At 38.4% G+C, this 72,089-nt stretch overlaps 1 protein-coding gene across 1 annotated transcript; it reads left to right on the forward strand.

The window, feature by feature from the left end:
• The first annotated feature begins 11,965 nt into the window (after window positions 1-11,965).
• On the forward strand, window positions 11,966-41,348 carry LOC129900001 (flowering time control protein FPA-like). The gene is made up of 3 exons (XM_055974989.1): window positions 11,966-12,208; window positions 39,788-40,281; window positions 40,619-41,348. The coding sequence occupies exons 1-3, from the start codon at window positions 11,966-11,968 to the stop codon at window positions 41,136-41,138; spliced, it is 1,257 nt and encodes a 418-aa protein (XP_055830964.1). The 3' UTR covers window positions 41,139-41,348.
• The last annotated feature ends 30,741 nt before the right edge of the window (window positions 41,349-72,089 follow it).

Here is a 72,089-nt window from a genome sequence, read left to right on the forward strand (position 1 = left end):
CAGTCACACTATCATTCATTCACATTCACTCAGAGGAAGACTCAATCATAGACATACTATTCATAATATTAGGGGCCGAGGTCTAATCACCATCAACTCATCAAAACAAATATAATAAGACTTCTTAAAAATAGTAGTCCAACCTTCACATACTCTAGTCTATGAAGCCTCTATCAAAGTCTAGGAGGTACCAATGACAAGCCCATGGCTACCAACAATCAAAATAAGGAGAGCAAACAACGGTGAAGAAAGTCTGGCATTCTCCAGAAACTAGGAGGACTCACCAAGTAGCTGGATGTGTATAGATCTTCAATGGTGCACCAGTTGATGATCTCTGGTACCTGTCTCTGCATCATAAAATGATGCAGGCCAAATGGCATTAGTATGTGGAATGTACGAGTATGTAAAATGGCCGAATAAAACAATCATCAGCAAGGATCAACCAACTCGCAAATCTCAAATCATAAATAAGTAACAACTCACTCAAGGGTCCTAAGTCTAACAAGAAGTGGTTTAGACCGGACCAAATCACATGCCACTCAACTCAACTGACTCGAAGCACTATCAAGACCTAAATAGGAGTTTCTCTTATCCAACAACCATCACTTATGAGCCAGTGATAGTACACCTATTAGATATTTTTGCCACGTCCATCCATACCTTGCCAGGGCATGAATGCCTTTCTAATTATGGATTTCATCGATTAGTCAAGTCCTATTATTCCAGGACAATAAAATGGGAAACATCTGACTTTAAAGGTTCGATGCCACGGGAAGCATCCGACTTTAACAGTTCCATCCCTACCTACATTGGCGACGTAGTTTCTGGGGTTCAAGTATGGACTATACTCTCACCCGCTTCAGTGCTCGATACTCCTCCCATGAATCTATGCTTATAAAAATCCATCCAATCATCTCAAACAAGCCCTCACGGCTAGTTTCATTTAGGACCTTGCCAACTCGTCAACTCTATCCTCAATTTAACTCATTCAAGTAACAATAGCAAGTCTCGTTTAGGACCTTTCCAACTCATCAACTCTATCATCAAATCAGTTCATTCAAGTCTAAATTAGATATACATTTATAACATCTCACAAATATAACAAACCAATCCTCTCCTCATTTATCACCTCCTTAGGACTCATCACAACTCTAAGAATTTTAAACCAACAATTCAAGAGGAATAACACATTTAAGGGAATTGACACATTCAACATAATCACATGGTTAAGGAAATCAACCAAGCATATTAACAAACCATCTTAATCAACTCATGCTAAAATAAAGGTTTTAGAAAATATTAGCTCAACAACTTCAACACAATAGGAATCAAATTAATAGGAGACAAGACTCATTCAAACATAAACCATATCAAGAAACTCCATTCTCATGGACATCTAACCTCAAGGAAGAGTAGGGCACATGGGTGGACTCAACCCAAGCTTTGAGTAGCCTCACATACCTTAGAATAGATTCTTGAAGAAACTTTGTTGTTGGTTCTTTAATGGAAACTTAGAGTCTGAAGCTCTTGGAATAATTCCTTGTTGGAAGTGGAGAAGAAGAAGAAGAAGAGAGAGAGAGGGATTTTCTAGGGCTTTTTAGATAGAGCGTGAGGGATTGAAAATGGTCCCAAAATGTGCTAAGGCTGATACATATATAATTTGGGATAATTCCCAAATTGCCCTTTCTCCAAAATTCTGAAAAATAGGCTGAAAATGCTCCTGGCACGATAGTGGCATGTCGCGCCATTGCAGCGTCAGGTCGATTAGGCCTAAAACCTGCACACCCGTTAGTGGCACGGCGCATAAGGACCAATCTACTAAGGCATATTCTTGGCGCGATAGTGGCGCATCGCTTACTTACAACGCCAAGGCCATATTTTCAGAGTTCTGGAAAATAGGCTTAAAAACCCTGCACACCTCATTGTGGCGCACTGCGCCACGGGACAAACTACTGAGGCATGTTCTTGGCGTGATAGTGGTGCATCGCACCCTTGCAGCGCCTAGGACATATTCCCAGTAGTTGCAACCCAGGCCTAAAATTCCGTTCAAGCTAGTTCGTCTTAGGATCGTCATATCTTTTGACTCCGAACTCCAAAAGTTACATTCTTGGTGGCGTTGGAAAGAAGACTCGACGAACTTTAATTTAATAGGTTGTGGGCTACCTATATTGTCGTCTTTCAAAATATAGGGTCGTTAGAATTCGACCTTTCATACGAACTCCTTCGACAACTTTCCCAAGACAAACCCTTTTGGACTTAGCTTGGTCCTAGGGCTCCTTTGTGAACCCACATCACCTCTAACACTTTTAAATCCTCGGGTACTCATATTAACTCATGCATATACCCCACAATACTTGAGTTCGACCCTACCCAATATAAGAAAAGTCTGAATCTTAGGGAATTTTTTTTAAGGGGTGTTACAGTTAGAATCTCAAAATCAAAGACTCTGCCATTCAACACCTTTTGAGTTTTCAGAATATTGACTCTCTCATCCCATATCAACTCTTTTTTAACCTTCATCTTTTTAGTCTTTAAACCTGTTCCCTTCCATGACTCGGGCTCAGATGCTGCAAAATATTCATCACTGTCAGGTGACATTTCTCTCTTCTTCTTGGAAGTTTCCTTTTCCTGTTGCTTTTCCAGATCTTGCTTTCCTTTCCCTTTTGTACCAGTTTCCTCCCGAGTTGAAGCTTTTCTTTGTTTAGGTTTTTCCTCTGCTCTACAGCACACAAAATATCTTCTCATTCTATCTCACTATCACTCTTTCCTTTTGATACTTCTATGACATTTTCCTCTGGGATATGGTCCTCTTCTACCTTGTTCTCATCCTTTTTCTACTTACTATTGTTTGAACTTTATTTTCCTTCATTGCATCACTCATGAGTTTCTTGGTAGAACCCCTAGGAGAATAAGGTTTTGACTTAATAGCCTTTTCTTCAAAACCTTTCTCCTTTCCTTTAGTTAAATGGGTACCATTCTCCATTTAACACCCTAGGATAAATGACGATTGTCCTCATCATCTTCATCATCAACAATAGAAGGGGTTGGAAAAATACCTAGGGTTTTGTCAAACTTAGGAGACAATTCCTCAGAAATGAGTTTCAGAGTGCCTATTTCTTCTTCTAAGAATATTGGTCCTATGCTATCCTTTATCGCTGTAAGAATGCTATTTATACTACCAACTCTTCACATACAACCAAGATGTTAGATTTTGTGCCTTTACCATCAGAAAGGTCCCTTTCAAAGAGTAGATACGTTGGATGAAGTGAGAGGAGGTTCATGCTCAACAGGAATTTTAGATTGAACCGACCCATTGGGGGAGGAGTTTTATGGGTCATTCAGATTTACAGTATGAGAGCATATTTCAGCGATGGAATTTTCTGTTACTTCAACTGAGAGAATTATTGAGATGGGGGTTGAAGAAAGTGGGTTACCAGGAAAAAAAGATAAAGTGGATGGATGCAGTTCGTTCAGCAATTCTAGCATTTCTTTTGTGGGAGAGTTTGGTTGAGCATTTTCCTTAGAATAGAGAGAAGTTTTGTGAGAAAGTGTTAGAAAGAGAATGAACTTTTCTAAAAGAGATTAGTTTTAAATTTTGTGGGAAGAATGGAAGGAAAAGAGTATATAAAGAAATATAGAAGTATGTCAGGTCCCTTGAAAAAATCATGAAGTTTGGTTTTTGAATAATGGGACAACGGTCAGACAGTAGATGACTGAAGTGTGACAGTCACAACGGTTCTCATAGGCGGTTTAAATGTAGTGTTAAGAATACTAACCTTTGAGATATGATCAGGTCCCTATCTTCAAATTGAAATTGATTGCCCTACTCCTCCTGTCCTTCCTCTACTCTAGCTTGTTCCTTATGTGTGTATACCTGCAAAGATATGAAACTGACTTTACCAAAAATGCATTACAAAGAATAGAGATACCTGGATCTTAATCATAGTCAATGAAGGTTGAATTCTACAGATGAAATCAACTTAGCCGAGTTTCAACATCCACAACTTTAATCCATTCTTCTCAAATTGATCCCTATTTAAAGCCTTGGTAAAATTGTTAGCAATTTGATCTTCTGTTTTGCAAAATTGCATGCAAATGTTTCCCCTTTCAATATTGCCTCTCAAAAAGTTATTCCTAACATCAATGTGTTTGGTCCTTTTGGGTTGTACTGATTTTTGGCCATATTCAGTACACTAGTGTTATCACACAGAAGAGGGTTGGTGAGAGTAACTAATCCAAAATCTTCAAGTTGCTGTTTAATCCACAAAAATTGTGCACAATAGGATGTTGCTGCTACATATTCTGCCTTAGTTGTTGAAAGAGAAATTGAATTTTGCTTTTTAGTACCCCAAGAGATGAGTGAGTTATCTAGAAAATGAGCGACTCCAAAAGTGCTCTTCCTATTAACCTAATACCCTACATAATTTGCATCAGCATATCCCACCAAGTCAAAATAATCCCCCCTTGGATAGAATATGACCAGGTCCCTTATTTTCTTCAAATATCTTAGGATTCTCTAAGTAGCTTTCAAATGTGATTCTTTAGGACAAGCATGAAATCTAGCACACATAACAACACTCAACACAATGTCAGGTCTACTGGAAGTTAAGTATAGCAATGAACCTATGATGCCTCTATACATAGTTTCATTCACTGTAGGATCATGTCCATCTGCATCCAACTTTGAATTTGTGCCCATGAGAGTATCAATAGGATTTGCATCCATCATATGGAACTTTTTCAGCAACTCCTTAATGTACTTTTCTTGACAAATAGAAGTACCTCTTAGAGTCTGCTTGATTTGTAATCCCAAGAAGAAATTCAATTCTTCCATCATACTCATCTCAAATTCACTTTCCATTAGTGCAACAAATTCCTCATACAAGGCTTCAGAAGTTGCTCCAAAAATAATATCATCAACATAAACTTGAATAATGAATAGTTCTTTGCCTCGTGATTTTAAGAAAAGAGTGTTGTAAATTTTTCCTCTTTTGTACCCATTCTCCAGAAGAAATTTAGTCAACCTTTCATACTAAGCTCTAGGAGCCTATTTCAGTCCATAGAGGAATTTGTCTAATTTAAGCACTTGATTTGGATAATCGACATCTTCAAAATCAGGAGGTTGCTTTACATAGACTTCTTATTTCAGAAATCCATTTAATAATGTCTTTACGTCCATTTGAAATAATCTGAACTCCATGAAATCTGTAAAAGAAATGAGAATTCTGATAGCTTTCATCCTTGCCACAGGAGCAAATGTCTTATCAAAGTCAATACCTTCTTCTTGATTATACCTTTTCACCACCAACCTTTATTTATTTCTTGTAATAATACCATGTTCATCCAGCTTGTTCCTGAAGACCCACCTAGTCTCTATTATAGTTCTGTTAGGGGGCTTAGGGACCAGGTGCCATACTTTACTTCGTTCAAATTCGTGCAGTTCTACTTGCATGGAATTCACCCAACCAGCATCTTTCAAGGCTTTCTTGATATGTTTTGGCTAAATATTCGATATGAGTGCTGAGAATGCAACTAGATTTCTAGTTTTGGACCAACTATGCGGTAACACCCCCCAAAATTTTTCACTAAGATTCGGACCCTTCTTCATATATGTATAGGATCAAACCTGACTATTGTGAAGTGTGTGCATGAGTTAGGGTGATTTCCCAAGTAATTGAAGAGTGTTAGAGGTGATGTGGGATCACAAAGGGTCCCTAAGACCAAACTAAGTCCAAAGAATTCGTCTTGGCTAAGTTTTAGAATGAGTCCGTATAAGGGGTCGACTTCTAACGACTATATCAAAGGTCTTCGAGTCTTCTTTCCAACGCCGCTAAGATTGTAATTTTTGGAGTTTGGAGTCAAAAGTTGTAACTCTCCTAAGACGGACTAGTACTGCAGAAATTTCAGGCCTGGTTGGTAACTGCTGGAAACCTGGGATTGGCGCCGCAGTGGCGCGATGCGCCACTATTGCACCAGGAACAAGCCTCAGTAGTTTGGTCCCTAGTGCGGCACGCAACTACGAGATATGCAGGGTTTTCAAGCCTATTTTCCAGAACCCAAAAAATATAGGCTTGGCGCTGTAAGGGCGCGACGCGCCACTATAGCGCCACAAAACAACCTCAGTAGTTTGGTCCCTGGAGCGACGGGCCACTATTAGATGTGCAGGCTTTAAGCTTAAATTCGACTTGGCATCGCAATGGCGCGATGCGCCACTATCGTACCAAGAGTGTTTTAGCCATTTTTCCAGATTTTCGAAGAAAGGGCATTTGGGTATTTCCCAAATTATATATACACAAGCCTTGAACATTTTTGGATCATTATTTTCAGTCCCTCTCTCTCTCTAAAAGCCCTAGAAATTTCCCTCTCTTCCTCTTCTTCTCCATTTCCAACAAGGATTGCTTCAAGAACTTCAAAGATTCATGCTTCCCATCGAAGACCCAACATCAAGGTTTTCTTCAAAGTCTTCACTAAGGTATGTAAGGCTACTCAAAGCATGGGTTGATTCCACCCATGTGCCCTACATTTTCTTTGAGATTTATTGTTTATGATAATGAAGTTTATTAGTAAAGTTAGGTCCAAATAGGTCTTTTTTATCTATTACCCTAATTTTTATTATGTGGATGTTGTGGAGTCGAGAAAGTGATGTGCTTCATGTTTTTATGAGTTGATCGAGATGAGAGGTCGAACTTAAATCGTTAATTTAATAACTATGTTGATTATGATAAAGAATGTTAATTTTCTTGAATATGTTGCTTATCTTGAATTGTTGATTTAAAAACTTGGAGTTGTGATGAGTCCTAAAAGATTTGTTAAATGAATAGAGGAATGATTGGATAGGTTTGTATATTGTTATATATGCATATTTAATCTACTCTTGAAAGATATGATTGGGATTGATCGGATAGTATGATTGGGAGAGGTTTGATTGTGATAGAATTGATGAGTTGACAAGGTTGTAAATGAGACCTGTCGATATGATTTGTTTGAGTTGATTTGATGGAGTTTTATGAGCATTGAGTCTTGGGAGGAGTATCGAGCACTGAATTGGGTAATAGTAAGTAATAACTCGAATCCAATAACTACGTCGCCAAACGTAGGAGGGGATTGAACCGTTAAAGTTGGATGCTTCCCCAAAATTATTGTCCTGACATTATAGGACTTGGTTGGATTGGATCCATGATTGGTTGATTCGTTCATACCTTGGCAAAGTATGAATGGATGCAGCAACAACGTCGAGTTGTTATACTATCACTGCCTCATAAGTGATGGTTGTCGGATAAGAGAAACTCCCATATAGGTCATTGATAGTACTCTGAGTCGGATTGAGTTAAATGGTATGTGATTGGTCCCATCTAAACCATATTCTTGTTTAGACTTAGGACACTTGATTGAGTTGTTATTTCTCTTGAGTTGAGTTTCGAGTTAATTTGATTCTTCCTTGATGTTTGTTTCATTCGGCCATTTTACATACTCGTACATTCCATGTACTGATGCCATTTGGCCTGCATCATTTCATGATGCAGAGACAGGTACTAGAGATCATCAACCGACGCACCGTTGAAGATCTCCTTACTTCCCATTGGTTGGTGAGTCCTCCTAGTCTCCGGAGGATGCCGAGATTATCTTCACAGCATTGTTTTATCTCTTTTATTTTGATTGTTGGTAGCCATGGGCTTGTCATTGGCACCTCCTAGATTGTTGATAGAGGCTTCATAGACTAGAGTGTGGGAATGATGAGTCATTCGTTTGACTAGTTTTATTCTAGTTGATTATTGGTTTGATAATTGTTTGGCCTTTGGCCCTATATTATGGATAGTATTCCTATAATTGAGTCTTCCACCGATAGAATGTGAATGAATGAAAGTGTGACTGGACCAGATGGTTCGCTTGAAGGCCAGAAATCATTTTCGAGTGCCGGCCACGCCTAGGGTACCCTCTCGGGGTGTGACAAGCATTTCAGAATTCAAAGGAGAACTAAGATTATCCAATGTATAGGAAAACATTTACATTCATAATCCCATAAATAGCTCAATTTAAGCTTTTTATTGTTTAGTAACTCATTGGGAGTTTTGTTAAGAGTAGACGTGATCAAACACCTTTTAGTCACATAAAAAACTGTGTTAACTGCTTCAGCCCAGAAGTTCTTTGGAAGATTTGAATCTATGCGCATTGTTCTGGCAAGATCAACTAGTATTCTATTTTTTCTTTCAACAACACCATTTTGCCGAGGAGTTCTTGGTGCTGAGAAATTGTGATGATGCCATTTTTAGCACAAAATTTATAGAGCTTGGCATTTTTGAACTCAGTCCCATGATCAGACATGATCTTTGTAATTTTGCAGCTCAGCTTTGTTTAGAACATTTTGGCAAATATCATCAACGCATCATAAATTTCATCTTTGGACCTCAGAAACATGGTCCAAGTGTACCTTGAATAATCATCTACAATTACAAGTAGTACTTCTTTCCACCTCTACTTTGAATCTTTATTGGACCACACAGATCCATATGAATTAGTTCAAGAGGTCTCATTGTGCTCACTTGCTTCTTTGACTTGAAAGATGATCTGATCTTCTTTCCTTTGACACATGCATAACACACTTTGTCATTAGTGAATTTTAACCTAGGTAATCCACGGACCAGGTCTCTTGATACAAATTTGTTCAACAACGAAGAGCTCACATGACCAAGACTCCTGTGCCATAGATCATTTTCACTTTGGGCACTGAGACAAGTAAGGTCATCTCCTTGAGCACATCCTTGCCACCAGAGTCCTATCAACCTCGATACATCGATGCACCAGAGCTAACATCCTCTCAGGTTGCCCAGGCAAGGCCCTCGTTAACATCTGACCTTATTGCAGGTCTAAGTAATTTTTAGCCATCAGGCAGAGTGGAAGGAACTGCAGGAGCGTCTGTTGGAATCGGATGTTACTGTTGCGCCACAACTTGGAGATATGTGTATGGACAGCTTTAGCTTGGAAGACATCAAGATGCTGGGATTGCTCATGCTACTGATGTCTTAGGACATTATTGTTTGCCCAGCCGGACTCATGTTTCCCAGTCACAATCTGAAATGTATTGAAGAAGTCTCTTTTTTTCAAATTTGGGATTCAATGTTCTCATGGTTTAACTTCCTGTTGTCTCTCTTTTCTTTCTGTTTCAGTATTTCTTGTTTGATAATCAACTCTAAAATTTCTTCTTTAACCATTTAGTATTCCGTACACATTCATTCGATTAATCCCCACGATGTGTTGGACTTATTATAGGGGAAAATGCTCCCGACTAGGAATTTCTACTGTCTTAAAGCTTGACACCTCTGATTAATAAGGCTGGAAGAAATTCATCTATACCTTAAAAGGATGAATTTATAATTGCTTGAGATCTATCATAATTCATATCTGTAAGGTCCTTTTGATGTGGTTTCATAGCATCAAATGCCCTGGGGCGTCAGGGTGAGGTTAGGAGCGTGACATTTTGTTTCATATGTCTATTTAATTGACTAGTCTCCTCTTGGTATTTTCTAATTTTAACACTACTAGATAATCACTATTTTTTTCTACAAAAAGTTTTGGGGATATTTTGACCCAATCAATGAGAGAAGAAAAAACACAATATTTTTATATATTTGTTTTGAAAATTTTGTGCAAACAATCACGTGATATATTACCCACTGACTTTGTAGAAAACATCATAATTGTTTTAATACATTTTCTTAGGAAATCAGTGGTAAACGTAAAGAAAATATATAGAAAATATTTTTTCACATAATCAGTGGAAAAGTTGTAGCGCAAAAAATTTAGTTATATAGTAAACTATTTTCCATAGCTTCAGTGGGAAAGTTTGAACCCTAGATTCAATTCCTTTCTTCTCTATTTTCTCCTCTCCTTTTTTTAGCTGGACATGAAATTCAACAGTCCATTAGCATATTTTTGCATCAATCTCAATTTTAAAGCAATTCTTGTCAAGGTGACGGATCTTGTCATAGGTATCTCTATATGTGGTTTCGTTAGTTTGTATTAGTCATAAAAAAATTTGAAACTTTTCCAAAAATAGAAAGAAGAGATATACAAGGAAAAGGAAGAGAGCAACATCGATCTCTTATATGAGAGCAAAAGATAGAGAATAACTTACCAAGAAAATAATGTCGTGGATAAAAAAGGAAATAAATATAAACTAGAGGGTTAAATTTGTCCATTTATGCTTAAAATCGAAGAATATGTGACCACTTATAACTTTGGATTCACCGATATATCCTCCTTCTAATAGCCTTTTCTTCTCCCTCTCCATATGAAAATTGAAAAAAAACGTCATTCACTAATCAAGTGGGTTAAGTCCATCTTTTATCAATGTATCACATGGAAGAAGTCCATTAGGTGTAAATCCATTTTAAAGATTAAATTTGGTATGATTGAAGAGATCGTAATTACATATGGTGGCTCTAATTGAATCTACCCATTTGACCTTTTAATTTGATTATGGTATCTATTGGTTGGTTCGAATGTCACACCTGATACAGATTCTCTATCTGTTGCATGCTCGGGTACCACACTTGGAACATGTGATTGTTCTGTGTGTTTTTTTCATGAATGAACCGGGTTGGTTTTATTGCAATGTTGTTGATCGTATTTGTTGTGATTGTTAAATCGGGATGAGGACTGCGAGTCATGTTTAAATTGCTGTCTGTGGCTATATATCATCATGTTGTCTTGTTTTACTAAGTTTCAGTTACCTGTTCATATTCGTATAATTGGAGTTGGCCGATGATCCTACCTATACATTGTTACTTTTCTATACTTATACTACACTTGCTCTCGTTTTGTTGAGTGTTGGCATATTCCAGCAGCTGCTACGTGACCTCAGTTGTGAATCCCATGCTCTCTGAATCCAAGGGTGAACTTTTTCTTACAAACTGCTATGGGTTCATCTTTTTCCTCTAATCCTTTTTTCGGACTTAGACTTTTTTATTTTGGGATTGCATCCCCATATTGTAGCATATTTAGATGTTTTGGTACACGACTTTTAGATTATATGGGGTTAATTTCACGAATGTTTTATGATAATGGGTTTTAGTTATGAGGCTTGTTTTAATTATTGAAAACTGTTACTTCTGGTTGTTTAGAATTGCGTGTTAGTAGATATTTGATTCTCCCACCCGAGATTTTGTGTGGGTGCCTCGCATGTCGACGGATTGGGTCGTGACAAATACTATGTAAATCATCATCGTCAATCTTCGCATTTCCATGGAACTAGCACGTACTAGGTCATATATATTATTTTTAGTTATTACTCTTGGGCTTCTAGACATTATCTTGTTACTGTTGATGGTTGTGGACATTTCTGTTGGTTGAATTGTTTCTTGGTTGGTTATAAGGATTATTGGGATGATCTTGTTATAGGAATTTTTTATTAATATTTTATACTTGACTAAGATGAATATTGGTTCACTTGACATGAGTAGTTGCTCACTAAAGGTCAATTACGATCCTTGAATTTGAGTCGTGATAGTGGTAGGCCATTTTTGCCTCTTCTAACCATTGCCCAACAGTTAAATTGCCAAAATGGTCATCCAATGCTTGTTAAAACAAAAGGGAAAAAACAAACAAAAGTAAGAGAACATCTCTTGTTATAAAGAAAGAGAACAACTTACCCAAAAACTAATGTCTTGAATAGAAAAGAAAACAAACATAAACTAGAGGGTTAAATTTGTCCATTTATTGATATAACTCAAGCAGATGTGACCAGTTATAAATTTGGATTAGCATTATCCTATCTTTATAATCGACGCTTATTGTTTACTCCTTTAAGATATGGCAACCTAAAGAAGAAAATATCATTTACAAAGCTTCACTTAATTGCTTTTTTTCCTCCGCCGCTATCAACAATTTATTCTCTTTTTTCACATTTTCCCAAATCTCAGTTTGAGAGTTTTGTTTGTCTTGAGAGTATTTTTCTAGGGTTTTATTAATGGCGCCGAAAGAAACACCATCAAACAATTTATTGGTGGGTAATCTTTCCCCTGACATTAGGGATGATGATATAACATCTTTGTTCCAGATTTTTGGCCCACTTGAGAGTGTAACCACATATCTCTCTCGTGGGTTCGGATTTGTCAATTTTAGAAACACCAACGACTCCAAGGAGGCTAAAGACGCACTCCAAGGATACTTCTTTCATGCAAATCCTCTTAGGATCGGATTCGCTAAACTGGTTTGTGTTTTTGTTTATCTTTGTTAATGTTGTTTGATTCAATGGATTTTTATTGTTTCTTCATAATTATTTGTTGAGGTTTGTTAGTATCATCATTGTGCTGCCCAGTCAGTCCTTGCCCTTCTCCGCACACTCAATATAAAAAATATAACAAAACCGTCCAAATGAGATATGCGATAAAATAAGTAGATGCGTAGAAAATAAAAAAAGAATTAGATGAAATAAATTAGAAAAAAAAGAATGACATTTTTTTCCTTTTACTTGTAATGAATAAATGAATGAATAACATATAGAGAAATGTGCCAATTTGGATCAAATGTGATGTATAAAGAGAAAAGCAATATTTATTATTATTTTTATAAATCTTAAAATGAATTCCTTTGCAACCATTAGCAAATCTTAAACTTGTTAATTGAACATAATCAACTCTACAATACAAATTAGTTTTTTTCGAGATTGCAGATAAGTGATGACACAAATTAAAGGGTTACTTTATTTTGTAATTAGTTTTTACAAGAGATCCATTTGCATCTATGATATTTGCGATCTGAAAGTAACACATGAGAGATATTTGAAAAATGTCATTTTCTTAAAAGATTAAATGGCCATTTGGGACCGCTTCAAACCTGCAAAACCACCACGGTTGTATGCCTTGATACAAATTTTTGGAGAAAGAAACTCGACTGCTATTAAGCAAATGCCTTTCTTTTCTTCCCTCATATGCTCAAAAATAATTTTCTTGCGCTGAGGATTTATCGAAAATATAGTTTCTTTATTTCACGAAGATAAGGATAATGTATGCGTATATCTCAGCTTTCCTAGACCACCATTTTGCCACTGCATTATATTGATTCTTAGCAGGCGTTTGACCATAGGATTTGGAACCCTAATTTCAAGTTTTGATATGAAATGAACGCTTGCTTATGAAATCTGCACAAAACTTCAATTTCAAATCATGATTTCAAATCTCAAATTCTCCAAAAAAAAGTAGTATTTTAAAATTCGAATTGTGATTTCAAATCTTTTTATATATAAAACTTGACCCATAATTTTATATTTTACAATAAGGATTCATAATGTGAAATTATGTAAAACAAACAAATGCTCGACGTGAGAAAATTGCCCATAGCATCTGTGACGATTATATCAAGAATAACTAGTTACTACTATTATTAATTTAGTGGACCAATCGATCTTTGTAAAATTATGTGTATTTAAAAGTTTATAATAATATGTAATAAAACTATTTATTTATAAAGAAACATATAGATATAGCCTTAGGATATTCTGATACTTTATTATGAATTATATTTGTTCATTAGGTAAAATTGAATAATTTTTTTTGATAGTTTTTACAAATTGAAGTGAATATTTAGGCATTATTTTCTTATAATATTTCAGGAGCAAGGAGCAAAGTTTGGGGAAAAGAGGGATGGGCAATATCCCAATAGGAGCATTGACCGTCCAGACCCTCGCCTTATGCCTCAAGATTTTTTCACAAGACAAAATGTAATGCTCCTTTATCTTCCAAACATTTCTAATTTTTTTCTTACAAGTTGTTTGACTCTTTTGCACTGATGGAGTCTTTTGGACTTCTTTGAGTCCAAATCCTTCCTAAGTGTTCAAAATTCTAGGGAAAAGTACATAAAATGTCACGTATAAGCAAACTATTTGCGCTGATTGATCCACTCATTGACTTATTTCGCAAGCACCAGTTCGGTTCAAAGTAATTATCAAAATTGCTCATGCCTTCTAAGCATGACATCGTCATGACCACAATTACGATATAGTCTTCTATGATATTTTGTGCGTATATGATGATACTCTGTTAGTATACCACGTCCATATCACATAGGATTAAGCTCCTTTTTAAGAATTAATAAGAAATAATTAAGAGAAAATACTAGTCTCTCGTTTAGTTTTATAATATAACTTAATAGAAAATATATTTTATAATTGTTTTAATTCTCTTTTGCAAATGAAAACAAAACATATATCTAAACTATGACTTTATTTTTGTTGTTTTGTTTTACTAAAATTAACTTACTAAAATGATATAAAAACTAAAATATCAAATTTAAGCTTGAACTCTCTTTGTTGTGTATTTTTTATAATATTTTCTTTTGAAAGAATAGACAGTTTCCGTGATACTCTATCAATATAAAATATAAATCATGTGGGTTTCATAGAGGATTATAAAGTACTCTTTTTTAAAAAAAAGATCCATTTTTATGATCCCATATCAATATATGATATACCATGTGCGTATCATACATAACTAAATTTATCATAACTAAATTTACTACCTTATAATAAAATCTAAGTTAATGAAAACATATTTTTTATTAAAAAAATTTATATCCCAAATGGAAAAATTTTACTCCTAAAATATGGCTCATTTTTTATATTTTATTTTCATGTAAAACTTGCTAAAAAATATAAAATTAACTATTGAAATGAACATGTCTTTTATGAAACGTTGTCAGTAAGTGATATTATCAGTTTTTTTTTTGTTTTTTTTTTTTACCCCCCATTTTGGAGGATTTATAGTGTTTCCACACTTCCCCTCCAATGTGACTCGAACCCAGGACCTACCGGTCGTGGGTGGAGGTGCTTAACCAACTGAGCAAGCCTCACTTGTCAAGTGATATTATCAGTTGGTATCATTGAGGACAATTATTTTTGTAGGAATGAACGACCAATACTCCATAATACCTTATAAGTATATGATATAAATCATGTGTGTATTATAGTGATTAGCTTTTCTCGAAATTGCAGATAAGTGATCACACAAATTAAAGTATTAATTGATTCTGTAGTTAGTTTTTACGGGCGATATTCATTTACATCAAAGATATTTACAATATGAAAAATATAACACATGAGAGATATTTCAAAAAGTTTATTTTCTTAAAATATTGTATGAGCTTCAAACATGCAAGACCACCACGAGCATCATACGCAAATATAGTCATGGTTGTATGACTTAATACAAATTTTCGCAGAAAGAAACTCGAATGGTATAAAGCAAAAATGCCTTTCTTTGCTTCTCTCGTATGTTGAAAAATAATTTTCTTGAGCTGAGGGTTTATCAGAAATGACCTCTTTATCCCACGAAGGTTGGGTTAAGGTCTGCATATACCACACCCTCTTTAGACCCTATTTTCACTACATTATATAGATTCTTAGTAGGCTTCTGACCATAGGATTTGGAACCCAAATTTCAAGTTTAATTTGAAATCAATGTTTGCTTATAAAATCTGCACAAAACTTCAATTTTAAATTATGATTTCACATCTCAAACTCTCCGAAAGGTAGTATTTTCAAATTCCAAATTGTATTTTAAATTAACATGATTCAAATCAATGATTTTAAATGGATTTTTAGTAGGCCTTTATCCACCTGATTTGGGATGCCAATGTAAATTTTGAATTGAAATCAACGTTTGTTTATGAAATATGCACAAAATTTTAACTTACATACAAATCATGATTTCATATTCTTTAAAAAGCACGACTTCAAATTGCAAGTTGTGATTTTAATTTTTTTAAATATAAAACTTGACTCATAAGTCTATATTTTACAAAAAAAAATCAATAATTTTAAATTTTGTGAAAGAAAAAAAAAAGTTCGACGTGACGAGATTGATCATCCCATGTCAGAGATTGTACCGAAAAACAGAACAATAGCTAGTTACTATTATTGTTGATTTAGTAAACCAATGTATCTTTGTAAAATGGTGTTGTCACGACTCGATTCCTCGAGTCATGATGACACCTTCTATAATCCAGCAGTAGGTAAGCGAAACTCCAAAGTAATGGGACTAAGGGTAAAAATTAAACCAAAAGAAACAACTTTAAGAAGTTACATGAGAATAAGTGGAAACAAGCTAAAATATAATCAAAGAAAAGATCCCTCCTAGTTCCTGGAAGTCACATGTACAGAGCTATTACAAAACTAATACAAGTACCAAAAGTAAATTACAGAACCAAGACTTTCACAAAAAGCAAAAGACTAGTCACTATATACAGAAGGCGACATGTGCTCACCCTGGTCTCAAAATCAGACTGCTGCAAGCTCGATCTCACGTTGATAGTTGGTACTCGTACCTACATTATGAAAATAGATGTAGAGTGTATTATGAGTACCAAAACAACCGGTACTCAATAGGCATCATACGCCTACTGAGCAAAAAAAGTAAAAGCAATATGAAATGATAGAATTTAAACATAACAAAAATCAAAGGGGCAAGAAACTAACAGGAATGCACACAAGTGTACTAAGAACAACAAGAGAGAAGGTAGAACTAACTAAACCCAATTGGGCCCCATAAGTCCAGAGGTTACACTCGTATGCAAGTTTAAGTAAAATACGAACAAACCTTTATAAGACTGATAGGTGCACAGAAGAGTTAGGAACCATAAAGAGAATCTGATGGTACTTCCAATATTAACATAATCTTCCACAAACTTGAACTGAGTCAACTGAGTGCTAGGAACTTCAACCATGACAGAATTGGAGTTAAGGACTTGAACCAAAGCGAAGAATGAGCGAGGACTCTAACCAAGGCAAAAGATACGCTAGGGACTCTAATCGAGGCAAAAGATATGCCAAAGACTCTAATCAAGGTAAAACATATGCCAAGGACTCTAACCAAGCCTAAAGATACGCTAGGGAGTCTAACCAAGGAGAAATATATGCCAAGGACTCTAACCAAGGTCAAAGATAAACCGAGGACTCTAACCAGGGCTGAGAGCCGAGGCTAGGACTTTAATTGTAATTCGGTAGAGTGAATAAGGGATTTTAACCAAGAATAGAGATGATTCAACTAGGTTTAGGATCAGCCGCCAGATGAGAATCAAGGGGAGATCCCTAAATTGAGTGCCATCAATAAATTACTTCAAATCCGAACGAATCCAACCAAAATCGAGAGCGGCCTCGGGAATAAGAACCAAATACAACAAGATCCAATGAAAGGAGGGAATTATGGATATAAGTTCTCACATGCTGGGTTACTGCCTAGCTAAGGCTCAGACTATTAAATACAAGTATGTTATATATTAGTCTATAGGGAGCCAAGTTGTTCGAAGTGATTTCGGAGAGATTCTATAGCCTAACGGCTCCAAGTATCGTAAGTCTATGACAATCACTAAACTAAGCCTAGACTAAGCCAAATATGTTCCAACATCAACAACAAACTTTAAACAAGCCACACCACAAGGTATGAATGATCAACAATAAAGGAGACAACATGCCAACAATCCCGAAATATCTGAAAATAAGACTAAAACATGAATTCTAAGTAGATAGACATGATCAACTAGATACCCACACCAAATTCACACAAATCAATGTACATTTACATGCTCAAGCTCAATCTAAAGGTCTAGAAGCCATAGCCTACATTTAGGTGGATCGCGCACTCCAAATCAATTCTCCGGAGTTATTCCCTTCTAAACTGTAACAAAATTCTACCACGCTATCAAAAGTAGAGTCACAATAATACAGTCGTTTAGATATTAAAATCACTTAAAATTGAGACAAACCAATTTTGGAGTCTAAAATGGAAATGTGGGATCCACGCCAGAAATTCTAGAATTGACTCCGTAAAAAGGTCCTAATTATCTTACGAACATATGTTCCAAAATGGAACACAATTTGTGGCTCGAAATAACCCAAACAAGAACCATGCATAAAAACACCATTAAACAACAAAGAAAAAAGGGTTGGCAACCTTTTTAAGCCCAAATTTACCTCAAACGAAGGTCTCCTCTCAATCTCCAAACACTCTAATGCGTATCCGCTCCAATTCCAAACAACCCAACCTTTGAATCACCTAAAATGGAAAAAATACGAGAAATAAATCACCTTTGGAATATTTTGGAAATGGTTGAAATACGGGTGGTCTTAATTTAAAAGACCAGTCAAATTTCTCTCCATGATCGCAGATCCCTACGCTCGTGATCATGGACCACTGGAAAAATAACCCTCATGATTGTGGAGAGACCCTCCGCATTTGCGGAGGGTCAGCTGGCAAGACCCTCGTAAATGCGGAGGGTCAGCTGGCAAGACCCTCACAAATGCGGAGGCCACCATGTGCAGGCCTAGCAGACCAGGCTTTGCAAATGCGGCCAAGGTGGCTTGCAAATGCGAAGGCCAAATCATGGTTGCACCAACTGATGCATATCAACTAGTTTTTGGCAAATCCAAATTCTCTGATGGAGTGCTCGGGATTCATTTGGAACCCTGTGCGGGCAAACAAATTATGCTACCCTACTAAATTCGACATTCTGGACTCAATGACGTAGTTGAAATTCCCTACTGGGATCATTTTAAAAAAAAGTGAGTCCCACAACCAAGTGTAATTTTAGTCAATTTCAACAAGGGCCTCGAGATTAGACAAGAAGCCTTGGGAAGTACATAAAGGATCGTTCTAGACCAAACTCGATATTCCAGAGCTAACTGTGCCAATGAAATTCTCATTTGAACTTGCTTTCCAAAAAGTATGACCGAGGTCAAACTTAGGCCAAGGTTTCAAAGTAAAGCACCTAAAGGTTCAAGCTTGCATCAAAAGCTTCGAGACTCGAGCCGACCATGCCACTAGCTTAAAATGACCCTTCGGTGCTGATGAAACCGTCAGAATTTTATTCTGAGGCCATTTACATGATATTTTGATCGAAGTCAACTATTCAAGGTACAAAAACTCTATAATACAGAAACAAGCATAAATCCCAAATGAATAACCTAGTTGTCACGCCCCGGAAGGATACCCTAGACGTAACCGGCACTCGAAGGCCATTTGTGACCTTCGAGCGAACCACCTAGGACTTTAATTGTAATTCGGTAGAGTGAATAAGGGATTTTAACCAAGAATAGAGATGAGTCAACTAGGTTTAGGATCAGCCGTCAGATGAGAATCAAGGGGAGATCCCTAAATTGAGTGCCATCAATAAATTACTTCAAATCCGAATGAATCCAACCAAAATCGAGAGCGGCCTCGGGAATAAGAACCAAATACAACAAGATCCAATGAAAGGAGGGAATTATGGATATAAGTTCTCACATGCTGGGTTACTGCCTAGCTAAGGCTCAGACTATTAAATACAAGTATGTTATATATTAGTCTATAGGGAGCCAAGTTGTTCGAAGTGATTTCGGAGAGATTCTATAGCCTAACGGCTCCAAGTCTCGTAAGTCTATGACAATCACTAAACTAAGCCTAGACTAAGCCAAATATGTTCCAACATCAACAACAAACTTTAAACAAGCCACACCACAAGGTATGAATGATCAACAATAAAGGAGACAACATGCCAACAATCCCGAAATATCTGAAATAAGACTAAAACATGAATTCTAAGTAGATAGACATGATCAACTAGATACCCACACCAAATTCACACAAATCAATGTACATTTACATGCTCAAGCTCAATCTTAAGGTCTAGAAGCCATAGCCTACATTTAGGTGGATCGCGCACTCCAAATCAATTCTCCGGAGTTATTCCCTTCTAAACTGCAACAAAATTCTACCACGCTATCAAAAGTAGAGTCACAATAATACAGTCGTTTAGATATTAAAATCACTTAAAATTGAGACAAACCAATTTTGGAGTCTAAAATGGAAATGTGGGATCCACGCCAGAAATTCTAGAATTGACTCCGTAAAAAGGTCCTAATTATCTTACGAACATATGTTCCAAAATGGAACACAATTTGTGGCTCGAAATAACCCAAACAAGAACCATGCATAAAAACACCATTAAAGAATAAAGAAAAAAGGGTTGGCAACCTTTTTAAGCCCAAATTTACCTCAAACGAAGGTCTCCTCTCAATCTCCAAACACTCTAATGCGTATCCGCTCCAATTCCAAACAACCCAACCTTTGAATCACCTAAAATGGAAAAAATACGAGAAATAAATCACCTTTGGAATATTTTGGAAATGGTTGAAATACGGGTGGTCTTAATTTAAAAGACCAGTCAAATTTCTCTCCATGATCGCAGATCCCTACGCTCGTGATCATGGACTACTAGAAAAATGACCCTCATGATTGTGGAGAGACCCTCCGCATTTGCGGAGGGTCAGCTGGCAAGACCCTCGTAAATGCGGAGGGTCAGCTGGCAAGACCCTCGCAAATGCGGAGGCCACCATGTGCAGGCTTAGCAGACCAGGCTTTGCCAATGCGGCCAAGGTGGCTCGCAAATGCGAAGGCCAAATCATGGTTGCACCAACTGATGCATATCAACTAGTTTTTGGCAAATCCAAATTCTCTGATGGAGTGCTCGGGATTCATTTGGAACCCTGTGCGGGCAAACAAATTATGCTACCCTACTAAATTCGACATTCTGGACTCAATGACATAGTTGAAATTCCCAACTGGGATCATTTTAAAAAAAAGTGAGTCCCACAACCAAGTGTAATTTTAGTCAATTTCAACAAGGGCCTCGAGATTAGACAAGAAGCCTTGGGAAGTACATAAAGGATCGTTCTAGACCAAACTCGATATTCCAGAGCTAACTGTGCCAATGAAATTCTCATTTGAACTTGCTTTCCAAAGAGTATGACCGAGGTCAAACTTAGGCCAAGGTTTCAAAGTAAAGCACCTAAAGGTTCAAGCTTGCATCAAAAGCTTCGAGACTCGAGCCGACCATGCCACTAGCTTAAAATGACCCTTCGGTGCTGATGAAACCGTCAGAATTTTATTCTGAGGCCATTTACATGATATTTTGATCGAAGTCAACTATTCAAGGTACAAAAACTCTATAATACAGAAACAAGCATAAATCCTAAATGAATAACCTAGTTGTCACGCCCCGGAAGGATACCCTAGACGTAACCGGCACTCGAAGGCCATTTGTGACCTTCGAGCGAACCACCTAGGACTTTAATTGTAATTCGGTAGAGTGAATAAGGGATTTTAACCAGGAATAGAGATGAGTCAACTAGGTTTAGGATCAGCCGCCAGATGAGAATCAAGGGGAGATCCCTAAATTGAGTGCCATCAATAAATTACTTCAAATCCGAATGAATCCAACCAAAATCGAGAGCGGCCTCGGGAATAAGAACCAAATACAACAAGATCCAATGAAAGGAGGGAATTATGGATATAAGTTCTCACATGCTGGGTTACTGCCTAGCTATGGCTCAGACTATTAAATACAAGTATGTTATATATTAGTCTATAGGGAGCCAAGTTGTTCGAAGTGATTTCAGAGAGATTCTATAGCCTAACGGCTCCAAGTCTCGTAAGTCTATGACAATCACTAAACTAAGCCTAGACTAAGCCAAATATGTTCCAACATCAACAACAAACTTTAAATAAGCCACACCACAAGGTATGAATGATCAACAATAAAGGAGACAACATGCCAACAATCCCGAAATATCTGAAATAAGACTAAAACATGAATTCTAAGTAGATAGACATGATCAACTAGATACCCACACCAAATTCACACAAATCAATGTACATTTACATGCTCAAGCTCAATCTAAAGGTCTAGAAGCCATAGCCTACATTTAGGTGGATCGCGCACTCCAAATCAATTCTCCGGAGTTATTCCCTTCTAAACTGCAACAAAATTCTACCACGCTATCAAAAGTAGAGTCACAATAATACAGTCGTTTAGATATTAAAATCACTTAAAATTGAGACAAACCAATTTTGGAGTCTAAAATGGAAATGTGGGATCCACGCCAGAAATTATAGAATTGACTCCGTAAAAAGGTCCTAATTATCTTATGAACATATGTTCCAAAATGGAACACAATTTGTGGCTCGAAATAACCCAAACAAGAACCATGCATAAAAACACCATTAAAGAACAAAGAAAAAAGGGTTGGCAACCTTTTTAAGCCCAAATTTACCTCAAACGAAGGTCTCCTCTCAATCTCCAAACACTCTAATGCGTATCCGCTCCAATTCCAAACAACCCAACCTTTGAATCACCTAAAATGGAAAAAATACGAGAAATAAATCACCTTTGGAATATTTTGGAAATGGTTGAAATACGGGTGGTCTTAATTTAAAAGACCAGTCAAATTTCTCTTCATGATCGCAGATCCCTACGCTCGTGATCATGGACCACTGGAAAAATGACCCTCATGATTGTGGAGAGACCCTCCGCATTTGCGGAGGGTCAGCTGGCAAGACCCTCGTAAATGCGGAGGGTCAGCTGGCAAGACCCTCGCAAATGCGAAGGCCACCATGTGCAGGCTTAGCAGACCAGGCTTTGCCAATGCGGCCAAGGTGGCTCGCAAATGCGAAGGCCAAATCATGGTTGCACCAACTGATGCATATCAACTAGTTTTTGGCAAATCCAAATTCTCTGAGGGAGTGCTCGGGATTCATTTGGAACCCTGTGCGGGCAAACAAATTATGCTACCCTACTAAATTCGACATTCTGGACTCAATGACGTAGTTGAAATTCCCAACTGGGATCATTTAAAAAAAAAGTGAGTCCCACAACCAAGTGTAATTTTAGTCAATTTCAACAAGGGCCTCGAGATTAGACAAGAAGCCTTGGGAAGTACATAAAGGATCGTTCTAGACCAAACTCGATATTCCAGAGCTAACTGTGCCAATGAAATTCTCATTTGAACTTGCTTTCCAAAGAGTATGACCGAGGTCAAACTTAGGCCAAGGTTTCAAAGTAAAGCACCTAAAGGTTCAAGCTTGCATCAAAAGCTTCGAGACTCGAGCCGACCATGCCACTAGCTTAAAATGACCCTTCGGTGCTGATGAAACCGTCAGAATTTTATTCTGAGGCCATTTACATGATATTTTGATCGAAGTCAACTATTCAAGGTACAAAAACTCTATAATACAGAAACAAGCATAAATCCCAAATGAATAACCTAGTTGTCACGCCCCGGAAGGATACCCTAGACATAACCGGCACTCGAAGGCCATTTGTGACCTTCGAGCGAACCACCTAGGACTTTAATTGTAATTCGGTAGAGTGAATAAGGGATTTTAACCAAGAATAGAGATGAGTCAACTAGGTTTAGGATCAGCCGCCAGATGAGAATCAAGGGGAGATCCCTAAATTGAGTGCCATCAATAAATTACTTCAAATCCGAATGAATCCAACCAAAATCGAGAGCGGCCTCGGGAATAAGAACCAAATACAACAATATCCAATGAAAGGAGGGAATTATGGATATAAGTTCTCACATGCTGGGTTACTGCCTAGCTAAGGCTCAGACTATTAAATACAAGTATGTTATATATTAGTCTATAGGGAGCCAAGTTGTTCGAAGTGATTTCAGAGAGATTCTATAGCCTAACGGCTCCAAGTCTCGTAAGTCTATGACAATCACTAAACTAAGCCTAGACTAAGCCAAATATGTTCCAACATCAACAACAAACTTTAAACAAGCCACACCACAAGGTATGAATGATCAACAATAAAGGAGACAACATGCCAACAATCCCGAAATATCTGAAATAAGACTAAAACATGAATTCTATGTAGATAGACATGATCAACTAGACACCCACACCAAATTCACACAAATCAATGTACATTTACATGCTCAAGCTCAATCTAAAGGTCTAGAAGCCATAGCCTACATTTAGGTGGATCGCGCACTCCAAATCAATTCTCCGGAGTTATTCCCTTCTAAACTGCAACAAAATTCTACCACGCTATCAAAAGTAGAGTCACAATAATACAGTCGTTTAGATATTAAAATCACTTAAAATTGAGACAAACCAATTTTGGAGTCTAAAATGGAAATGTGGGATCCACGCCAGAAATTCTAAAATTGACTCCGTAAAAAGGTCCTAATTATCTTATGAACATATGTTCCAAAATGGAACACAATTTGTGGCTCGAAATAACCCAAACAAGAACCATGCATAAAAACACCATTAAAGAACAAAGAAAAAAGGGTTGGCAACCTTTTTAAGCCCAAATTTACCTCAAACGAAGGTCTCCTCTCAATCTCCAAACACTCTAATGCGTATCCGCTCCAATTCCAAACAACCCAACCTTTGAATCACCTAAAATGGAAAAAATACGAGAAATAAATCACCTTTGGAATATTTTGGAAATGGTTGAAATACGGGTGGTCTTAATTTAAAAGACCAGTCAAATTTCTCTCCATGATCGCAGATCCCTACGCTCGTGATCATGGACCACTGGAAAAATGACCCTCATGATTGTGGAGAGACCCTCCGCATTTGCGGAGGGTCAGCTGGCAAGACCCTCGTAAATGCGGAGGGTCAGCTGGCAAGACCCTCGCAAATGCGGAGGCCACCATGTGCAGGCTTAGCAGACCAGGCTTTGCAAATGCGGCCAAGGTGGCTCGCAAATGCGAAGGCCAAATCATGGTTGCACCAACTGATGCATATCAACTAGTTTTTGGCAAATCCAAATTCTCTGATGGAGTGCTCGGGATTCATTTGGAACCCTGTGCGGGCAAACAAATTATGCTACCCTACTAAATTCGACATTCTGGACTCAATGACATAGTTGAAATTCCCAACTGGGATCATTTTAAAAAAAAGTGAGTCCCACAACTAAGTGTAATTTTAGTCAATTTCAACAAGGGCCTCGAGATTAGACAAGAAGCCTTGGGAAGTACATAAAGGATCGTTCTAGACCAAACTCGATATTCCAGAGCTAACTGTGCCAATGAAATTCTCATTTGAACTTGCTTTCCAAAAAGTATGACCGAGGTCAAACTTAGGCCAAGGTTTCAAAGTAAAGCACCTAAAGGTTCAAGCTTGCATCAAAAGCTTCGAGACTCGAGCCGACCATGCCACTAGCTTAAAATGACCCTTCGGTGCTGATGAAACCGTCAGAATTTTATTCTAAGGCCATTTACATGATATTTTGATCGAAGTCAACTATTCAAGGTACAAAAACTCTATAATACAGAAACAAGCATAAATCCCAAATGAATAACCTAGTTGTCACGCCCCGGAAGGATACCCTAGACGTAACCGGAACTCGAAGGCCATTTGTGACCTTCGAGCGAACCACCTAGGACTTTAATTGTAATTCGGTAGAGTGAATAAGGGATTTTAACCAAGAATAGAGATGAGTCAACTAGGTTTAGGATCAGCCGCCAGATGAGAATCAAGGGGAGATCCCTAAATTGAGTGCCATCAATAAATTACTTCAAATCCGAATGAATCCAACCAAAATCGAGAGCGGCCTCGGGAATAAGAACCAAATACAACAATATCCAATGAAAGGAGGGAATTATGGATATAAGTTCTCACATGCTGGGTTACTGCCTAGTTAAGTCTCAGACTATTAAATACAAGTATGTTATATATTAGTCTATAGGGAGCCAAGTTGTTCGAAGTGATTTCAGAGAGATTCTATAGCCTAACGGCTCCAAGTCTCGTAAGTCTATGACAATCACTAAACTAAGCCTAGACTAAGCCAAATATGTTCCAACATCAACAACAAACTTTAAACAAGCCACACCACAAGGTATGAATGATCAACAATAAAGGAGACAACATGCCAACAATCCCGAAATATCTGAAATAAGACTAAAACATGAATTCTAAGTAGATAGACATGATCAACTAGATACCCACACCAAATTCACACAAATTAATGTACATTTACATGCTCAAGCTCAATCTAAAGGTCTAGAAGCCATTGCCTACATTTAGATGGATCGCGCACTCCAAATCAATTCTCCGGAGTTATTCCCTTCTAAACTGCAACAAAATTCTACCACGCTATCAAAAGTAGAGTCACAATAATACAATCGTTTAGATATTAAAATCACTTAAAATTGAGACAAACTAATTTTGGAGTCTAAAATGGAAATGTGGGATCCACGCCAGAAATTCTAAGATTGACTCCGTAAAAAGGTCCTAATTATCTTATGAACATATGTTCCAAAATGGAACACAATTTGTGGCTCGAAATAACCCAAACAAGAACCATGCATAAAAACACCATTAAAGAACAAAGAAAAAAGGGTTGGCAACCTTTTTAAGCCCAAATTTACCTTAAACGAAGGTCTCCTCTCAATCTCCAAACACTCTAATGCGTATCCGCTCCAATTCCAAACAACCCAACCTTTGAATCACCTAAAATGGAAAAAATACGAGAAATAAATCACCTTTGGAATATTTTGGAAATGGTTGAAATACGGGTGGTATTAATTTAAAAGACCAGTCAAATTTCTCTCCATGATCGCAGATCCCTACGCTCGTGATCATGGACCACTGGAAAAATGACCCTCATGATTGTGGAGAGACCCTCCGCATTTGCGGAGGGTCAGCTGGCAAGACCCTCGTAAATGCGGAGGGTCAGCTGGCAAGACCCTCGCAAATGCGGAGGCCACCATGTGCAGGCATAGCAGACCAGGCTTTGCAAATGCGGCCAAGGTGGCTCGCAAATGCGAAGGCCAAATCATGGTTGCACCAACTGATGCATATCAACTAGTTTTTGGCAAATCTAAATTCTCTGATGGAGTGCTCGGGATTCATTTGGAACCCTGTGCGCGCAAACAAATTATGCTACCCTACTAAATTCGACATTCTGGACTCAATGACGTAGTTGAAATTCCCAACTGGGATCTTTTTAAAAAAAAGTGAGTCCCACAACCAAGTGTCATTTTAGTCAATGTCAACAAGGGCCTCGAGATTAGACAAGAAGCCTTGGGAAGCACATAAAGGATCGTTCTAGACCAAACTCGATATTCCAGAGCTAACTGTGCCAATGAAATACTCATTTGAACTTGCTTTCCAAAAAGTATGACCGAGGTCAAACTTAGGCCAAGGTTTCAAAGTAAAGCACCTAAAGGTTCAAGCTTGCATCAAAAGCTTCGAGACTCGAGCCGACCATGCCACTAGCTTAAAATGACCCTTCGGTGCTGATGAAACCGTCAGAATTTTATTTTGAGGCCATTTACATGATATTTTGATCAAAGTCAACTATTCAAGGTCCAAAAACTCTATAATACAGAAACAAGCATAAATCCCAAATGAATAACCTAGTTGTCACACCCCGGAAGGATACCCTAGACGTAACCGGCATTCGAAGGCCATTTCTGACCTTCGAGCGAACCACCTGGTCCAGTCACTCATTCATTCAATCACATTTTCTTAGCGGAAACTCAATTAATGAAATACTATTCACAATATGAGGGCCGAAGTCCAAGCATTCATCAGCTCAACAACAAAAATAATAAGACTCCTCGGATTAACCGCTCAACCTCCCCACACTCCAGTCTATGAAGCCTCTATCCAAGTCTAAAAGGTGACAATGACAAGTCCATGGCTACCAACAATCGAAATAAAAGAAACAACAACAACAAAACTATATAAGGAACTCCACATCCTCCGGAGACTAGGAGGGCTCACCGACTAGCTGGGAGTGTAAGTGGATCTTCAACGGGGCGCCGGTTGATGATCTCTGGTACCTGTCGCTGGATCATAAAACGATGCAGGCCAAATGGCGTCAGTACATGGAATGTATGAGTATGTAAAATGGCCGGAGGAAAACAACATCAAGAAAGCATCAATATCAACTCAAGATCTTAACTCATATGTATATACATATAACAACTCACTCCAGTGCCCTAAGTCTAAAAAGAATAGTTTAGACCAGACAAAATCTCATGCCACTCAACACCACTAATTCGGAGTACCATCAAGACTTAAATGGGAGTTTCTCTTAACCGACAACCATCACCTATGAGCCGGTGATAGTACAATAATCAGATGTTATTGCCACGTCCATCCATACCTTTCCAGGGCATGAATGCCTCTTTAATCATGGATACCATCGATTAGTCAAATCCTATCAATTCAGGACAATAAAAATAGGAAACATCCAACTTTAACGGTTCAATCCCAAGGGAAGCATCCAACTTTAATGGTTCCATCCCTACCTACGTTGGCAGCGTAGTTTCTGCGGTTCGAGTATGGACTGTACTCCCACCCGCCTCGGTGCTCGATACTCCTCCCATGACTCCATGCTCATAAAACTCCTCCAATCATCTCAAACAAGCCCTCACAGCTAGTTTTATGTGGTACATTGCCACCTCATCAACTTGGTTCTCATTTCAACTCAATTAAGTCATAATGGCAAGTCTCATTTAGGACCTTGTCCACTCATCAATTCCATCCTCAAATCAATTCAATCAAGCCTCATTTAGATAAGCATTTATGACATCTCCTCAAGATTTAGCACAACTCTATGACTTTAGCTCAACAATTTAAGTAGAATAGCATATTTAAGAAATTTGACTTAAGCAACATAATCACATGGCTAAAGAGATCAACAAGGCATAACAACAAGTCATATCCATCAACTCATACTAACATGAAGGATTTTAGGGACTTCTTAGCTCAACAACATCAACACATATATCATCAAATAAATAGGAGACAAAGTTCATACAAGCATAAACCATACCAAGAAACTCTATTTTCATGAACATCTAACCTCAAGGCAAGAGTAGGGCACATGGGTGAACTCAACCCATGTTTTAGATAGCCTTACATACCTTAGTGAAGACTTGAAGAAAACTTTATGGTTGGGTCTTCAATGGAGGACTCAAATCTTGAAGCTCTTGGACTCCTTTTTGTTGGAAATAGAGAAGAGGAAGAAAAGAGAGAGAAGCTAGGGATTTTTAGAGAGAGGGTAAGGCTGCAAAATGTGTTCCCAAAAGACCAAGGGTAACATATATATAATTTGAGTAAGTTCCCAAATTGCCCCTCCTCAAAAGTTCTGAAAATAGGCTAAAAATACACCTGGCGTGATAGTGGCGCGTCGCGCCATTATAGCGCCAGGCTGAATACGCCTAAAACCTGCATACCTCGTAGTGGCGCGTCGCGCCATAGGCCAAACTACTGAGGCATGTTTCTAGCATGATAGTGGCGCGTCTTTCCCTTAAAGCGGCAAGGCCATATTTTCTGGGTTCTGGAAATTTGGCCTGAAAAACCCTGCACAACGTTTAGTGGCGCATCGCACCAAGGACCAAATTACTGAGGTATGTTTCTGGCGCGATAGTGGCGCGTCGCGCTCTTACAGCTCCAAGGCCATTTCCCCAGCAGTTGCAACCCAGGCCAAAATGAAATTCCTGCCGTGCTAGTTCATCTTAGGATTGTCATATCTTTTGACTCCAAACTCCAAAATTTACGTTCTTAGTGGTGTTGGAAAGACGACTCGATGAACTTTAATTTGATAGGTCGTGGGCCACCCAGATTGACGTCCTTCAAAAGATAGGGTCGTTAAAAATTGACCCTTATATAAACTCATCCTAAACTTAGCTACGACGGACCTTTTGGACTTAGCTCGGTCCTAGGGGTCCTTGGTGACCCCACATTACCTCTAACGCTGCTCAGTCCCTCAGAGACTCATCTTTAACTCACGAATATACTTCAAGATACTCGGGTTCGACCCCTCCCGAACACAAGAAGGGTCTAAATCTTTGGAAAAATTTGAGGGGTGTTACATTATCTCCCCCTTGGGATCATTCGTCCTCGAATGACAAGAAATCAAGAATAGACTCGGGGTGCAAATCTTAATCAAAACTCAGTCATTCAATTAGTCAAATTCTCAATCAATTATCAATCAAGACTCAAGACGCACAAATGAATTCAAATCAAGGAAATGAACATTACCTTCAACATTCTCATCGGTAGGCACGAATAGATGGGGATATTTAGATTTCATGGCTTCCTCCGCTTCCCATGTGGCTTCCTCAACAAATTTGTTCCTTCACAGGACTTTGACTGAGGCGACTTCTTTGTTCTTTAGTTTGCGAATTTGGCGATCAAGAATTTGGATCGGAACCTCTTCATAGGATAAGCTATCCTTAATTCCAATGCTATCAATGGGGACTACCAACGAGGGATCGCCCAAGCACTTTTTCAACATCAAAATGTGGAATACCGGATGAATAGGGGCTAGCTCCAAAGGCAACTCCAACTCATAAGCAACACTCCCAATCCGCCTCAAGATCTGGTAAGGACCAATATATCGAGGACTAAGCTTCCCCTTCTTTCCAAACCTCATGACACCCTTCATGGGTGACACTTTCAAATACACCCAATCACCCACCTCAAACTCTAAGTCTCTCCTTCTCACATCGTTGTAAGATTTTTAGCGGCTTTGGGCCGTCTTTAGCCTCTCTCGAATAACTCGCACCTTCTCTATGGCTTGATAAACAAGGTCAAGCCCAATCAACTCGGCTTCACCAACTTCAAACCACCCAATGGGAGACCTACATCTCCTCCCATACAAAGCTTCATAAGGAGCCATTTGAATGCTTGCATGATAGCTATTGTTGTATGCAAACTCTATGAGAGGTAAGTGATCATCCCAAATTTCCCTTGAAGTCAAGCACACATGCCCTCAACATATCTTCCAATGTCTGGATGGTGCGCTCTGCTTGGCCATCTGTCTGGGGATGGAAGGCTGTACTCAAGTTCACCCTTGAACCTAATCCCTTCTGAAAGGATTTCCAAAATTGGGAAGTGAATTGAGCTCCTTTGTCTGAGATGATATACAAGGGGACCCCATGCAATCTGATGACCTCCTACATATACAACTTTGCATAATCTTCTGCGGTATCAGTAGTCTTAACCGCCAAGAAGTGAGCTGATTTCGTCATTCTATCCACAATCACCCAAATGGAATCATGTTGCTTTCGGGACTTCGGCAAGCTTGTAATAAAGTCCATGTTGATCATCTCCCACTTCTATTCTGGAATTTCTATGTTTTGGGCTAAACCACATGGCCTTTGATGCTCAACCTTCACCTGTTGGCAATTCGGGCACTTGGAAACAAATTCCACAATATCCTTCTTCATCCCACTCCACCAATCGATTCCCTTCAAGTCATGATACATTTTCGTGGAGCCTAGATGAATGTAGTACCTGGAACTATGCGCTTTGGCCATAATCCTCTCTCGAACATCATCGACATCCGGCACACATAATCTATTTTGGTACCTCAACACACCATCTCCCCCTTTGGTGAAAACCATTACCTCTTGTTTGTGAACAACTACCTTCAATTGGAGAAGGATGGGATCTTGGTCTTGCTTCTCCTTTACCTCTGCTACAAGTGAGGACGTAGCCCCATCTCGAATGTTTACTCCACCTTCATTATTCTCTTTGAGTTGAACTCCCAATCGGGTTAATCGATGTACCTCCTTCGCCAATTCCCTCTTTCCCTTTACCACATGGACAGTGCTACCCATAGACAATCTGCTAAGAGCATCCGCAACAACATTAGCTTTACCTGGATGGTAGAGGATGCTCATGTCGTAGTCCTTGAGTAGCTCAAGCCATCTCCTTTGCCTCAGGTTGAGTTCCCTCTGGATAAAAATATATTGCAAGCTCTTGTGATCGGTGAATACATCGACATGCACTCTATACAAGTAGTGGTGCCAGATTTTAAGCGCAAGTACCACAGCTGCCAGCTCAAGGTCATGCGTTGGGTAATTCTTCTCATGAACCTTAAGCTGTCTCGAAGCATAGGCTATCACCTTTCCCTTCTACATCAGTACACATCCCAACCCAATTCTAGATGCATCACAATAGACCACAAAGCCCTCTGTCCCATCGGGCAGAGTCAAGACAGAAGCAGTGGTTAGCTTGGTTTTCAATTTCTGAAAACTCTCCTCACAAGCATCGGACCATTGGAACTTAGCCTTCTTTTAAGTCAGCTTAGTCAATGGTGATGATATGGATGAGAATCCCTCTACAAACCTTCGATAATACCCGGCCAAACCCAGGAAGCTCCTTATCTCTGTCGGGGACGTGGGTCTAGGCCAATTCTTTACAGCTTCAATTTTCTGAGCATCAACCTGAATACTATCTCCAGATACAATATGGCCTAGGAAGGCCACTGATGCAAGCCAAAATTCACATTTGGAGAACTTTGCATACAGTACCCGGTCTCTTAAAGTTTGTAAAACAACTCTAAGATGATAGGCATGCTCCTCTTCATTCTTGGAGTAGACCAGAATATCATCTATGAATACAATTACAAATATATCAAGATATGGTTTAAACACTCGGTTCATGAGATCCATGAAAGCTGCAGGGGCATTAGTCAACCCGAAGGACATGACAAAAAATTCGAAGTGGCCATAACGAGTCGGAAAAGCAGTCTTCGGAATATCACATTCTCTCACCTTCAACTGGTGGTAGCCGGATCTCAAGTCTATCTTTGAGAAACAAGTGGCACCCTGAAGTTCATCGAATAAGTCATCTATTCTGGGGAGGGGGTATTTGTTCTTTACGGTGACCTTGTTTAGCTGTCTGTAATCGATACACATTCTAAGGGACCCATCTTTCTTTCGCACAAATAGGACGGGAGCACCCCATGGTGAGATGCTCGGCCTAATGAATCCCTTATCCAACAAGTCCTTCAACTGCTCTTTCAACTTTTTCAACTCGGCTGGAGCCATTTTATATGGAGGAATTGAGATAGGCTGGGTATTAGGAAGAATATCAATCCGGAAGTCAATCTCCCTATTAGGAGGGACTCCAGGCAGATCTTCAGGAAAGACATCCGGAATCTCGTTGACAATCGGAACTGACTCGGGGGATGGAGACTCAATGCTGTCATCTTTCACTCGGACAAGGTGATAAATGCATCCTTTTGAGATTAGCTTCCTGGCCCTAAGGTATGAAATAAACTTACCCTTAGGCGCAATCGGACTACCCTTCCACTCTATGACAACCTCATTCGGAAATTTAAACGTGACAATCTGAGTTTGACAATCAATAGAGGTATAACAGACATAGAGCCAGTCCATGCCAAAAATCACATCAAAATCAACCATGTCCAACTCAACTAGGTCATCCAAGGTATCCCTGTGATAAATGGACACAGTGCAATCTTTATAGACTCTCTGAGCTAAGACAGAATTACCGACAGGAGTGGCCACACTAAAAGGCTCAAGAAGACATTCAGGAATTTTATTGAATTTACTAGACACATAAGGAGCCACAAAAGATAGGGTAGCACCCGAATCCATCAAAACATAGCAATCAAGAGAAGAGACTTGAATCATACCCGTCACGACGTTTGGAGAGTCCTCTTGATCTTGGCGGCTACCCATGGCATATAAACTATTTGTACCTCCGCTGGTGCCTGAAGTAGTGCCCCTCTGATTACCTCTAGCCGGCGGTGCGGTGGCAGAATATTGGATGCTATTTCCCCCTGTTGGACACTCCCTCTGAAAATGGCCCATTTGGCCGCATTTATAACAACCAACCCTTCCCGCTCTGTATTCTCCTAAGTGGAGCCTACCACACTTACTGCATGATGGCTTCCCCCTCGCACCTTGACTTACACTAGCCTGGGATTAAGAACCCTGGGGTCTAGAAGTCTGGCGACTCTGACCCGGCCGATCATACCTGTCCTGCGGCATAGGTGCGCTGGCGGTAAATGAGGCATAATTGGGAGGCCTCTTCTGGAAGAAGGACCTGTTGCCCTTGTTTTGTCTTTGTTCATTCTCATGGCCCGCTGATTTTGCCTTCTTGCTCAGGTGCTCTTCTCTGTCTTTTCTTTTCTCCTCCTCTACCTGCTGAGCATACACCATTAATCTGGAAAGATCCATATCCGAGATCAACAATGCCGCCTTGCACTCCTTCTTCATGTGCCTCCCTAATCCGGAGACGAACTTCCTCATCTTTGACCTCACATCCGGAATCATTTCTGGAGCATACCTAGATAGCTGGATGAACTTCAGGCCATACTCCTTAACTGTCATTCCCTCCTGTTTCAGATTAACAAATTCCTCCACCTTCGCTTCCCACAATTCTCGGGGAAAGAAGTGGTTAAGAAAAGCTCCCTCAAATTTATCCCACCTAGCAGGTTCAGCATCTTCATCTCTACCTTGTTCCCATTGGTTATACCAAATGTTTGCCACATATTTGAGTTGATAAGACACCAACCCAACCCCCTCAATTTCCGTAGCATGCATAGCTTTCAGGATTTTCCACATTTCATCAATAAAGTTTTGGGGATCTTCATCCACCTTAGAACCCGTGAATGCCGGTGGATTCATCCTCAGAAAGTCTCTAATTCTAGTGGCAGTAGATGGCTCCTGGGAACTAGAGCTGAGAGTCGGCGAACTCTGATTACCACTTCGGGAAGCCATTAGTTGCGTGAGCATTGTAATTGCCCCTCGAAATTCTGCCTTTGATGTGGGTGCAGGTGGAGTAGATGGCATTTAGGGTGCCTCTGAGTATCTCGCAGGTCGGCCTTTAGCCCTTGCCGGGCGTGCCTCGGACTGGGGCATCTCGGCGTTGTCAATGTTTTTCTGGCTAGCAGTATGTTTAGGAGGCATTATCTGTAACGTACAAACACACGAATTAGAAAGGAGTTTTATAGAGTTTAACTCTATCGCACGAGTTCAGAGTATGAAAGAATTGAAACAATTCCTAATGTCTTATAGCCTCCTGATTATAAGTGTGGTGCACAACACACCCATAAGCAAGACTCTACTAGACACGGCTCCATAGACTCCCTAGGACACTTGAACTCTGGGCTCTGATACCATGTTTGTCATGCCCCGGAAGGGTACCCTAGACGTAACCGGCACCCGAAGGCCATTTCTGACCTCTGAGCGAACCACCTGGTCCAGTCACTCATTCATTCAATCACATTTTCTTAGCGGGAACTCAATTAATGAAATACTATTCACAATATGAGGGCCGAAGGCCAAGCATTCATCAGCTCAACAACAAAAATAATAAGACTCCTCGGATTAACCGCTCAACCTCCCCATACTCCAGTCTATGAAGCCTCTATTTAAGTCTAAAAGGTGCCAATGACAAGTCCATGGCTACCAACAATCAAAATAAAAGAAATAACAACAACAAAACTATACAAGGAACTCCACATCCTCCGGAGACTAGGAAGGCTCACCGACTAGCTGGGAGTGTAAGTGGATCTTCAACGGGGTAACGGTTGATGATCTCTGGTACCTGTCGCTGCATCATAAAACGATGCAGGCCAAATGGCGTCAGTACATGGAATGTACGAGTATGTAAAATGGCCGGAGGAAAACAACATCAAGAAAGCATCAATATCAACTCAGGATCTTATCTCATATATATATACATATAACAACTCACTCCAGTGCCCTAAGTCTAACAAGAATAGTTTAGAACAGACCAAATCTCATGCCACTCAACTCAACTGATTCGGAGTACCATCAAGACCTAAATTGGAGTTTCTCTTAACCGACAACCATCACCTATGAGGCGGTGATAGTACAACAATTAGACGTTGTTGCCACGTCCGTCCATACCTTGCCAGGGCATGAACTCTTCCCTAATCATGGATACCATCGATTAGTCAAGTCCTATCATTTCAGGATAATAAAAATAGGAAACATCCGACTTTAACGGTTCGATCCCAAGGGAAGCATCCGACTTTAACGATTCCATCCCTACCTACGTTGGCAGCGTAGTTTCTGGGGTTCGAGTATGGAATGTACTCCCACCCGCCTCGGTGCTCGATACTCCTCCCATGACTCCATGCTCATAAAACTCCTCCAATCATCTCAAACAAGCCCTCACGGCTAGTTTTATGTGATACATTGTCACTTCATCAACTTGGTTCTCATTTCAACTCAATTAAGTCATAATGGCAAGTCTCATTTAGGACCTTGTCCACTCGTCAATTCCATCCTCAAATCAATTCAATCAAGCCTCATTTAGATAAGCATTTATGACATCTCCTCAAGATTTGGCACAACTCTATGACTTTAGCTCAACAATTTAAGTAGAATAGCATATTTAAGGAAATTGACTTAAGCAACATAATCACTTGGCTAAAGAGATCAACAAGGCGTAACAACAAGTCATCTCCATCGACTCATACTAACATTAAGGATTTTAGGGACTTCTTAGCTCAACAACATCAACACATATAGCATCAAATAAATAGGAGACAAAGTTCATACAAACATAAACCATACCAAGAAACTCTATTTTCATGAACATCTAACCTCAAGGCAAGAGTAGGGCACATGGGTGAACTCAACCCATGTTTTAGATAGTCTTACATACCTTAGTGAAGACTTAAAGAAAACCTTGTGGTTGGGTCTTCAATGGAGGACTCAAATCTTGAAGCTCTTGGACTCCTTTTTGTTGGAAATGGAGAAGAGGAAGAAAAGAGAGAGAAGCTAGGGCTTTTTAGAGAGAGGGTGAGGCTGCAAAATGTGTTCCCAAAAGACCAAGGGTAACATATATATAATTTGAGTAAGTTCCCAAATTGCCCCTCCTCAAAAGTTCTGAAAATAGGCTAAAAATACACCTGGCGCGATAGTGGCGCGTCACGCCATTGCAGCGCCAGGCTGAATACGCCTAAAACCTGCACACCTTGTAGTGGCGCGCCGCGCCAGAGGACAAACTACTGAGGCATGTTTCTGGCGCGATAGTGGCGCATCGCGCCCTTACAGCGCCAAGGCCATATTTTCTAGGTTCTGGAAATTTGGCCTGAAAAACCCTGCACAACTTTTAGTGGCGCGTCGCGCCAAGGACCAAACTACTGAGGCATGTTTCTGGCGCGATAGTGGTGCGTCGCGCCCTTACAGCGCCAAGGCCATTTCCCCAGCAGTTGCAACCCAGGCCAAAATGAAATTCCTATCGTGCTAGTTCATCTTAGGATCGTCATATCTTTTGACTCCGAACTCCAAAATTTACGTTCTTAGTGGCGTTGGAAAGAAGACTCGACGACCTTTAATTTTATAGGTCGTGGGCCACCCAGATTGACGTCCTTCAAAAGATAGGGTCATTAAAAGTCGACCCTTATACGAACTCATCCTAAACTTAGCTACGACGAACCTTTTGGACTTAGCTCGGTCCTAGGGGTCCTTGGTGACCCCACATTACCTCTAACGCTGCTCAGTCCCTCAGAGACTCATCTTTAACTCACGAATATACTTCAAGATACTCGGATTCGACCCCTCCCGAACACAAGAAGGGTCTAAATCTTTGGAAATATTTGAGGGGTGTTACACTAGTGATCGAACATTTAGTGCCAACAAGTCATAAAAGACTTGGGATCTCTATAAAAATGCTCTAAATGATGAAAAAGAAAGCATTTACATAAAAATAACCTGGAGGGTCATTATATATGTGTATTTTAAAGTTAGTACTTACATATAATCGTAAACATTTATTTATAAAAGAAATATAAAGATACGCAATTTATTAATTCATTGCCTTAGAATATTTCAATAACTAGTTTATGAATTATGATTTGTCCATTTGGTAAGACAGTATAAGAGTTGGATTTTTTATATAGTTTTACAAATTATGATTTCTTATATTTATGAGAAAAATATAACTTAATAAACCAAATTGCATGTCCAAACAAAAATTTTAACTTCAAATCACAATTTGAAATCATGTCCAAACGAACCTTATTTTCATTCTGATTGATGGAGTCTTTTGGACTTATTTGAGTCTAAATCCTTTCTGAGGTCTCATTGTTTTCATTAAGATTTAAACGTCTGAATCTAAATGCACATCCGAATGATTAGAATGTTTTATCTAGATCTGAACATTGAATGATTATGACTTGTTTTTAACATCTGAATGTACATAGTCTATTTCTACGTACATGATAAATATACAATTCATATAAAAATAATTAGACATTAAAAAAGAATTTATAAAATAAAATCATTATTTGATTAAACATTTATACTTGCTAGTGATGGTTTAGATAGTTTGTAGAGGTGGTGGTGATGGTAATAGTTATTGTAGTGGTTAGTAATGATGGTGATGATAATTGTGATGATGGGGGTGGTTGGTGTTGTGGTGACTATCATCATAATGACAATTTATAATGGTATTGGTAGTTGTAATGATGAAGTTGATTAATGTTTAGTAGTTGGTGGAGTTGAAGGTGGTGGCTTGAAGAATGCGGGGTGGTTGGTGCTGTGTTTGTGGTAGTTGGCGGCGGTGCTAGTTATAATGAAGGTGGTTGGTAGTAGAGATTGACCACAATGATGGTAGTGACTGATAGTGGTGGTGGTGGTGGCGGCGACGGTGGTGACGGTGGTAGTGGTGATAGTGGTTGATAGTGGTGGTGGTGGCAGCGGCAAAAATGGACATAATCATAATGGAGGAGGTAAGTGTGGTAGCAGTTGATACTAGTAGTTAGTTAGCATCGGTGTCGCGCGGTTGGTAGTAGACGACAATAATTGTGGTTGACAATAGTGGTGGTTATGGTTGTGATGGTTGAGGTGGTTAGAGGTGGTCACTGGTGATTGGGACAGAGTGATTGTATATATTATCCGCACAAAAAAATGTATCTAATGATATTAAGACTAGATCTTAATGATGAAGTCATATTTAGACTCATTAAGTGCTTAAATCTTAATAAAAATAAATGTACTTAATGTTCTATTAACTGAACCATTCAAATTCAAATCTTCATCAAGTGCAAGCAAATGACTCCCAAGTCTTCAAAATTTTAGGGAAAAGTACACATGTCACACAATCTGCCTATATAAGCAATCTAATTGCCCTGATTTGCCCACTCATAAACTAATTTCGCAAGCACCAATTAAGCCAAAGGTTATTATCAGGCCTATTCATGCCTCCTTTTTTCACGCATGATGCCAGCATGATCATAACTATGACTTAGTCTTTGATACCTTGTCAATATATATTAATGTATACACGTTAGTGTTACATAGGATTGAGCTCTTTTTTTAAAGAATAAATAAGAAACAATTAAGGAAAAAATACTAAGGTGACTTTAAAATCTAAATTAATAGTAAATATATTTGTATAATTTTTTATCTTTTGCAAATGAAAACAAAATGCATATCTAAAATATAACTCTATTTTTTATAGTTTCTTTTTACCAAAATTGCTTACTAAAAATGATATAAAAATTAAAATATCAAATTTAAGCTTAAAATCTCTTTGTTGTATGTTTTTTTTATAATTTTATCGTTTGAAGCAATACCAATCCTCTGTGATACTCTATCAGTGTATAATATAAACCAATCATAGAGGATTGATACAGTATTTTTTTAAAGAAATGAACCAGTTTTTTTTTATACTCTGTTATACTATGATATATACCATGTGAATATCATATATAACTAAACACAAGTTAATAAAAACATACTTTTATTGAAAAAAAGTTAATTTCCAAGAGACTTCATTATATTTCTGGAAGTGACATCCTACTATTTCCAGTCCTTCAATAAAAAGTTAACATACTCTATTCAATGATAAACATGTGTGGGATGAAACAAATTATATGCATATATGGAGACTCCCTGCATACCCTGTAGTCTTCTCATCGAAAGATTTCTAAATATTCTCTTAGAAATTAGAAAACAATTGCAAATGATGTTGTTTGAGTCTTTTGTTATGTCTGTCCTATTTGGGTTTAGCCTGCAATCTTTTCATTGATTTGTGGATATTATTATGTTGAATGCCTCCATTAATATGAATGCTGGCTTCACAAGGCAACATGTAATGCTCCTTTGTCTTTGAAAGATTTCTAATTTCTTTTTTTTAGTAATTAGACAAAAAATGCAACGTCGTTCATCTGCTAACTCTATCTTCTTCTTCTTCTTTTCTTTCAGTTGCCTAGTAAAGTGTTGTGTATAAGTTATCCTCCATTGGTCCATTTGGATAACGACATGATACACAATGCTATGATTCTTCTTGGTGAGATTAATCGAATCAGAACATTTTATGATAAGAACATCTCACTGGTTGAGTTTAGAAGCATGGAGGAAGCCCAGCGTGCTAAAGAGGGCTTGCAGGGAAAGCTTTACAATGATCCCAGAATCACTATCAGCTATTCAAGCAATGAAAATGATAGTTCTTATCCTCATAAAAGAACAGGTGATCGAGGTCCTGTGTTGGATGAACAATATGGTTTGGGTCCATTTGGAAGCAATGTTCCTTCAGGTCCTGCTACAGTCAGTCAAGCAAACAACAGTGATGCAAGAATCTCTCCTGGAAAGCACTATTCTGTCCATGACTATATATGGCGTGGCATTATCGCCAAGAATGGAGCATCTGTGTGTCGTGCTGTCTCTGTTCCTATTGGGGAAAGTATAAGATGTGAGCTGTAAGTATAGTTTGCATTTTCCTTGTTGCCTCTATGATTTAACAGATTCCTCAGCTTGTTAATATCAGTCAGTTATCATCTTTCCAAAATAAAAAAAAATTTAACTGGTGGTCTCTGCATTTTTTTCTAACCTTTGGGGCCGGGGAATTGGGGGTTCTTCACAGATTTCTTATGAAACTCATTCCTAAATTGTGTCAAGAAAAGCTGTTAGCACATAATATATGCATGTTTGATCTTTCTTTGGATTAGCACAGTATATATAATTCTTATACAAGTTAACTGTTTTTGTATGGATTTTGTCAGCTACATTCAAGTGCTGACATTTTTCTATTTGCAGCCCTGATGTAGTCAACTGCTCAGCCAGAACGGGGTTAGACAGGTTGACTAAACACTATGCAGATGCTGCTGTCGGGTTCAGCATCATTTTCTTCTTGCCTGATTCTGATAACGATTCTGCCTTATACGAAGAGTTTTTGAGGTATCTGAGTTCAAAAGATCGTGCTGGGGTTGCGAAACTTGGTGACGGAACCCAAATGTTCTTGGTGCCACCTTCAGACTTCATTAGGAAGGTTCTGAAAGTTGATGGTCCCCCGTGTCTTTATGGTGTGGTTTTAAAGTCTGCACCTAGTGGCACATCCTTTCCACCAGAGTCCTATCAACCTAGATACGTGGATTCACCAGAGCTAACATCCTCTCAGATTGTGCAAGCAAGGCCCTTGTTAACATCTGACCTTATTGCAAGTCTAAGTAATTTTCAGCCATCAGGAAGAGTGGAAGGAACTGCAGGAGCGTCTGCTGGTATTCCTGCATCGGATATTACTGTTGAGCCAGAGTCTTGGAGATATGTTGATCGGTAGCTTTAGCTTGGAAGACATCAAGATGCTGGGATAGCTCATGGTACTGATGTCTTAGGACATTATTGTTTGCCCAACCAGACTCATGTTTCCCAGTCACAAGCTGGAAACAAGTTTCTTTTTCTCAAATTTGTGATTCAATGTTTTCATGCTTTAACTTCCTGTTGTCTCTCTTCTCTTTCTGTTTCCGGATTTCTTGTTTTATAATCAAGTCTGACTTTTCTTCTTTAACTATTTAGTATTCCATACTCATTGTTTCGTTTAATCCTCATGATATGTAGAAATTATTGAAGGGGATAATGCTCCCAACTAGTAATTTCTACTGTCTTAAGGTTCGAGACCTCGATTAAGAGAGGAAGATATACATCTATCCCTTAAAAAGATGAAGCTATAATTGCTGAAACTTTTTAAAGTGTTTGGCGGCCCTCAAATATCTTGAAGTAAAACTATCTTTCGAAATTTTGAGAAATTTTTTGGATTTTTTTCAAGCATAAAATGGTCTAAACAGAGTGTTCTTATTACGGAATGTCAAGTCCCAAATACTATGTCAGAGTCTGGTTAACACTTCTTGCTTTCCCTATGTCTCAAATAATCTGGTGTGGTTTTCTTTTTTGGGAAAATTACGCGTAGAAGCATACATATACTAGTTAATTAGCTAATATAGTTATAGTTTGAATTAATAATGGCTCGTGGCAAACATCTAGCTTTAATTACAGTTTGAGTTTTGTATAGTTCGCGCAATTATACAGCTGAATTTTGTATAATTCGCGCGATTTATACAAATGTTGTGCGCGAATCGAATTGTATAGACAAATATACAAACACTGCAAATTATATAGAGAATTATACAAACGTTGTGCATGAATTGTGTAGTAAAATATACAAACGTTATACAAAAACTGCAAATTATATAGAGAATTATACAAACGTATACAAATCTTGTGCAAATTATACAAACGCTGCTATAACTATAACTACGAATTGTAATTAGCAAACTATAGCTATGAAGCATAATTAAGGTATTTTTGAGTGACTATATGCGAAAATTCTCTCCCTTTTTTTTTTACATTCCTTTAAGAAACATCCACTAGGAGGCAATTTTTGACTATTTTATCCTTATTTATGTCCTTAGATACCATTTCTCTTCATAGAATGTTTGCTCTATTTTATCCTTATTTATGCCCTATGTTGGAGGCCTCTAACGTATCTGGACGTTTGCCATCTTATGGTCCTGACACCCCAGCTAGACTTTTGAGTATGCAAGGCAGATTTCACCCTGTTATTTCAGGCCCTGGATTTACTGATTTGCCAGCGCTGAGTAATCCCAATGACTATATATGGCGTGGCATAATCACAAAGGATGGTTCATTTGTCTGAAATGCTCGCTGCACTGACATTGATGGAAACTAAGTTGTAAGTATTGTTTGGATCATTTGTCTGCCATGCTCGATGCACTGACGTTGATGGAAACTAAGTTGTAAGTATGGTGAATTCGACAATCACCAGAGACGAAGTTCAGCTATTAATTATTTTGGCAGGTCTCACCCACAACTATGAAAAACAATAAGTCTGCACAATTACCTAGCAAAGATTGTCATCGTCTAAGAACTCACAAGACAATTTTGCTTTCAAGTTACTTTCTATGAGGCACAAAATCTGCTAAATCTCAAGGGCTTTTTTTGCCTTTTACATAAGTAGTCATTCCCGAATATATAAGATGACCACTTACGATGAGATCCCCTCATAAGCACAATGCTTCAAATGACAGCAGAAGAGGAATCTTTTTTATGGCAAAAGGAAAGAACCTATCAGCAAAGCATTTTTTTTAAAAAAAATAATGTTTCATCCGATTATTTCCTCTTAAACGAAGGGTAAATCATAACCTAAGGAGTTCTTGAAATCAAAAAACTTAGGAAGAAATAAAGATCCTCCGAGAAGAATGATTCATGTCCTCTTCAATTGAGACTAAGATATAATTTCTAGCTATTTAAAGTGAAAAGTTAACATTAGAAGTATCACATTTCTTCTCAGATCATCGTCTACTACGATTAGAACTCTGAAATTCAGAAACCAGGTAGCATGGCATCGTTGTGATTCCAGGTTGCTATCAACAGAAAAATGAAGCATAAACAATTTTAATGAAGTCAAACTCTTCTAAAACAATTTTGAGTCGGGTGATTTAAGTGGTTTCACTTGTTCTTTCTTTATTTTCTTGAGGCTAAAGCTAGGAAAACAACTTGAAGCATCAGAAAAGATAAACAAAGTATGATAATATAAACATAAAACACCTAACAAAGAAAGGACAGAGAAGAAAAGAATGGCAAGAAAATTGGGAAGTCATTTCGTTGGTGGCATTCTTAAATTACAAAAGGTTTGTTACATATAAAATTGAAGTTCTAAACTCCAGATACCAATATTGACATTCTCATCCCAAGTTCAAGCTCATTAAAAGTAAAGTATTGAAGAGCAATTAATGAAATAAATCAATTTAACCACACCACCCAGGCTAATAATTTCTTATAGCGCTTAGACAACTGGGAATATTATAGAATTGAAAGATTAACTTGTCCAATATTTTTTTTATCCCACAACATAAAACTTAGAAGTTGTTTTCTTCAGTTTTGTGGTATCAATCAACATCCCTCTTGTAATTTTTCTCGTTCAAATTTACTCTTCTCCTTCAATTTGAATTTTTTTTTGCTCTCTCCTTGTTGAGCATCACTTAAGACTTTTTAATATCAAAACACAAGAAGAATGGTTTAAGCTGGAGGAAGACATAAACTGCATTTTGGTACGACTATAGAAGATGCAATCTGCTTCAAACTAATGCTATCATGATATATATTTGTCATGCCCCGGGAGGGTATCCTAGACGTGGACGACACTCAAAGACTATTGCTAGTCCCTAAGCGAACCATTTGGCTCGTTCGCACATCCATTCAACCAATATTCTAACAGCGGAAGACTTAACTCATTAAGAAAACAACTCCAGATAAGTCCAAAGGCCAACAACCAGCTAAATCAAATCAGCAAGACTAGTATGAATGAAACTAGCCAAAAGACAATGTCAATCAACAACATCAACAATCTAGTGTATGAAGCCTCTAACTGCTATCTAATTAGTGCCAATGATAGGTTCATGGCTACCTCAATCAAAATAAAAGGGATAATCTCAAAGCAAGAATGAAAGGACTTACCAATCAGCTGAAATGCAAACAGATCTTCAACGGTGCTCTTGTTAATAATCTCTAGAACCTGTCTCTACATCATAAAAGAATGCAGGTCCAAATGAACGTCAGTACATGGAATGTACGAGTATGTAATATAGAAGAATGAAGCATAAATCAAGGTAGAATCAAATCAGTTTAGCGATCTCAAATCAGGAAGGTGAACAATTCAATCAAGATGTCCTAAGTCTAAACAAAATAACATTTATACAGAGACCAATCATATACAATCCAATCCAATCCAATCCAATCAGAGTATTATCAAGACCTATATGAGAGTTTCTCTTATCCGACAACCATCATTTATAAGCCAGTGATAGTACAACAAGTCAACGTTGTTTCCAAGTCCGTTCAATACTTTGATAGGGTAAGAACTAATCAACCAATCATGGATCCAAAACCAATCAAGTTCTATCATATCAAGACAATAAAATTAGAAAACATCCGAGTTAGCAGTTCAATCCTCTCCTATGTTTAGTGAAGTAGTTATTGGGTTTGAGTTATTACTTACTCTTGTCCAATTCGGTGCTCGATACTCCTCCCAAGACTCAAAGCTCATAAGACAATCAATTCAAATCAAACCAAATCAAGAAGTCTCAACTTGACTCTTATCAGTTCATCAATCCTGTCAAATCAATCCTTTCAACCAATCGATTTCTCAATCATTTATTTAAGAGAAGTTTGGACAATCATTTCTGATAGCATTCAGGTGGAAATCATTCACTTGGGTTAAATAGGAAAATTAAAGGACTATCAAGTTCATCAACACTATTATCATGCTCACATCCCAATCACGATCATACATTCACAAATTCAAGGCTCTAGACTCGATCCTTAAGCATATACATTCAATATCCATGAATATGCTATTAGGGTTTATGAAACAAGTAGTTCAAATTATTTATTCAAGAAACTAGTTCGTAGAAAAATATCAATTTCTCAATAATCAATAAAACATGTTAAATTTAAGAAAAGAATTCTCAAGAAACATAATCATGGGGACTCAATCCTATTCACAATCAATCTATCAAAATCATGGGCACATGGAGGAACAAATTCCATGTTTTAGTTCAGCCTTACATAACTGAACTCGAAGAACAATCAAAAGTTGGAAGATGGGAGTGAACGCTTGAACCCTAGCTTCTTTCTCTTCTCTAATCCTTGGTCTCAAATAAACTAAGTGTTAATGAGGGCTTAGGAATATAGGGTTCTTTTAAGGGACTCAAAATAGTCCCAAAATGTAAAGGTTTTTATTGGGAAAAGGTGGGACAAGACTAAGCTATCCTTTATAAAACTTTGATTCTGTCCGCATACGGGTCATTTTTACGACTTGTTGAAACTTTGACAATTCTGTCTTAGCTGAGAGAGTATATAGAGATTGCACTGTGACAATCCATCACAGGGATACCTTGGCTGACTTAGTTGAGTTGGACATGGTTGATTTTGATGTGATCCTTGGCATGGACTGGCTTGATGTATGTTATGCCTCTATTGATTATAGGACTCAAATTGTCAAGTTCAAATTCCCGAATGAGGCTATCATAGAGTGGAAGGGTAGTCCTGTCGTGCCTAAAGGTAAGTTTATTTCCTACCTTAGGGCCAGAAAACTAATCTCAAAAGGGTGTATTTATTACATCATCCGAGTGAAAGATGACAGTATCGAGTCCCCATCCCTTGAGTCGTTCCAGATTGTCAACGAGTTTCCTGAAGTCTTTCCTGAAGATCTGCCCAGAGTCCCTCCTGATAGGGAGATCGACTTTGGAATCGATGTCCTTCCTAGTACCCAGCCTATCTCTATCCCTCCATATAGAATGGCTCCGACTGAGTTGAAAGAGTTGAAAGAACAGTTAAAGGACTTATTAGCTAAGGGATTCATTAGGCCAAGTTTCTCACCATGGGGTGCTCCTATCCTATTCGTGCGAAAGAAAGATGGGTCCCTTAGAATATGTATTGATTACAAGCAGATGAACAAGGTCACCATAAAGAACAAATACCCTCTCCCCAGAATAAATGACTTATTTGATCAACTTCACGATGCCACCTTTTTCTCAAAGATAGACCTAAGATTGGGATACCATCAATTGAAGGTGAGGGAGTGTGATATCCCAAACACAGCTTTTCGGACCCGTTATGGCCATTTTGAGTTCTTGGTTATGTCCTTTGGGTTGACCAATGCCCCTGCAGCTTTTATGGATCTCATGAATCGAGTATTTAAGCCACATCTTGATATATTTGTGATTGTATTCATTGATGATATTTTGGTTTACTCCAAGAATGAGGAGGAGCACGCCTATCATCTCAAAGTCGTCTTGCAAACTTTGAAAGACCAGGTATTATATGCAAAATTCTCCAAATGTGAATTTTGGCTTGCATCAGTGGCATTTCTCGGCCACATTATATCTGGAGATAGTATTCAGGTTGATGCTCAGAAGATTGAGATAGTGACAAATTGGCCCAGACCCACATCCCCAATAGATATAAGAAGCTTCTTGGGTTTGGCTGGCTATTATCGAAGGTTTGTAGAGGGATTCTCATCCATATCATTACCATTGACCAAGCTGACCCAAAAGAAGGCTAAGTATCAATGGCCCGATGCTTGCAAGGAGAGTTTCTAGAAATTGAAGACCAAACTGACCACTGCTCCTGTTCTAACTTTGACCGATGGGACAGAGGATTTTGTGGTCTATTGTGATGCGTCTAGAGTTGGTTTGGATTGTGTGTTGATGCAGAGGGGAAAAGTGATAGCTTATGCTTCAAGACAGCTTAAGATTCATGAGAGAAATTACCCAACTCATGACCTTGAGCTGGCAGCTGTGGTATTTGCTCTTAAAATTTGGCACCACTACTTATATGGAGTGCATGTTGATGTGTTCACCAATTATTAGAGTTTGCAATACGTCTTTAGCAAGAAAGAACTCAACCTGAGGCAAAGGAGATGGCTTGAGTTACTCAAGGACTATGATATGAGCATCTTCTACCATCCAGGTAAAGCTAATGTTGTTGCTGATGCTCTTAGCAAGTTATCTATGGGTAGCACTGCCCATATAGAGGAGGGGACGAAAGAATTGGCTAAAGAGGTGAATAGACTAGCTCGATTGGGAGTTCGGCTTGAAGAGAATAATGAAGGCGGAGTTAATGTTCGGGATGGGTCTGCATCCTCACTCATGGCAGAGGTAAAAGAGAAGCAAGACCAAGATCCCATCCTTCTCCAATTGAAGGAAATTGGTCACAAATAAAAGGTGATGGTTTTTACCAAAGGGGGAGATGGTGTGTTGAGGTACCAAAATAGGTTGTGTGTCCCAGATGTTGATGATATCCGAGAAAGGATTATAGCCGAAACGTATAGTTATAGATACTCCATTCATCTTGGCTCTAACAAGATGTATCATGACTTGAGGGAAGTTTATTGGTGGAGTGAAATGAAGAGAGATATCGCGGAATTTGTTTCCAAGTGGCGAATTGCCAACAGGTTAAAGTTGAGCATCAAAGGCCATGTGGGTTAGCTTAAAACATAGAAATTTTGGAATGGAAGTGGGAGATGATTAATATGGACTTTATTACAGGTTTTCCGAGGTCCCAAAAATAACATGATTCCATTTGGGTAATTGTGGATAGGCTGACGAAATCAGCTCACTTCTTGGTAGTTAAGACTACTGACACCGCAGAAGATTATGCAAAATTATACATCCAGGATTTTGTCAGATTGTATGGGGTTCCCTTGTCTATCATCTCAGACAGAGGAGCTCAATTCACTTCCCAATTTTGGAAATCCTTTCAGAAGGGACTGTGTTCAAAGGTGAATCTTAGTACGACCTTTCATCCCCAGACAGATAGCTAAGTGGAGCGCACCATCCAGATATTGGAGGATATGTTGAGGGAATGCGTACTTGACTTTAAAGAAAATTGGGATGATCACTTACCTCTCATAGAGTTTGCATATAATAATAGTTATCATGCAAGCATTCAAATGGCTCCCTACGAAGCTTTGTATGGGAGGAGATGTAGATCACCAATTGGGTGGTTTGAGGTTGGTGAAGTTGAGTTGATTGGGCCTGATTTTGTTCACCAACTATGGAGAAGGTGATAGTTATTCAAGATAGGCTAAAGACATCCCAAAGCTGTCAAAAATCTTACATCGATGTGAGGAGGAGGGACTTAGAGTTTGAGGTGGATGATTGGGTGTACTTGAAAGTATCACCTATGAAGGGCGTCATGAGGTTTGGAAGGAAGGAAAATCTTAGTCCTCGATACATTGGTCCTTACCAGGTTGTGAGGAGGATTGAGAGTGTCGCTTATGAGTTGGAGTTACCCTCGGAGCTAGCCGTTATCCATCCGGTATTTTACGTTTCGATGTTGAAGAAGTGATTGGGCAATCCCTCATTGGTAGTCCTCATTGATAGTATTGGAGTTAAGGATAGCTTGTCATATGAACCTTGCTCCAAATCCTTGATCGCCAGGTTCGCAAATTGAGGAACAAGGAGATTGCCTCGATCAAAGTCTTATAGAGAAATCAATTTGTCGAGGAAGCCATATGGGAAGCGGAGGAAGATATAAAAGCTAAATATCCACATCTATTTGTGCCCATCGATGAGAATGTTGAAGGTAATATTCATTTTCTTAATTTAAATTCGTATGTACATTTTGAGTTCGGATAGTAAATTATTTTGAGAATTTGATTGGTTGAATGACTGAATTCTGATTGTGATTTGTACCTCGAGTCCATCCTTGGTTTACTCATCATTCGAGGATGAATGATCCCAAGGGTGGGATAATGTAACACCCCCAAATATTTTTACTAAGATTCAGACCATTCTTCATGTACGTATAGGATCGTACTAGACGATTGTAAAGTGCATGCATGAGTTAGGATCAATTCCTAAGAAATTGGAGAGTGTCGGATGTGATTTAGGGTCATAAGGGATCCCTAAAACCAAGCCAAGTCCAAAGAACTCGTCTTTGATAAGTTTTCGAATGAGTTTGCATAAGGGTCGATTTCCAATGACCTTATATTTTTGAATATAATGAATTGGGTGGCCCATGACCTATTAAATTAAAGGTATTTGAGTCTTCTTTCCAACTCTACCAAGATTGCATTTTTAGAGTTTGGAGTTAAAAATTATGACTATCTTACGACGGTCTAGTACTGCAGGAATTTCAGGCCTGAACCATAACTGAGGAAAACCTAGGCTTGGCGCCGCTATGGCGCAACGCGCCACTATAGCGCCAGGAACAAGGCTCAGTAGTTTGGTCCTTGGCGGGATGCGCCACTATTAGATATGCAGGGTTTTTAAGCCCATTTTCCAGAACCCAGAAAATTTAGGCTTAGCGCTGCAAGGGTGCAATGCGTAACTATAGCGCCAGGAACAAGCCTCAGTAGTTTGGTCCTTGGCGCGACACGCCGCTATTAGATTTGCAGGGTTTTAAGCCTATATTTGACTTGGCGCTGCAGTGGCGCGGCGCGCCACTGTAGCGCCAGGAAGATTTTAGCCCATTTTTCTAGATTTTTGAGGAAGGGCAAATAGGACATTTTTGCTAATTATATATACACTAATTTGGTCATGTTTTGGACCATTCCTTTTCAGTCCATTGCCTCTCCCAAAAAGCCCTAATCCTCATCCTCTGTTCTCTCAATCCATATCCAACAAGAAATTGCCTTCAAGAATTTCTAAGGTTCAAGCTTTCCATTGAAGACCCAACATCAAGGTTCCTCCAAAGTCTTCACCAAGGTATGTAAGGCTACTCAAAGCATGGGTTGAGTCCACCCATATGCCGTACACCTTCTTTGAGATTAAATGTTCATAAGAATGGAATTTCTTGATAGCTTATGTCCAAATGAGTCTGGTTCATCTATTAAATTAATATTTTTTATGTTGACATTGTTGAGTCAAGAAATTGATAAACCTTTAATGTTGGTATGAGTTGATTGATATGAGTTGTTGAACATATTATGTTGATTATTTTAAATATGTTAATTTTCTTAAATATATTATTCACCCTAAATTGTTGGTTTAGAACCTTGGAGTCTTGATGAGTCCCGGAAATATTTGCTAAATGAATAGAGGAATGATTGGATAGAATTGTATGATGTTATAAATGCATATTTAAACTACTCTTGAAAGATACGATTGTGATTGATCGGATAGTATGATTGGAAGAGGTTTGATTGTGATAGAATTGAGGATTTGACAAGGTTCCAAATGAGACTTGTCAATATGAGTAGATTGAGTTGATTGGATGGAGTTTTATGAGCATTGAGTCTTGGGAGGAGTATCGAGCACCGAATTGGGTAAGAGTAAGTAATAACTCGAATCCAATAACTAGGTCGCCAAACGTAGGAGAAGATTGAAACATTAAAGTCGGATGCTTCCCAAATAATTGTCCTGACATGATAGGACTTGGTTGGATATAGATCCATGATTGGTTGATTCATTTATACTCTGGCAAGATATGAACGGATGTGGCAACAATGTCGGTTTGTTGTACAATCACTGGCTCATAAGTAATGGTTGTCGAATAAGAGAAACTCCCATTAGGTTGTCACGCCCCGGGAGGGTACCCTAGACGTGACCGACATTTAAAAGCCATTTCTGGCCTTCAAGCAAACCACTTGGTCCAGTCACACTTTCATTCATTCACATTCTATCAGCGGAAGACTCTATTATCGGACTACTAACCATAATGTAGGGCCCAAGGCTGAACAACCATCAAATCATTAATCAGCTACAATAAAACTAATCAAAACGAACGAATCATCATTTCCACACTCTAGTCTATAAAGCCTCTATCAACAATCTAGGAGGTGCCAATGAAAAGCCCATGGCTACCAGCAATCAAAAATAAAGGAGACAAAACAAAGCTATAGAGATAATCCCGGTATCCTCCGGAAACTGGAGGACTCACCAACTAGCTGGAAGTGAGGAGATCTTCAACGGTGCGCCAATTGATGATCTCTAGTACCTATCTCTGCATCATGAAATGATGTAGGCAAAATGGCGTCAGTACATGGAATGTATGAATATATAAAATGGCCGAATGAAACAACATCAGAAAGAATCGAACCAATTCGTAATCTCAACTCAGAAAGAAGAATAACTCAATCAAGTGTCCTAAGTCTAAACAAGAATATGGTTTAGACAGGACCAATCACATACAATTCAACCCAATATGACTCAGAGTACTATCAATACCTATATGGGAGTTTCTCTTATCCGACAACCATCACTTATGAGCCAGTGAAAGTACAACAAACCGGTGTTGTTGCCGCATCCGTTCATACTTTGCCAGGGTATGAATGAATCAACCAATCATGGATCCAATCTAATCAAGTCCTATAATGTCAGGATAATAAATTTGGGGAAACACCCGACTTTAACGGTTCAATCCCCTCCTACATTTGGCGACATAGTTATTGGATTCGAGTTATTACTTACTCTTAGCCAATTCGGTGCTCAATACTCTTCCCAAGACTCAATGCTCATAAAACTCCATCCAATCAACTCAATCAAATTATATCGACAGGTCTCATTTACAACCTTGCCAATTCATCAACTCTATCACAATCAAACCTCTCCCAATCATACTATCCGATCAATCCCAACCATATCTTTCAAGCGTAGATTACATATGCATTTATGAAAACATACAAACCTGTCCAATCATTCGTCTGTTCATTTAACAAATCGTTTGGGACTCAACACAACTCCAAGGTTCTAAATCAACAATTCAAAGTGAGAATTCACATATAAGAAAATTAACATATTTAGCATAGTCAACATAGTTAAGAAAATCAACGAAATATATATATTCAACCTCTCATCTCAATCAACTAATACAAACATCACTTTCTTGACTCCATAACATCAATATAATAAAAAGTTAGGATAATAGATAAAAAGACCTAGTTGGACATAAATATATCATTAAACTCCATTATTATGAATAATAAATCTCAAAGAAGATGTAGGGCACATGGGTGGACTCAACCCATGCTTTGAGTAGCCTTACACACCTTAGTGAAGACTTGAAGAAAACCTTGATGTTGGGTCTTCAATGGAAAGCTTGAATCTTTGAAGTTCTTAAAGCAACCTTGTTGGAAATGGAGAAGAAGAAGAAGAGAGGCAAATTTCTAGGGCTTTTAGAGAGAGAAAGAGAGAGAGAGAGATTGAAAAATGGTCCAAAAACGTTCAAGGCTTGTGTATATATAATTTGGGAAATACCCAAATTGCCCTTTCTTTGAAAATCTGAAAAAAAAACGGCTAAAACACTCTTGGCGCGATAGTGGCGCATCGCACCACTGCGGCGCCAAGTCTAATTTAGGATTAAAACCTGCACATCTGATAGTGGTGCATCGCACAAAGGACCAAACTACTGAGGCTATTTTGTGGCACGATAGTGGCGCGTCGCGCCCTTACAGCGCCAAGCCCATATTTTTTGGGTTCTGGAAAATAGGATTAAAAACCCTGCACATCTCCTATTGGCGCGGTGCGCCAGGGACCAAACTACTGAGGCTTGTTCCTGGCGCGATAGTGGCGCGCCGCGCCACTGTGGCTCCAAGCCCAGGTTTCCAGCAATTGCCACCCAGGCCTGAAATTCCTGCAGTACTAGTCTGTCTTAGGATAGTTATAACTTTTGACTCTGAACTCCAAAAATTACGATCTTGGCAGCGATGGAAAGAAGTATCAAAGACATTTAATTCAATATGTCATGGGACACCCAGATTGTCCTATTTCAAAAGATATGGTCGCTAGAAGTCGACCCCTTATGCGAACTCATTCTAAAACTTAGCCAAGACAAATTCTTTGGGCTTAGCTTGGTTCTAGGGGTCCTTTATGACCCCACATCACCTTTAACACTCTTCAATTCCTTAGGAACTCATCCTAACTCATGTATACACTTCAAAATAGTCGGGTTTGATCCTACACGTATATGAAGAAGGGTTCGAATCCTAATGGAGAATTTAGAGGGGTGTTACATTATCTCCCCTTGGGATCATTCATCCTCGAATGACGAGTAACCCAAGGATGGACTCGGGGTACAAATTACAATCAGAATTCAGTCATGCAACCAGTCAAATTCTCAAAATAATTACTATCCAAACTCAAAATGCACAAACGAATTCAAGTTAAGAAAATAGACATTACCTTCAACATTCTCATCGATAGGCACGAATAAATGCAGATATTTAGATTTCATATCTTCCTCTGCCTCCGATGTGACTTTTTCAACAAATTGGTCTCTCCATAGGACTTTGACTGAGGCGATCTCTTTTTTCCTTAATTTGCGAATTTGGCGATCAAGAATTTGGATCGGAACCTCTTCATAGGACAAGCTATCCTTAACTCCAATACTATCAATGGGGACTACCAACGAGGGATCGCCCAAGCATTTCTTCAACATCGAAACATGAAATACTGGATGAATGGCGCCTAGCTCCGAGGGTAACTCCAATTCATAGGCGGCACTCCCTATCCTCTTCACCATCTGGTTAGGACCAATGTATCGAGGACTAAGCTTTCCCTTCCTTCCAAACCTTGTGACGCCCTTCATAGGTGACACTTTCAAGTACACCCAATCATCTACCTCAAACTCTAAGTGTCTCCTTCTCACATCGGTGTAAGATTTTTGACGGCTTTGGGCTGTCCTTAGCCTATCTTGAATAACTCTCACCTTCTCCATAGCTTGGTGAACAAAATCAGGCCCAATCAACTCAGCTTCACCGACTTCAAACCCCCTAATTGGTGACCTACACCTCCTCTTATGCAAAGCTTCATAAGGAGCCATTTGAATGCTTGCATGATAGCTATTATTATATGCAAACTCTAAGAGAGGTAAGTGATCATCCCAATTTTCTTTGAAGTCAAGTACGCATTCCCTCAACATATCCTCCAATATCTGGATGGTGCGCTCCACTTAGCCATCTGTCTGGGGATGAAAGGTCGTACTAAGATTCACCTTTGAACACAGTCCCTTCTGAAAGGATTTCCAAAATTGGGAAGTGAATTGAGCTCCTCTGTCTGAGATAATAGACAAGGGAACCCCATGCAATCTAACGATCTACTGAATGTATAATTTTGCATAATCTTCTGCGGTGTCAGTAGTCTTAACTGCCAAGAAGTGAGCCGATTTCATCATTCTATCCACAATCACCCAAATCTAGTCATGTTGCTTTTGGGACCTCGGCAAACCCGTAATAAAGTCCATGTTGATCATTTCCCACTTCCATTCTGGAATCTCTACATTTTGAGGTAACCCACATGGCCTTTGATGCTCAACTTTAACCTATTGGCAATTCGGACACTTGGAAACAAATTCCGCGATATCTCTCTTCATTCCACTCCACCAATAAACTTCCCTCAAGTCATGGTACATCTTTGTAGAGCCAAGATGAATAGAGTATCTAGAACTATGCACTTTGGCCATAATCCTTTCTCGTACATCATCAACATCTAGGACACACAATCTATTTTGGTACCTCAACACACCATCTCCCCCTTTGGTAAAAACTATCACCTCTTGCTTGTGAACAACTTCCTTCAACTGGAGAAGGATGGGATCTTGGTCTTGTTTCTCTTTTACCTCTGCCACAAGTGAGGATGCAGACCTATCCTAAACATTAACTCTGCCCTCATTGTTCTCTTCAAGACGAACTCCCAATCGAGCTAACCTATGTACCTCCTTTGCCAATTATTTCCTTCCCTCCTCTATATGGGCAGTGCTACCCATAGACAACCTTCTAAGAGCATTAACAATAACATTAGCTTTACCTGGATGGTAGAGGATGCTCATATCATAGTCTTTGAGTAGCTCAAGCCATCTTCTTTGCCTCAGATTGAGTTCCTTCTGGCTGAAGACGTATTGTAAACTCTTATGATCGGTGAACACGTCAATATGCACTCCATACAAATAATGGAGCCAAATTTTAAGAGCAAATACCATAGCTGCCAACTCAAGTTCATGAGCGGGGTAATTTCTCTCATAAATCTTAAGCTATCTTGAATCATAAGCTATCACCTTTCCCCTCTGCATCAACACACAGCCCAAACCAACTCTAGATGCATCATAATAGGTCACAAAACCTTCTGTTCCATCAGGCAAGGTTAGAACAGGAGCAGTGGTTAGCTTGGTCTTCAATTTCTGGACACTCTCCTCACACGCAGCGGACCATTAGAACTTAGCCTGTAATTGGTTCATCCTGGTCAACGGTGATGATATGGATGAGAATCCCTCTACAAACCTTCGATAATAGCCAGCCAAACCCAAGAAGCTTCTTATCTTTGTTGGGGATGTGGGTCGGGGCTAATTTCTCCCTGCCTCAATCTTCTGAGCATCAACCTAAATACCATTTCTAGATATAACATGGCCTAGAAAAGCCACTGATGCAAGCCAAAATTCACATTTAGAGAACTTTGCATACAATACCTGGTCTTTCAAAGTTTGTAAAACGACTCTAAGATGATAGGTGTGCTCCTCCTTATTCTTGGAGTAAACCAAAATATCATCTATGAATACAATCACAAACATATCAAGATATGGTTTAAATACTCGGTTCATGAGATCCATGAAAGCTACGGGGGCATTAGTCAACCCAAAGGACATAACCAAGAATTCAAAGTGGTCATAACGGGTCTGAAAAGCTGTCTTTGGGATATCACACTCCCTCACCTTCAATTGATGGTAGCCCGATCTTAGGTCTATCTTTGAGAAGAAGGTGGCACCCTGAAGTTAATCAAATAAGTCATCTATTCTGGGGAGAGGGTATTTGTTCTTTATGGTGACCTTGTTCATTTGCCTGTAATCAATACACATTCTAAGGGACCCACCTTTCCTTCGTACGAATAGGACAGGAGCACCCCATAGTGAGACACTCGGCTGACTCCGGGCAGGTCTTCAGGAAAAACTTCGGGAAACTCATTGACAATCGGAATAGACTCAAGGGATAGAGACTCAACCTTGTCATCTTTCACTCGGACAATGTGATAAATACACCCTTTTGAGATTAGCTTTATGGACCTACGGTATGAAATAAACTTACCCTTAGGCACGACAGGACTACCCTTCCACTTTATGATCGCCTCATTCGGGAATTTGAACTTAACAATCTGAGTCCTACAATCAATAGAGGCATAACAGACATAAAGCCAGTCCATGCCAAAGATCACATCAAATTCAACCATGTACAACTCAACTAAGTTAGCCAAGGTATCCATGTGATGGATTAATATGGTGCAATCTCTATAGACTTTCTCAGCTAAGACAGAATCACCGACAGGAGTAGCTACACTGAAAGGCTCAAGGAGACACTCAGGGATTTTATCAAACTAACTTGCCACGTAAGGAGTCACAAAAGATAGTGTGGCACCCGGATCCATCAAAATATAACAGTCAAGAGAAGAAACTCGAATCATACCCGTCACGATGTTTGGAGAGTTCTCCTGATCTTGGTGACTAACCATGGCATATAAGCGGTTTATGCCCCTACTCATACTTGAAGTAGTGCCCCTCTAATTACCTCTAGCTAGCGGTGCGGTGGTAGAAAACTGGGCTTTGTTCCCCCCTGTCGAATATTCCCTCTGAAAATGGTCCATTTAGCCGCATTTATAACAACCAACCCTTCTAGCTCTACACTCTCCCAAGTGGAGCTTACCATACTTACCGCATGGTGGCTTCCCTTTCGAACCTTGACCCATGCTAACCTAAGATTGAGAACCCTGGGGTCTAAAATTCTAGCAACTCTGTCCCTGCAGATCATACCTGTTCTGCGGCATAGGGGCACTGGCGGTATATGAGGCATAGTTGGAAGGCCCCTTCTAGAAAAAGGACCTGTTGCCCTTGTTCGGCTTCTGTTCATTCTCATACCCAGCTGATCTTGCCTTCTTGCTCAGATGCTCCTCTTTGTCCTTCCTCTTCTCTTCTTCCACCTGTTGAGCATACACCATTAATCTGGAAATATCCATGTCAGAGATCAACAATGCTGCTTTGCACTCCTTCTTTACATGTCTCCCCAATTCGAAGACAAACTTTCTCATCATCGACCTCATATCTGGGATCATTTCTTGAGCATACCTGGACAACTAGATGAACTTCAGGCTGTACTCCTTAACAGTCATACCTTCTTGTTTCAGATTCACGAACTCTTCCACCTTCGCTTCCCTCAATTCTCGGGGAAAGAAATGGTCAAGAAAGGCTCTCTCAAATTCATCCCTCATAGCAGGTTCAACATCCTCACCTCTACCTTATTCCCATTAGTTATACCAAATGTTTGCCACATATTTGAGTTGATAAGATACCAACTCAACCCCCTCGATCTCTGTAGCATGCATAGCTTTCAGGATCTTCCATATCTCATCAATAAAACTTTGGGGGTCTTCATCAACCTTAGACCCCATGAATGCCGGCGGATTCATTATCAGAAAGTCTCTAATTCTGGTGGCAGCAGACAACTCTTGGGAACTAGAGCTAAGAGTTGGCAAACTCTAGTTACCATTTTGGGCAGCCACAAGTTGAGTGAGCATAGTAATCGCCCCTCAAAAATCTGCTTCCGAAGTTGGTACAAGTAGAGTAGTAGGCATTTGAGGTGCCTCCGCATACCTCTCAGGTCGTCCCCTAGCCCTTAACGAGCGTACCTCTGACTGTGGCATCTCTGCGTTATCAGCATTCCTCTAGCTAGCAGTACGCTTAGGAGGCATTATCTATAATGTATAAACGCACGAATTAGAAAGGAAGTTTTTATAGAGTTTAACTCTATCACATGAATTCAGAGTATGAAAGAAGTGAAACAATGCATTGGCCATCATTACCCTCAGCCTATGCATTGAGATTTTGTTAGGAACTACTCTCATCCTATGAGTGTTGGCTTCACAAGGCAACGTGTAATGTTCCTTTGTCTTTGAAAGATTTCTAATTTCTTTTCTTAGTAAATAGACAAAAAATGCAATGTCGTTCATCTGTTAACTCTTATCTTATTCTTCTTGTTCTTTCAGTTGCTTAGTAAAGCATTGTGTATAAGTTATCCTCCATTGGTCTATGTGGGTAATGACATGATACACAATGTTATGATTCTGCTTAGTGAGATTAATTGAATCAAAACATTTTATGATAAAAATTTCTCATTGGTTAAGTTTAGAACCATGGAGGAAGCCCAACATGCTAAAGAGGGCTTGTAGGGCAAACTTTTCAATAATCCAAGAATCACAATTGAATATTCAAGCAATGAAAATCCATTTCAATCAGCAGAGACGATGAGCATGTCTCACCATAATCACCCTATGTTGGCTTCTAATGTACATGGACGTTTGCCATCTTATGGTCCTGACATCCTATCTAGATCTTTGAGTATGCAAGGCAGGTTTCTCCCTGTTATTTTAGGCCCATAATTTACTGATTTGCTAGTGCCAAGTAATCCCAATGATTATATATGGCATGGAATAATCACGAAGGATGGATTATATGTCTACAATGCTTACTTCAGTGACATTCATGGAAACTAAGTTGTAAGTATTGTTTGTACTTTCCTCATTATTTCTTGAGGGAGAGATCTTTCTGAAATATTTCTTGTTGTATCTGTGACATAGTAAATTGCTCCTATATAACGGGCTAGACAATATAACCAAAACACTAAGAAGATATTGTTGTTGGGTTCAACATTGTTTCCTTCTTGCCTGATACTGATCAAAAGGATTTTGCCTCTTACACAAAAAGTTTAAGGTAACTGGTGTTGCAAGGGTTACGAAAGGTAATTGAGGAGGCCTTTCCACAAAAATTGAAACAATCTGAAAAATCACACTTGAAGGAGAAAGCTTTGATTGCGATCTTCGTGAGCATTACAGTTAACATTATTTGGAAAATTGCGGAATTTTTTTTACGGCAATGACATGGAAGAAGTTAGAAGATGTGTATTCTAAAAATTCATTGAAAAATCCCCTCTACTTGAAAAAGTGGTTGCAAAATCTTTGTAGAGGAGACTGCATACCTAGGTGATGATAATTCATGAGAGGTAGAAGGGACTGGTAACATCAAATTAAGAATGTTCGATGGCATTATCAGAAATATTGAGAATTGGCATGTTTCTTGAATGAAGAGAAATTTGATTACCTTTGACTTTGGATGATCAAGGGTATAAGTTTCACTTAGAGAATGGAACACTTACAATGTGTAAAGGCTCCATGGTATTCATGAAGGCAAGCTTCTTTCTAAACTGTATTAACTTCAAGCCAATGTATTTAAAGGGGAAACAATTGTAGCTTCTGGGAAGAGTGATCTGAACCAGTCTCAATTGTGGCACTTGCAACTGGTCATATGAGTGACAAGAGATTGTCTTTGTTGAATGAGCAAAATTTTGTGTAATTTGCTTTAACAGTTGCATAGATTGTTCACGTGCTTGAGCCTAATAGTTCTAAAGAATTTATTTCTAGCTCAACAACAGATCAACGGGTTGGTGCTATATGTGAAGAGATTGAGTCTCTTCAAAAGAATCAAATATGGAATCTTGTTTCAATGCCAAAGGCACAAAATATAGTCAAAAGTAATTTTTTTCAGAGAAATTATATCTAAAGGTGTTGTTGATATGAAGAAAGTGTCTGCACATGATAATCCAATAGATATGATGACCAAGACAATTCCGACAAATAAGTTTAGGCTTTGCCTATCCTTGATTGGCATGTATAGTACTCAATAAGACCATTTGAGGAAAAAGGGCAAGGTAGAGAGAGGTTATTCCTATTGATGAAGAAAATTAGAGCCAAGGGGAAGATTTATTAATTATGATGCAAAGGCTCTTTGAAGACTTTTTCCAAAGTTTTTAGCTAAAAAAGCAAAAACAATTCTCAACTCTTGAATTTTTTCCTAATATATAGGAAACTCATAATCCCTATTGGTTTAGGAGACCCTTTGTCCAAATAGATTTGAAAAAGGAACATTTTTCCTTCTAGGACTGCAAAACCTTTTCCTGATAGGTTTGGGACAATTGGATTTTTTATTTTTTCTTTTTCAATTATTTGTTAAGATTTGTTAGTAAAATTGTCAACATTGTGATTTCAAATCAACTAGAGGAAGTCCTTACCTATCTCCATAACAAATTGAAAAAACTAGCCAAACAAAATTTGCAATAAAATAAGTTGATGCATGGTCCTCAAGAAAACCACTTCGTACAATCACAGGTTTATTCAATCACGTTCTATCAATGGAAGACTCAATTCATTAAGAATACTTACTCATAAATAAGGCCAAAGGCCAAAAATCTTTCAAATCAATCAAATGAACATGACTAGTATGAATAAAACTCGCCAATAACAAAACCAATCGACAATATCAACAATCGAGTCTATAAAGCCTCTATCAATTATCTAAATGGTTCCAGTGACATGTTCACGGCTACCTCAAATCAAATGAAGAAAATCTAACTCCAAAGCTAGAAATATAAATGTAGTATCCTTTGAAAGAAGGGAGGACTCACCAAATAGTTGAATACAAATAAATGCTCAATGATGCACCTGTTGATGATCTCTCGTACCTCTCTCTGTATCATGAAATGATGCAGGCCCAAATAGATGTTAGTACATGGAATGTACAAGTATGTAATATAGCAGAATGAAACAGGTATCAAGGTAGAATCAAATCAACTTAGAGATCTGAAATCGAGAAAGTGAACAACTCAATAAAGATGTCCTAAGTCTAAACAAGAATAAGATTTAGACAAAAACCAATCATATACTATCCAATCCAATCCAATTAGAGTACTATCAAGACCTAATAGTTCAATCCTCTCCTACGTTTGGCGACATAGTTATTGGGTTTGAGTTAGTATTTAGTCCTGCCCAATTTGGTGCTCGATACGCCTCCCAAGATTTGAAGCTCATAAGACAATTAATCCAGATCAAACCAAATTAATAAGTCGCTATTGGGCACTTTTTGATTCATCAATTCTATCAAATCAATCCTCTCAACCAATCAATTTCCCAATCCTTTACAATCATTTATTTTATTAGAAGTTTTAGACAATCATTTATGACAACATTCAGTTAAGACCATTCACTTTGGTTCAATTATGAAAGTATAAAGGACTATCAGTTGATCAACATTATCATCATGCTCATATTACGGCTATAATCGTACATTCACAAGTTCACGGCTCTAGACTCAATCTTTAGATATGTACAATTCAATCTCAATCAATATGCTATTAGGATTTATGAAACAAGTAGTTCAAATCCTATGTTCAATGAATTCATTCATAGAAAGGCATGAACTTAATAATAATCAGTAAAACGTGTAAATTTTAGAAAAGAATTTCTCAAGAAGCACATCAATGGGGACTCAATCCATTCGCAATCAACCTGTCACAATCATGGGCACATGGAGAAATAAAATCCATATTTTAGTTCAGCCTTACATACCTGGACTCGAAGAACAATCAAAGATTTGAAGACCTTACTCGAATAGCTTGAACCCTAGCCTTTCTCCTCTTCTCCAATCCTCGCTCTCTCAATTAATCTAAGTGTTGATGAAAACTTTTGGTGTTTAGGATACTGATAAGGGACTCAATTTAGTCCCAAAATGTTAGTGTTTTTGTTTGGGAAGGATGGGAAAAGACACTAATACCCCTCATTAAAAACCTGAAATTTGACATCTACAAAACATTTCTACGACTCATAGAAACTTCCACGAGTCATCATTTTCAATCATGGAATTGGGATTAAAAAGGTAAGGGTCTACGACTCAATTCTATGATTCGTAGGACACTCGCTGAGTCATAGACACAACTCATCCTGCAGATTTCTCAAAAGTTAGAAATAATGAGTCTCTGAACTTTTCATACGAGTCATTTTTACAAATCCTATACTTTTTGATGAGTCTTTAATGTGACTCGTAGGAGTGACATTCGAGATCTTAAATTTGGTTAAGTATTAGGCGCTTCTATGAGTCGTAAAAAAACTCATAATTTCTTTTGTAGGAGTGAATATCAATAATCAAAATTTCTCTAAGTGTAGAAAGGGACTAGGAGTTATCCCTACAACTCATAGGACTCTCTACGTATTGTAGATGACACTCGGGGTCCTCAGGGTCAGTACTATTCCTCAAATTTTCTCTTAGTCATCAAGCCTAATTTAGGCTAGGATAACACATGGTGTTACAATAACTCCCCTTAGGATCATTCATCCTTAAATGAAGACCAAGTTAAAGGCTTACTCAAGGCTCGAATAAAATCAAGAACTCAGCAATCAAACATTCGTATAATCAACTATTCATATTCAGGAATGAAACTCAAATCAAAGATAGGAAAAAGAGACATTACCATCAACATCATCATTAGGATGCATGAATAGATGAGGGTATCTATCTTTCATATCCTCTTCAGATTCCCATGTAGCTTGTTCAACAAATTGATTCCTCCATAGAACGTTGACGGATGCTAGCTTCTTCGTTCTTAATTTACGAATCTGACAATCAAGAATCTGAACTGAGACCTCTTCATAACTCAAAATCTCTTTCACCCCAATGCTCTCAGTTGGGACAACAAGTGAAAGATCTCCCAAACACTTCTTAAGCATAAAGATATGAAATATGGGATGAATAACTACTAACATTGGGGATAACTCCAATTCATGTCTACATTACAAACCCACTTCACAATCTGATAGAGACCAATGTAGCAGGGACTAAGCTTTCCTTTTCTTTCCAAATCTCATCACTCCCTTCATGGATGAAACTTTCAAGTATACCCAATCATGTACTTCAAAATCCAAATCTCTTTTCCTAACATCAGTGTATGATTTCTGGCGACTCTGAGAAGCTCTCAACCTCTTTGGGTGATCTTCACCTTATCCATGGCTTGATGAACCAAGTTCTAGTCTAATTAACTTAGTTTCACCAACCTCAAACCAACTAATAAGCAATCTACATCTCCTCATATACAGAGCTTTATAGGGAGCCATCTAAATGCTCAAATGAAAGTTATTATTTTATGAAAATTCAATAAGAGGTAAATGATCATCCCAATTACCTTTGAAGTCTATGACACAAGTTCTCGGCATATCCTCAAAAATATGAATCGTATGCTCTGCCTGGCCATCTTTCTGCAGATGAAAAGTAGTACTCAGGTTTACTCTTGACCCCAAACCATTCTGGAATGACTTCCAAAATTGAGTAATGAATAGCACTCCCCTATATGAGATGATAGAGAAAGGAACTCCATGCATTCTAACAATCTCTCAAAGATACCGTCTGCCATAATTCTCTATGGTGTCTATAGTCTTAACCGGCAAGAAATGGGAGGATTTGGTCATCCTATCCATAATCACCCAAATAGATTCATGTTGTTTGAAAGATCATGGTAAACCTATAACGAATTTCATATTGATCAACCTCCACTTCCTTTCCGGAATTTCTATATACTGAGCTACTCTGCAAGGCCTTTGGTGCTCAACTTTAACTTGTTTGCAGTTTCGGCACTTAGACACAAACTCTGCTATATTCTTCTTCATTCCACTCCACCAATATACTTCTCACAAGTCATAGTACATCTATGTAGCACCTAGATGGATGAAGTACTTGGAGTTATGGGCTTCTACCATGATCCTCTCTCAAATGACATCAACTCCTAAAACACACAATCTCCCTTAATACATCAATACTTTATCTCCCCCTTTGGTAAAATTCATTACTTTCTTCTTGTGAACCTGGTCTTTCAATAGAAGCAAAATGAGATCCTGATCTTGCTTTTCTTTCACCTTTGTATCGAGAGATGATTCAGCTCTATTCCAAACTATTGTACCACCCTTACTAGAGTCAATAAGTTAAACTCCCAAAAATGTAAGCTTATGCACCTCTTTGTCCAACTCTTTCTTTCCCTCTTTTATATGGAAAGTGTTACCTGTAAATAACCTGCTAAGAGCATCAGCAACAACGTTAGCTTTACCTAGGAGGTAAAGAATGCTCATATCATAATCCTTGAGAAACTCAAGCCATCTCCTCTATCTTAGGTTCAACTCCTTCTGTGTAAACACACATTGAAGGCTCTTATGTACGTGAACAAATCAACATGCACACCATAAAGATAATGACGAAAACTCTTGAAAGCAAACACTATGACTGCCATCTCAAGGTTATGAATCGGGTAGTTTCTCTCATAAATCTTAAGTTGTCTAGAAGCATAAGCAATAACTTTGCACTTCTGCATTAAAATACAACCCAATCCAACTCGGGATGCATCGCAGCAAATAACAAAATCATCCATTCCCTCAGGTAGGGATAGAAATTGAGTAGTAGTCAATCTTGTTTTCAACTCTACAAAACCTTTCTCATAAGCATATAACCATTGAAACTTAGCCTTCTTTTAAGTTATCTTTGTCAATGGTGAAGATACGGATGACAACCCTTCAAAAAATCTACTACTTCTTACGTCATGTGGGGATATAGGCCTTGGCTAGTTCTTAACTGTTTCAATCTTCTGCGAATAAACTCGTATACCATATACAACAATAATATGGCCTATGAAAGTAATCCAGAACTCACATTTGGAAAATTTAGCATATAAGTCCTTCTCCTTAAGAGTTTGAAGGACAATTCTGAGATGATTAGCATGGTCCTCCTCACTCCTCGAGTAGATCAGTATATCGTCTATAAATACAAACACGAATATATCTAAATACTGATGAACATCTGTTCATTAAGTCCATAAGTACTGCAGGAGCATTGGTCAAATCGAAGGACATAACAAGAGACTCATAGTGACCATACTAGGTTCGGAAAACAGCCTTTGGTATGTTGCATTCTCTCACTTTCAACTGGTAGTAGCCTGATTTGAGGTCTATCTTTGAGAAACAAGTGGCACCCTGAAGGTGATCAAATAAATCATCTATCCTAGTAAGGAGATACTTGTTCTTTATGGTGACATTATTCAGTTGACGATAGTCAATGCACATTCTCAATGACCCATCCTTCTTTCGCACGAATAGGACATGAGCGCCCCAAGGTGAGACACTCGGCTTGATAAATACCTTATCTAGGAGATCTTTCAGCTCCTCTTTCAACTTCATAAGGGCCATTCTATATGGCAGAATAGAGATAGGTTGCGTATTAGGAAGAACATCAATCCCAAAGTCAATCTTCCTATCAGGAGGGACTCAGGGAAGATCCTCAGGAAACACTTCAGAAAACTCATTTACAATCGAGACAATCTCAAGAGTAAGGGACTCAAAACTACTATCTTTGACTTTAACAATCGATGTGATAAATACACCCTTTAGAGATCAACTTTTTAGCCCTAAGGTAGGAGATAAACTTACTGTTAGGCACAACATGGCTATCCCTCCATTCTAAAATAGGCTCATTTGGGAAACTGAACTTAACAATCCAAATTCTACAATCAACAAAGGCATAACAACCATAAAGTCAGTCTATGCCAAGAATCACATCAAAATCAACCATGTTCAACTCGACTAAGTTAGCCATGGTATCCTCGTGATAAATAGACACATCACAATCTCTAAGACCCTCTCAACTAAGATAGACTCATCGGCAGGAGTAGATACACTAAAAGGCTCAAGAAGACACTCAAAAATTCTATAAAATCTACTAGCCACATAATGAGATAAAAATGATAATGTGGCACCCAGATATATCAAAACATAACAATGAAGAGTAAAGACTCAAATCATATCCATCACAACCTCTAGGGAGTTTGTACTTTCCATGCTATATAGACTGTTTGTATGCATATAGACAGTATGTACCTCTGTCTGTACCTAAAGTAGTGCCCCTCTAACTACCTTTAGTCGGTGGTGATGTGGTAGAAGACTGGCTTCTATTTCCCCAGGTCAGACACTCTCTCTAAAAATGACCCACTTAGGCACATTTATAACAATCATTCTTCCCCTCTCCGCACTCTCCCAAGTGGAGCTTACCGCACTTTCCACAAAGAGGTTTTCCCTTAAAACCTTGCGCCACACTATCTTAGGATTGAGAACCCTAGGCTCTAGAATTATGTTGACTATGTACCTGTTGATCATACCTGTTATGCGGTGCAAGTGCACTTGATGCTAATGGAGCAAAGTTGGAAGACCTCTTCTGGAAGAAGAACTTATTTCCCTTATTCTACCTCTGTTATTCTCATGCCCAGCCAATTTTGCCTTCTTGCTTAAGTGCTCTTCCTTGTCTTTCCTCTTATCATCCTCTACCTGCTGAGCATACACCAACAACCTGGAAATGTCCATGTCAGAAATCAACAGTGATGCTTTGAACTTCTTCTTCACATGCCTCCCTAATCCGGAGACAAACTTTCTCATCTTAGAGCGCATATCTGGGACTATCTCTGAAGCATATCTAGACAGATGGATAAATTTGAGGTTGTACTTCTTCACCGTCAAGGCCTCTTGCTTCAAATTCATGAACTCTTCCACCTTCTCTTCCCTCAATTATTTGGGAAATAAGTGATCAAGGAATACTCTCTTAAACTCATCCCAAATAGCAGGATCAACATTTTTACCTCTACCTTCCTCCTACTAGTTATACCACACGTTCACCACATCCTTGAGCCAATAAGACACCAACTTGACCCCCTCAAACTCCTGGTATGTATCACTTTCAAAATTTTCTACATCTCTTTAATAAAATTTTGGGGATCCCCTCAACCTTAGAACCCGTGAAGACTAGTGGGTTCATCCTCAAGAATTCTCAGATCCTCACCAAAGATGATGGCTCTTGAGAGCTAGATCTAGGATCCGGTGAACATTGCTTACCCCTTTGTCCAGCTATTAGTTGGGTGAGCATAGTGATAGTACCTCTGAACTCAGCTTCTGAAGTAGGAGTTGGATGAATAGTATGCTCTTGGGGTGCCTTAGTAGACCTTGTAGGTCATACCGTAGTTCTCACTCTAGATGTTAGGGGCATCCCAGATTGTGGAACCTCAATAGTTGCAGCATTCACTAACGATGTGTTTAAGAGGCATTATTTACAAGCATATAATGCACGAATTAGGAAGGAACTTTTAGAGTTAAACTCGTAATCACGAACTCAGACTATGAAAGAAGTGAAATAATTTCTAATGTCCTATAGCCTCCTAATTATAAGTGTGGTTCACAACACACTCATAAGCAAGACTCTACTAGACACGGCTTTATAGACAACCTAGGACTCTTGAACTCTGCACTTTGATACCAAGTTTGTCACGCCCTGAAAGGGTAACCTAGACGTGGTCAAAGACTCAACTTATTAAGAATACTGACTCATAAATAAGGCCAAAGGCGAACAACCTTTCCAATAAATCAAATCAACATGACTAGTATCAATGAAACTAGCCAATAACAAAACTAATCGACAACATCAACAATCTAGTCTATGAAGTCTCTATCAACTGTCTAAATGGTGTCAATGACAGGTTCATGGCTACCTCAAATCAAATGATGAAAAACTAAGTCAAAAGCAAGAAATATAAATGTGGTATCCTCCAGAAGAAGGGACAATTCTACAAATAGCTAAATGTGAATAGATCCTCAACAATGCGTCTATTGATGATCTCTAATACCTGTTTCTGTATCATGAAATGATGCAGGCTCAAATGGATGCTAGTACATTAAAGGTATGAGTATGTAATATAGTAGAATTAAACATGCATCAAGGTAGAATCAAATCAACTCAGAGATCTCAAATTGGGAAGGTGAACAACTCAATCAAGATGTCCTAAGTCTAAATAAAAATAAGATTTAGACAAAAACTAATTATGTACTATCCAATCCAATCCAATCAAAGTACTCTCAAGACGTATATGAGATTTTATCTTATCCGACAACCATCACTTATGATCCAGTAATAGTACAACAAGCTGACGTTGTTTCCACATTCGTACAATACCTTTCTAGGGTTAGAACAAATCAATTTAATCATGGATCCAAAACCAATCAAGTTCTGCCATGTCAGGACAATATTTTAGGAAACATCCAACTTAACGGTTCTATCTTCTCCTATGTTTGTCGACGTAGTTATTGAGTTCGAGTTATTACTTACTCTTGCCGAATGTAGTTCTCAATACTCCTCCCAAGACTCGAAGCTCATAAGACAATCAATCTAGATCAAACTAAATTAATAAGTCTCTATTGGACTCTTTTTGATTCATCAATTCTATCAAACCATTGCTCTCAACCAATAAAATTCCCAATACTTCCAAATCATTAATTTTAAGAGAAGTTTTAGACAATCATTTATGACAACATTCAGTTAAAACCACTCACTTGGGTTCAATTATGAAAGTATAAAGGACTATCAGTTCATCAACACTATCATCATGCTTATATCACAATCATTATCATACATTCACAAGTTCAAGGATCTAGACTCGATCTTTAGATATATACAATTTAATCTCAATCAACATGCAACTCTTCTCAACTACGCTCTTGTTTTTGAATACTTCACTTAAATAACTAAAACTCATAGCTCCCACCAAAGCCTACGTCTAACTGTATGCTCTCACGGAGTTCAAGCTTAACTCAAAGTCAGAAGGTGCTACACATAATGTGATCATACTAATATGAACTACAAGCATCATGTTCTATATCTTTATAGGGAATTTTATCCCAAGAGTACTACTTCTTACCACCACATTCAACAAACCTCGAATCCTAATCAAGAAATGCTGAATGTACCATGCATTAATCAACATGCCATCAACACTACATTCAAGCCTAGTTCTATAGCCATTCTAATACACTCACTTGAAACCTTAACAAGAATTCATCAATAGCCTACTACAATCATTGGCATAACGACAACCACACATTCAAGCCTATCATTCTAACCACTTTATGGCTTTTTTGAAGTCAACATCACTTAAGAATTTTTGTGTCTACCTTAGTATCTCTACGTATGCATTTGCATTAACTCCTACCAAAGGAGAACACCAATATAATCTTACCTATCTATTCCACACAACATGATCCCATCTTGCTCTTCCTCTATGTCTATAATCTTAAATGGAATAAGCATACCACAACTATCACAATAAGGAACAACCACTCTCTCCCTATCTTCCATAACTCATCTACTATCATCAACATTGCTATGAAGACTAAAAAGGAAGGATCACTGGAAGGGCTTAGAGCAAAAGATCATAAGCATGATTTGTTCAATAGATTTGGTCTAGGAATATACATGACATAACATGATTCGTATAACATAGGGATGGAAATTCTTAGATTAATGGAATAAGGTCAGGGATCGCTGACTGAAGTTACCACTTTTAATTCTAGCTACTGAGCACAAATGTAAATCTATCTGAAGTGTATGAGCATAGGTCATAGACATAATGCTGATATGCGAGATGTCAACAAGGTGTTATAACGATTGAAACTTGAGTAATACGCTAGAGCAAGAATGGACTGTGATATATCACCACAACTCTTTCTGAATACATCACTATCTGATTCCCAACACTAATCTCTAAACTAATCTATATTCCAAATTCTCTAAACTAATCTATATTTTCTTTACTCCAATAGTCAAAAAATGTTAATCTCATGGATATTATGTGCCGGTACTAAGATCCCTTCTAGGGATTCTTTATGAAATGCTTCTCTTAACTTTATCTTGCTTCTATAGAAGTCTTTCTATAATCGTCACCCACATTGTCTTATAAAGCCATTTTATCTAACTCTTAATAGTCTGACTTCACTTTCTTATCCCGCTAATACTGCTCTTCCAAGTTCATATCTTCCTAATTAGAGGACACTTGATCTATATTTAAGAGGCTCATCATTGTCTATATATGATCCCTTTGATCAAAATCTTAAGGGTAATAAAGAATGCTTACATCAGCCTACTCCACATTGACAGCTCAAATATACTAACTAGACACACATAGAAAATCCTAAACTTTATTAGGACCTCATCTGAATTATTTTAGTTTTAAATATGATCTTTCAATTTCATTTTATTTTATGTTTTTAGTATATTTTACTTGAAAAATGAAAACAACAAAAATAGTCGGTTTTAGATAATTTCTTTGTTTTTTATTTTCAAAGAAATAGAAAAATTACAAAAAATATATTCTTTAATTTTTCTTATATTTAATATTATAATAGTGTTTTTATTTTTGGTTATTATCAAAAAATGAAAATCCAAAAAGAGATCGAACCCAATGGTATGTTGCCACATGGTAAATTTCATCATAATTTGAAGCTACTGATAATGATGAGACTGAAGTTCTTGATACCACAGAACCCGATCTTGCACGTCTTATTCACTTCCAAGAACGCTCTCTCATTTGTGGTAGGTTGATTACTGGTGTTGGGGTCCTAAAATGGTCGTTCTTCTGAACAAAAAAGAGGTTCAAGTGTGGTCGAAGCTATTTCTGCAGGGTGATATTCGGTGTCAATTTGCTAAGCCTGAGATGACTGAATTCTATGGCAGGGTGTTGCTCAAGATTCTTTCTTCTCTACCAAAGTTCGTGGGGTCTCAATTCATCTGGTAGGTAAATATATTGCTCGAATTCTGGAGATTCCAAATGAGGGATGAGGTCATTATGTTAAGAATGAATGGCCACCTCTAGACAACATGGCCTCTGCACTTTCTATTTCTCATAAGTTCTTTGGTTGTCCTACCTTATCTCAGTATCGATGCATTAAAAAGAAGGAGATGTCTACATTACATCAGTTGTATTTTGATGTCGTACACAAGGTTTTGATTCCTAGAAAGGAGAGGCAAACTGAAGCAAATTATCTTGATCTAACTGTAACGGAACTGTTGGATACTTAGGTCAAGATAAAATTGCCTATTCTGATTATTCAACACATGCAACGGGTTCTTACTAAGGATTACAATAGTCATGCTCTGCCCTATGGGTTCTACTTGGTGCCAATTTTTGCAGATTACTCTGTCCCAGTGCAAGTATGGACTTTGCATACTACGAACCATATGTTAGGAATAGTGGACCAGGTTATTCTACCTGTTTTAATGCGCAGGCAAAATACTCTGCTCCAATAGATGCAAATGGCTCTAGCAGCTAACGATGCTAAATTGGATTCTACTAACGTGGCTTATAAGAATGAAAGGGTGGCCCTTGAAACCAAAATTGGTGAGTTGGAATCTACTCTTGCAAAGGAACGAGTTGACCATCTTGAAATTGTTCGTCAGATGACCCTACTTCTTCCATCTGTCACTCCTCCTTCTTATTATCCTTATCTTCGTGATTCACCTGTTTCAGTCCTTAGTTAACTTGTTCCTTTTTGTGTCTCTTGTGTGGGCTCGGATGTTGTCTACTATAGTCAGGATCATGGATATTTTTTATGGGACTATATCTATTTTGTTACATTAAATGATATTTTCTCTGTCAATTTATCCTATGCTTGTTCACTTTAATACTCTTTTATGTCATTTATTAGTATTGCCTTTAATGCCTTGGTGATTTCCTTACAGGTCTTGAATTGATTGTGACAACTTCTTTGGCACATGGATCTATCAATCTATCTTTTCGATGATGCCAAAAGGGGGAAGAATGAGTTATGCAATATTTATAACCCATTGTTTAACCTGTTTCATCTTAGTGTTGTGATACTTATTTGTCTACCGGTATAGATGTCGAAATTGCATTGTCTCTCATCATCAAAAAAGGGTAATTTTTTAGGAGATATGGATTTTTGATGAATGACGCAAGGAGATAAAACATGACAGTCAGCGTGTTCAAAGAGAAGAATGAAATAAATGAGTATACTTTCAATTCTGGTGAATAAAAGTAATGTAG

Source organism: Solanum dulcamara, chromosome 8 (genome assembly GCF_947179165.1).
Source record: "Solanum dulcamara chromosome 8, daSolDulc1.2, whole genome shotgun sequence".
Lineage (NCBI taxonomy): Eukaryota > Viridiplantae > Streptophyta > Magnoliopsida > Solanales > Solanaceae > Solanum > Solanum dulcamara.

Coding starts and splice junctions, on each gene's coding strand:
- LOC129900001 (XM_055974989.1), top strand. CDS start 11,966: ATGGCGCCGAAAGAAACACCATCAAACAATTTATTGGTGGGTAATCTT. Junction 12,209..39,787: donor GGATCGGATTCGCTAAACTG/GTTTGTGTTTTT, acceptor CTTTTCTTTCAG/TTGCCTAGTAAAGTGTTGTG. Junction 40,282..40,618: donor GAAAGTATAAGATGTGAGCT/GTAAGTATAGTT, acceptor TTCTATTTGCAG/CCCTGATGTAGTCAACTGCT.